At 35.5% G+C, this 72,089-nt stretch overlaps 2 long non-coding RNA genes across 3 annotated transcripts in view; one reads left to right on the forward strand and one right to left on the reverse strand.

The window, feature by feature from the left end:
* The window catches only part of LOC121040875 (uncharacterized), a 17,601-nt gene extending 14,560 nt beyond the window's left edge, over positions 1-3,041 (reverse strand). Inside the window, exons 1-3 of one of the 2 annotated variants that reach the window (XR_005795483.1) lie at positions 3,031-3,041; positions 955-960; positions 154-156 (exon numbers count right to left, since the gene is read on the reverse strand). This is a non-coding gene — a long non-coding RNA (uncharacterized LOC121040875). Of the gene's footprint in view, positions 1-153; positions 157-952; positions 961-3,030 lie in introns of both variants that reach the window. The other variant, XR_005795485.1, reaches the window with a different exon arrangement.
* A 12,148-nt stretch (positions 3,042-15,189) lies between these two features.
* LOC121040879 (uncharacterized) lies at positions 15,190-54,507 on the forward strand. Its single transcript, XR_005795488.1, has 2 exons — positions 15,190-15,294; positions 54,330-54,507. It is a non-coding gene; the product is annotated as an uncharacterized LOC121040879 (long non-coding RNA).
* The last annotated feature ends 17,582 nt before the right edge of the window (positions 54,508-72,089 follow it).

Here is a 72,089-nt window from a genome sequence, read left to right on the forward strand (position 1 = left end):
ATGTGACTAAGTGAAAATGAAGACATTATGGTGGAGCCCAAGGCCTTTACGACCGGTATCCTTATAAAAAGAGGAAGACATTGGTATTAGAGTGGCAGTTGGTTAGTTTCTAACAGGACACCTGGAGGTCAACAACAAGGAGGATGTTATGACCAGCTATCTGGAAAGTCAGAGGTCTGTCTTGCCAACACTCTACAAAAAGCCAAATCAAATTATACAGGCCCCAAATGGTGGGTGCCGTGACAGGAAATCCCTGACCAAATAAGGAAGAAAAAGCATGAAACTTTGCATCTCCACTTCAAGCAATAAATATTCACCTTCTAGTTAACAACTGTCAATAAAAGTTAGGAACTCAACTCCTATGGTGCACAGCTCACTCGCTCACTCTCTGTCTCTCAAGTTCACTCACTCCCAAATCTCTAGAGTATTCTTTTGCTTTAATAAACTTTCACACTTGTCTTCCCTCCACCCCCATCTCTCTCTCTCTCTCAGTCTCTGTCTCTGTTCCTACCTCACCTGCTTGCGAGCTCTTGGTCTCTCCCTCAAAAATAAAAATCAAAAAATAAAAATAAAAAAAAATAAATGAACTAAAATAAACTATCCCACTTGTTTCACTAGTCCACTGTGTTGCACATCTGTCTTTGATTTTTTTCTTGTGATAAGACCAAGAACATTCAGCAACACCTTTGGGATCTCTGGAGGGAACCCCAGGGCAACACAGGGAGATGCTCCCACAGGGAAGACCATGTGAAGAGGCTGCATGAAGGCTGCCATCTTTGAGCCAAGGAGAGAGACCTCAGAAGAACGCAACCCTACTGGCACCTTGATCTTCAACTTCCTGCCTCTGAACTGTTAAAAAATAACTTTTCGTTGGGGCGCCTGGGTGGCTCAGTTGGTTAGGTATCTGACTTCAGCTCAGGTCATAATCTCATGGTTTGTGAGCTCAAGCCACACATCGGACTCTGCTGTCAGTACGAAGTCCAGTTCAGATCCCCTGTACTCCTCTCTCTCTGCCCCATCCCCCAGCTTGTTCTCTTTCTCAAAGTAAATATATAAACTTAAACAAAATGAAAACTAAAAATTTCTGTCATTTGAGTCACTCTGTGTGTGATCTTTAGTTATAACAGCCATAGCAAATTAATACACCCATGAATGGAGTTCATATTACTTGAGGGAACTTCTTCTCATAAGTGCCATAGAACGCGATATTGGATTAAGAACATACTACAAATATTAGTTGATTGACTTTAGTTCTAGAGGAATAGTTCTCAGTTACAGTCTCCAGAACAGCATCATCAATATCATCTGGAAACTTTTTAGAAATGCATATTTTTGAGCCTCAAGACACTATAGAATCAGAAACTCTGGGAATGGGATGGAACAATCTGTTCAACAAGCCCTCTGGGTGATATGAGACACTTTAGAGTTTGAGAACAAGTGTTTCAAATGTTCCAAACTAGGGACCAGGCATGTGAAATCCGTGAGTGATGCAGCCCAGGTGTAAGTCAGCAGGAGAAGTCTGGCATCTGTCTTCTTAGCACACTAGTGACACACACATCTCCACTGAGGTCATGGCCAGATATTCCAACGAGCTAAGATGAAATGGTCTTTATTTTTCTAAGGTATACAAGCAAAATAGATGTGTAGATGGATACTTCATGATTTTTCAACAGTGGTGGCCAATTCTAATAACTGTTGCCTGAGCAAACAAAACAGGTTTACAGGACCTTTCCATCCTGTGGTAACCTTTCATTAAAGTCAAGGGGTTTGGAAGAGGGGAGGGTGAGAAAACATTTGTTTCCGTTTCACCTATAAGATGTTCTTCCTACTGGTTTCAAAGAGAGGAAGAAGATATTGAAAAAAAAATAGCTTTTTGTTTCTGTTAATGATTTTTTCTGTGTGTTGTAGTCGAGATTTAAATATACTGGGTGCATATAAGCCCTCACTCTGCAGATACACACTTAGAGTTTGCACTGGTTTTTGTCCAGTGCTCTGATTACCCCAGGGCAGAGCCTGGATTTGGCTCATTTTCAGTCGAGGCAGGCATGTCTTTAGCAGTGTGTCTCAGGTGGGCTGAGGTCTGTTTTCAGAGCCCATGACCCACAGAGTGACACTCCCCCTGCCATCTGTGACTTGTACATGGGGATTTAAAGACGGAGATGTGCTGACTGGGGCAGTGTCGGCTCCGCTGACCATCTGCTACAGGTGCTGGAAGCAGCGCTGGTCATATTCAATCTTCGAGTGAAAGTCTGAATTAGCTGGCATGAGTTTCCTACTGAATAGCTGGGCCCCCTGTTTGAATACCGCTTTCTAGTGCAGGACAAAACCTGGTTTTCTGGACGCTGTTGTTTCCTTGCTGGAAAGAATTTTTTGGGCACCTTTTCAAAATGAATGTAGAGAGGGAAGAATGAAAGTGTTATTAAGTTCTTAAAGCTCGCAAAGTAGGAACATTTCCAGGTATCCTAAACAACTTGTCTCTGCCCCGATCTGCACCCCTATTCCCACCCCAGAGCTATAGCTGAGGGCTTGAAGATGATGTTTTCTGCTAAAAACACTACTATCATCATTGGTTACTGGAAGAACATAACGTGAAGTCACTTTAAGGAAATGATATTGGGGCGCCTGGGTGGCTCAGTCGGTTGGGCGTCCGACTTCGGCTCAGGTCATGATCTCGCGGTTTGTGGGTTCGAGCCCCGTGTGGGGCTCTGTGCTGACAGCTCGGAGCCTGGAGCCTGGAGCCTGCTTCTGCTTCTGTGTCCCCCTCTCTCCACCCCACCCCTGCTTGTGCTCTGTCTCTCTCTTTCAAAAATGAATAAACATAAAAAAAAAGGACATGATAAAAAGTGAGGTTTTTCCGAGTAAATCTATAAAAACAATTACATAATGCCTAAATACCTAAACTATTATGGTTCAAATATGACAGTTTATTTAAATCAGTGAAATCATATCCTCAGTCCTTCATTTTGGATAAATTTTATTTTTTATTTTATTTTTTAATTTTTTAATGTTATTTATTTTTGAGAGAGAGACAGAGCACAAGTGGGGGAAGGGCAGAGAAAGAGGGAGACACAGAATTAAAAGCAGACTCCAGTCTCTGAGCTGCACTGAGCCTGTGCAGTCAGCACAGAGTCCAATGCGGGGCTCAAACCCGGGAACCATGAGTTCATGACCTGAGACAAAGTTGGACGCTTCACCGACTGAGCCGCCCAGGTGCCCCTGGATAAATTTTATTTTATAATCTAAGTTATTGATTATATTTAGAAACAGTCATTAATTAATTAGACACTTGGAGATTATTACTTTTAGGATAAAAGGGAAAATATTAGCTTAGAGGGATAAGCCACAGATCAAAATTATGAAAGACTTGGGGTCACCTGGATGGCTCCATCCTGATTTCAGCTCAGGTCATCATTAAAGGGTCTTCCTCTCTCAGTCATGAGATCGAGCCCCACACGAGGTACCACGCTGAGCATGGAACTGGCTTGGGAATCTCTCTCCTTCTCTCTCTGCCCCTCCCTTGCTTGTGCTTGCTCCCTCTCAAAATAAATTAAAAAAAAAAACATTTCTAAAAATATTATAGACTTGGAATTCAAACTCTATCCTGTCTTAATCCAAACACTAAAAATGGTAGTCTTTTTCTCCACAATTAAGTCATAACTTTCCTAAACACACATATCCCACAAGGGTCACATAATTTTATATGGCCTATAACTTACTTTATTAACTCGTTTCCAAATTCATCAGTAGACTCATCTCTAAAAAGGCTGTTCTAAACACTCCTCATCTGATTAGAAGGGAAATCACCCCTCTTCCAAATTCCAAAAGGCTTTTCTAACTATAGTACCTTCCCCTGGTTTTCTTTATAGACTTCAGACTCGGATTAGTTACTCTGTTTAATTTTCAGCAGATTTACTATTGTGTAAGAGGAGAAACATGAAGTTAACATCTTGACCGTGTAGTAGATGAGAAAAAAAACAGCTCCTCAATAGCATATTTTCTGTGGATTTCTATCCTATAAGAAATTGTCTCTTTCTGTGACATTTGTGGCATTTCTGAAGTTTCTGTTTCTCTCTCAACTACTGTTAACCTGAAATCAGCATGTGCCAAAACTCAAAAAGAAGAACAAGTTGAGTTGAGTTCCTAAAATAGCTGAAATTGGATGTGCCAGGACGCGCCATTGTTGAGACGGAAAGATTCTGAGGAGGAACGCTGTCTCTCTAATCATCAGGACCACATGATACAACCTAAACTTTTACATCTCAGGCAATAAAAAGTTTCTTTTTATTTCGCTTTTCCAAAGATAGCAGTGACTGAATAGATCTTCAATATTTAATTTCCAAGGAAAAAAAAAAAAACAGTACTTTGTGTATCATATGGGTTTTTCTGTATAAAACCTGACCTTCAAATGTAAGTTTCCAGTATCCTTTTAGGCAGTCTTTTTGAAGTTTGCCAATTTGTGACTATGACTTCTTTCCTCTCCTTCAGGTCATGATGTTTCATTTTTCTAAATTAAGGGTCGCCTGAGCACACTCAAAGCTCTTGGATAGGGTTTAGGGTTTACTCATGTAGAAAATAAGTACTTAGATCTTGATATTTTAAGAAGTTGTGTGGCAGATTGAGTCTCTGGCTTCTCTCAATGGAATTATTATAAAACGCAAATTCAATATTACAAATTGTGAGCCTTAGTCTTTTTGTCACCATAAGTCTCTTTGTTTACTTCTCTTTCAGGAGAATGGGGAGAGAGTTCTAGGAACTTCTCCTTCATGATACATCTCCTACAGTCTTTTCTCCAAGTCTTAGTTTCTGCAGGTCAATAATAGTGCCTACCTCTGAAGGTTATAATAAAAATTATATATGATTTTATGTATAAAATCCCTACTTAACCAAAGTAAGAGATCAAAAAATAGTAATTATTTTTACTGTTATTATCATTTATCAGATGTAGCACAATCTGGTCCTCCAGAATAAGACTATGTTATATTAATCTAGAGCTATATAATGACTTACCCCAAAGAAAAACCATTTCAGTTCCTTATGATTTTTTTTTTTTTAGATTAGGGAATTCAGATAAGGCAGGGCAGCAATGACTATGTCTTCTCTGTAGTATCTGAGATCTTGGCTGGGATAGCTGTAATGGTTGTGGTCAACTGAGATTACTCAACTTAGGTCTAAGTCAGAGTCTCAGTTGCACTGCCGTCCAGATTCCTCAGTTCTGTTCCATGTTGCATCTCTGAGTAGCATGGTTGAGCTTCCTTCCAATGTGGTAGCCTTGGGAAAGTGGGATTTGCTACATGGTGCGTGTCTTTCCCCAGAAACTGCTGAACTTCTTACACTTCAACTACCAGACCTGAAATAACATGAAGGGTGCAAACTTGCAACTGGTAGATAAATAAATCTCCTGGAATAAATCTTGGAGATTAAGTGAATAGAAACAACAATATTATATTATAGTAATCAAACGTCATAAGAGACTAGATCCTAATTGTTCTTACCGCAAAAAAGAAATGATAATTACAGGATGTGATATAGGTGCTAATTCTTGCTACAATGGGGATCATATTATGATATATAAACGGACCAAGCTAGCATGTCGTACACCTTGAACTTACACAGCACTATATGTCAAATACATGTCAACTGTAAATAACTGAATAAATAAGTAACCAGATCTGATATTTGGACAGCATCAGTGACTCACATTATGTTAACCAAAGCAAGTAACAAGGCCAGCCCGGGTTAAGGGTAGGTGAAACAGACTCTAGGTTTTGATTGAATATAATTGCCTGACTACATGGGGTGGGAAGGATTGAATAGTGGCTGTCTTGAGAGGATGTCTGCCACAGATTTCTAAACTTACTCATTTGGTGAACAACTACTGAAAAGCAAAATCCTTTATATTAAAAATTTGATTTGAATGACACACTGTTACTATCATAGAAATTATAAAAGATGTAACTATTTTTTTTTCAAAAAAAGATAGTAGTGATGAGCAGATAAAATATATTTTATGGGCTGCCTGCGTGGCTCAGTCAGTTAAGCATCTGACTTTGACTCAGGTCATGATCTCATGGTTCCTGAGTTTGAGCCCAAGTAGGGTTATGTCCTGACAGCTCAGAGGCTGGACCCTGCTTCAGATTCTCTATCTCCCTCTCTCTGCCCCTCCCCAGCTCTCTCTCTCTCTTTCTCTCTCTCTCTTTCTCTCTAAAATATATAAACATTAAAAAATCAAAAAAAATTGCCTCTTGTGGCAGGTATTGAGAAAACATATAACATATAATGTCAGAAGACATTCTACAGATTCATTTTTACTCCAAAGAAAACTTTTGAACAAAATATATGCTGCATTTGATTTAGAAACATATTCTTAGTTGCCAACTCAGTTGGTCAAAGAGTATCTTTACCTTTTCTAACTTCATACAAAAATCAGCACTATGTCAGAATGATGCAATTTTTTTATTATTTTTATAAAAACTCGTACACACATTAACCTAAACTACACTGATTAATAATATTTTCAGCATTTTTGTTAAGAACCATATCAATAGTTATCTCTTTGTAAATAGAAAAAATATTTTATAATGGAGTCTTATTTTGTATACATATTTAACGTAGAGAAATTGAAATAGAAGTCACTCAGCCAAAATGAATAAAAAAGGAAGGAAAGATGAAATATAAATAATAAATTCCTATCCTTGGCCCCTCTCACAAAAGAACATAAACTAGATGAGAAGGGAAACTTATATCTGATGCTCACTCAGTTTGTCTAAAATCCACCGTGGCTTTCGTAATATGAGCATCTGATCTATCTGAGTGTGATTCTTTTGTAAGGGGCACATATTTTTAGTGGAGTTCTGACTCTAAGTAAAACAACCGCTCAGTTGTTTCTTATCTAAAGAAAAAGCATTCTAACATAAGAGGAAAAAAATAGTAGACATATTAAGAACAGTATAGAAATTTCCTATTAGAGATTTTAAGAATGATTTTGACAACTCTGTGGGGCACTTGGGTGGCTCAGTCAGTTAAGTGTCCAATTCCTGGTTTTAGCTCCGGTCATGATCTCACAGTTTGTGGGTCTGGGCTCTGTGTTGGGCTCTGCACTGACAGCAAGGAGCCTGCTTGGGACTCTCTCTCCTTCTCTCTCTGCCCCTCCTGCATGTGCGCTCTGTCTCTCTCTCACACCCACAAAATAAATAAATAAAATTAAAAATGACAAAGAAATTTGATTTTTTTAGTTTTTTAAAAACATCAACGTACAAAATTAGGCTATTTGGATTTTAATTTCAATTTTAATTTTAGTAACAGGTTAGGATATGGAATTATAAGGATGTCTTTATATCTGAATTCATGGAACGTTAGCCAAGTAGAAGATAATTTAAGTTTAAACATCTTTTAGTAAATTATAAAGATGCAGGATAAACATCTTCAAGTGTTAAAACAACATTTAGCAACATAGGAAAGATTTCTTTGCACTTGGCAAGGATCTCTTAAGTGTTACTGAAGAAATACAAAAATACAAAAAGGCCTTTATGCTGGATTTTTGTATGTCAGTTGAATAACAATCATCCCCACACGAGTTAAAACTTATCTGCTCAAAAGCACAACGCTTGTTGAGAATATAATAAATTTGATTATAACAAATTGAAGCAAACATTATTTTCAGGGAAATCATTTTACCATAGCAACCATGTAATTGTGTGTATGTGTGTGTGTGTGTGTGTGCATGCACACACATATGCCTGTGTGTTTGAAGACGGAATGTGTAAAGTTATAAAAGCAACATTTATAATTTTACCTTCTGAAATATAATTAGCACTAAGTAATGACAAGCACATTAACTAAATGACAGCATTTATTTTACAAGATGATATTACTGTCTATATATGTATCTCTGTATCTAAAATGCTACTTTATTCTCTGAGAATTTTAGAATTATGAATATTCATAATTTTAATTTTAATCAGGCCTAAAGTCAACATCTGTGACTGTAACTTAGTAATAGTACATCAATTTCTCTACTTAGTTTGGAATTGATCCCTGAAATCACATCTACAAAGGCAATGAGAATTTCATACTGCATGTTCATGCTCAAGGGGATACTGGTAAGGTATGCAGAGTTAAAGTGCACCTATTCCCCAAAGGAAATCACACTGTTATCTTGGAGTAGTAAGGATGTGAACACTCCAAATTAACACCTGCTCTTGTAATGTATTCACTCAAAGTAGATCAACATAAAAGATGCCAAAACACATTCAAGATAAAGGATACTGATCCAGCAATTACACTATTAGTTATTTACCTAAAGAATACAAAAATGCTAATTCAAAGGGATACATGCACCCCAACATTTATAGCAGCATTATCTAGAATAGCCAAATTATGGAAACAGTCCAAATGTCCATCAACTGATGAATGCATTAAGAAGATGTGGTATGTATATACAATGCAAAACTACTCGACCACAAAAAAGAATGAAACCTTCCCATTTGTAATGACATGGAAGGAGCTAGAGAGTATTATGCTGAGTGAAATAAGTCGGTCAGAGGAAGAGAAATACCGTACGATTTCACTTGTATGTGGAATTTAAGAAACAAAGCAAACAATCATAGGATAAAAGAGAGAGAGAGGAAAACCAAGAAACACACTCTTAATTATATAGAACAAAGTAATACTGACCAGAGGGGAAGAAGGTGTAAATAGGGTAAGATGGGGATTAAAGAGTACACTTGTGATGAGCACCAGGTGTTGTACAGAAGTGTTGAATCACTATACGGTGCACCTGCGACTAATATTACATTGTATGTTATCTACCTGCAAGGAAAAAAAAAGATAAGGGATAAAATTAATATTCCTGTTTTAAAAGGTTACTGTTATAACAGGTTTAGTGTAGTGTAATAGTGCACTCTTTATGTTATACCATTTACTCTTACCTCATAGCCAAGAATGCCAAATCTACACAAATTATGAAAAAAAAAGAAGGTCTGTAAATATGACTCAGGTTAGAGGAGACCTATTCTGTAAGGAAGAATTAGAACTCTGATAGGTGTGTTCTTAGGTTTCCCATCAAGGGAAATACATCTTGTGAGGTTAACGATAAATTGATTTCTGTGATGAGGAACACCAAAATGTTAGATTCGAAAATAATGTCAAGAAATCCAACTCAGTTATTTAAAACAGACAAAAACAGGCTGAAAGAAAGGAGGCAGAGAACTGTGTGAATTTTCCAAGCTCTTTTCTATTATACTATTTTGTATAATAGGGAAGAACTTGTTTTTATCTATTACTATAATAAAATAAATTTCAAAAATATTACCTTTTAATATTGGCCCCCATCCCTTTGAGACATATTGCCAGAATATACAAATTAATCATATGATACGTATGTTTATATAAATACAAAGTATTCATCTAGTCTTCACAAATTAGCAATGTTTAATATTTTTAAAATTATGAAGTGTTGGGGCGCCTGGGTGGCGCAGTCAGTTAAGCGTCCGACTTCAGCCAGGTCACGATCTCGAGGTCTGTGAGTTCGAGCCCCGCGTCGGACTCTGGGCTGATGGCTCAGAGCCTGGAGCCTGTTTCCGATTCTGTGTCTCCCTCTCTCTCTGCCCCTCCCCCGTTCATGCTCTGTCTCTCTCTGTCCCAAAGATAAATAAACTTTGAAAAAAAAATTTAAAATTATGAAGTGTCGATTACATAACAATTAACCAAATATCTGAAGTAAATGATTAAAAAAGGTGATGGGGGCGCCTGCGTGGCTCAGTGGGTTAAGCGTCCAACTCTGGGTTTGGGCTCAGGTCATGATTTCATGGTTCATGAGTTCAAGCCCAGCATCCAGCTCTGTGCTGGCAGTGCAGAGCCTGCTTGAGATTCTCTGTCTCATAAATAAATAAACATAAAAAAAAAAAAAAGGTGAGAGAATCAGTATTCAAGTCAGATACTATTTATACTCAAAGTCACTGCTCTTGTACCAACACCACATTGCTTTCTCCACAATTTACTGCATTGAAGTTTTGTCCCGTGGCAGTATAGTAGCCAATGAGGGTTACACGGGGCACAATTACCACTAATTAAAAACTAATGCATTGATACAACAGTAATACTAATCAAGATCAATTTTGCCCTTCCTGAAAAGGACAGTCTATCTTTCCAGACAGCTATATTAAATAAAAGCAAACACAGGAAGAGCATGATACTTTCAAATGCTCTCAGTCAATTTGGTAATTGTTAGAAACGTAGAACTACTGACAATGCTTTTTAGTTTTTGTTTAAAAAGACACTTAAACTCTCCTGCAAGGAGATACTTCTATCAAGAAAATAGAAAAGTCTACAATGTCAGCTCAGACTACTTTCAGAGTTTTTCCACTGGAAAGACCAGAAAGAGGACACTTCACAATAAAAGAATTTTCCATTTAACCATTTATGAAAGCAAGTGAAGTTTCAGAGAGAAAGGGCCCTCTGAAAAAAAGATGTCAGGCAGATGGTATCTTCAGAGATGATACTTGGTGACGCGTGGATTCTTATCCCTGCTTTTCCAAAGGCTGGTCCTCATGACCTAACAGTCTTTCTACTGACCCATTATGGAGTGTGATGGAGGAGAGGTCTAGGATCCATCAAGACGCCAAACTCTGTCGCTATCCCCAGGAAACGCGTAAGCTGGTGACGCTGCTCGGAAGGGGTACAAAGTTTCTTCACGACGCCCATGGGCAAACTGCCATGCTTGCTTAATTTTCTAAACAAAGTTAAATGTGCCTCTGGCCCTACTGAAATTAATTTGTGAAAAAATTAAACACCTGTTATTTTAAAGGCCCCTTTCCCCTCCTTCAGTGTTATGAAAACCCTGCAAGGTGTGGAATTCAGAGACACAGAGGAAGGGCCTTTGGTTTCTGGGCAATTCCTGCCATCCCTAAAATCGCCACCACTCGCACCTTTGTGAGCCTTTCAAAGGCAAAGAGCTCCAGAGTTCATGCCTTTGCAGTTTCTCTACAAAACGTTTACCGATTAGGTTGATTCGTTTTAGTGTTTGCCAGCCATATATTGATACTGTGGACACTGAGACAATTCAAAATTTAAATTTTCTGTTGCCGTATAGTTTGTGCTTTTGTTTCTTTTGACTTATTAATTTCATTATTTGTTAAAAACTTGAACAAAAGCATAAACACTTGGCAGATTTTGAAGTACAGTTACTTAAAAAGTGTTTTTGGCTGCACCTGGGTGGCTTGGTCAGTTAAGCAGCTGACTTCGGCTGGGATCATGATCTTGCGGTTGGAGAGTTCTAGCCCCGCGTCGGGCTCTGTGCTGACAGCTCAGAGCCTACAGCCTGCTTCAGATTCTGGGATTCTGTGTCTCCCTGTCTCTCTGCCTCTCCTCTGCTTGTGCTCTGTCTCTCAAAAATAAATAAAAAACATTAAAAAAAAGATTTTTAAAGTATTTTTGGAAAAATTAATTTCTTAATAAGTGTTTACCTGTAAATTCACATCTTCATAGATGAATCTTGCTTTTTGCTAGAATGTGACTGGGTCATCGTTATATCTATTCCTATATTCTCATTTTTACACATTTAAGCACTGAGAAATCCCATTCTCAGAAATAAGTAGATGGGAGCAGAGGGGCTTTGTTAGGTCAATGCCACTCAGTTCTGTGAACTCCTTCAAAGAATTATAGCAAAAATTACAGAGTGGTTTACCATATAAACCAGTTTATAAGCAAGGGCCAAGGATAACTCAATTAGTCATTTCTTCAAGATTTTAAAAGAATTTAATGTAAAAACCTAAAAAAAATCATTGGTAAAAGGTTTTGTTACCTGGTCATTAGAATTATCTGGTTTTTGTTTTGTTTTGTTTCATTTTGTTTCATTTTTGTTTGTTTGTTTTTAATGAAGATGAATGTTTTGAGTTTCTCCTTTCTTTTGCATCCTGGAGATTTCCACACCAAGGGGCAAAGCTACATAGAAAGGTTCAAGAATTTGAGATATATTTCTTTTCTGAAAAACAACAACAACATAAAACCCTTGTGTGCGAAAGATTCTTTGAGAGGAAGAATGGAAAAAGGAACCGAAAGAGTTAGGGCACAGTTACTCAGATTTGACACTTGAAAACTGGTTAGAGTTACCTGCCCGGCCAGAATCTTTTTCCCTTCATCTCAGGGGACAGCAGGCCTCAGCTGAAATTAGGAATCTAAATGGCAAATCAACCAAATCCGTTTTCTTTTCTGTCCAGTAAAATCGCCAAATTTCTTTTAAAATTCAATTGACTCTGTTTTGAAGTGTTCCTATAACGACAATCTCAATACTGAATTCTAATACTAAGATAGCTATGTGGATAGTCACATGAAGGGATTGTTACATCAGTCTCTGTCTACATTTTAGACACTAAACACAGTGCTGAAGAACTGGTTATAGGTCACCAAGAAATGACTTCATGAGGGAAAAGGAAAACCTGTGGGGAAAGAGAAGCAAATAGGAGAAACACCTTTGACCAAGGAAGATGAAATTTTTCTGAAAGGTCAGGTAACATCTGTTTGGACACATGATTTAATTTCTCTACCTTTTCTATATTTTCAGGCTATGAGGATAATCATGCTTCGGAGAACATGACCACCTTGAAAATCTTTGATGGGATTTGCTTATGAAAAGAGTTTTTCCATCACTTGGTAAAGCTTGTAGGGATCGAAAATGTCCTCCTCCTTCCCTTTTGGTTCTTTGGTTGGTCATTTACAAATCATGTAAGGATATATTGATATCCTTAGGATTAAGGTGTCTGTATGATGTTCATTTATCAGTGTTGAAAAAGGCTTGCGATGCTGGTTTAAAGTTTTCCCTCAGCCTTCCAGACTTACTAGAGCTGGGTTAGTGATCGCATTGTCAATAAGGCACTCTTGTGCCTCTCCACACACACGTCTTCCATTGATATTTTAGTAACATTGATTCCACGCCATTTTTAATATTTTAGTTATATCCACGATGTCCAGTTGCTAAAGTCCTTTATATGAATTTAGGCATCATCAGTTGGCTATGATTGAACCATCATATAAATCTTAATAAGTAAATAATTTTATAATACCGTCTAACGCTTTATAAGTTGGTAAGAATATGTGGATTGTTACAATCCTTTCAGATAAGTAACTTTACAAAAGGAGAAGAAACTTGGGAATCAGTCTACAAAAGGCAGCATTTCCTGCGGGAAATATACCAGAGAATTCACCTTAGATTCTATTTCTACTTCACTAGTGTGTTTTTAACTTAATAGCATAATTCCTAAAGAATCAAGTCCATTCTTACTATTTAAATATTTTTCTTTACCTGCAGCTATAGAGCAGAAAATGAAGAGCCTACATCACAAAATCAACAACTCCTAATATTTATCTTTATACTAATACTGTCTTAATACTAACTGTATATAAGTGTCTATCTCTGTCCCTCTCTCTGTCTCTCTTGCTCTGTCTGTCTGTCTCTCTCTCTCTCCCTCTCTCTCCCACTCTCTCTCTTTCTCCTGCCTCAGGCTGGGTTGCATGTTCCAATTGCATGAAATAATTCAACTATCCAGGTGACAGAGTGTTCAGAAGTAATAGCATATCCAAAATAAGGTTACCTTTTTATTTTTTTTCTCCCCTAAGGTAGAGACTGTCAACAGATAATATGAGATCAGGATTGATTAAAGGTATGCCATTTAAGTCAACTCTGTTGGACAAGATGAGAGTTTAAATATCTATCAGGGAAATATGTGGTTACAATTCATCTTGGAGGCAGAAAAGGATATCAGGTTAAAAGCAAAACATTTTTTGCTGATAATATGACATGCCGATCACAAAAGAATCTCGTAAGCAGTAGTAACATGAGTTTAAATACACTGTGCTAGTTTGGAGAATAGTGTTGCTATCATATAGGGAATCAATAAGACAGTGCACAAATGAGAAAATGAAAATAAGGGAGGAAGGTGGAGGCTTCCACTAATCTAGCAGCGATCCCAAGGTTTCAAGTCAAAGGGAGCCTTCTTTGGTAACATGAACCAAAATGATGTTTGTTTAGGTAAAAAGTAAAGGCTTGCATAGTTAGGTGCATTTAGCATAAAGGTTGTTGCATTCTCCTTAATAGTGTGAAAATAACCCAAAACTTCCCAAGTGAGAACAAGCAAAGGATATTTATCAGAGCCTGAGACAGCCAGAGAATCAGCAACCATTGCTTGCATTCGGCAGGGACTAAAAAGCAAGCAGGGGATGGGGGAAAGATTTGTTGTAGAAACATCGAAAGGTTCTTTTACACCCTGGTAGGAGATTGTTGGTACGGGGAGACAGAAGATTGGGCTACCTAGAAGTGGGGCATTCTGTGTGAGCATTTAGGAAGGATAATTGGCTTTTTGTCATTGATTCCAAGTTGGGTCTAGAAGGCAAAAATTAGGGAAGCTGTTAGTCCTCAAGCAATCCCTTCCCATCCGGGGCCAAATGCTACAGAGGCCGTGATCCAAAGTGGTTGCTGCAGTTGTGGGTCCGTGTTCTATTTTTACATATAGGATGGCCACCGCCTATTTGGATATTCAGTTTCTCATTCTAGAAGGACAGAAACTGCCTCAGACTCCAGGTAATAAGGATTTTAGTCACATCACAAATGCTTAATCTCTGCTTTCTGGATGTGGTGATTGGTCCAAAGAAACATTCTTCATTCAAGTTGCATCAGTCATATTATCCCAACTCCCACAGACCTATTAGGTCCAGGAGGCTAAACCAGGAACCAGAGGTCTTCAGTAATATAGCTGTGGCAGAGGCCAGTCTGACAGATAAGACAGAGGTCCAGGGGCAGCAGAGATTGGAAATCGGTAGAAAAAGTGTGTAAAAATGAGAAGTCACTGTCTCTGTGAAAAACAAAGCCAAGCAATGCCCCTGCCTTTCTTAAGATTTTGAAAAACAACAACAACAACAACAACAACAACAACAAACACTAGTTAATCCCTCTTGTTTGCCAAACTGTTTTTGTGTCTACTTCTTGCAGTCAAATGAATCTCGATTATTCCTTAAATATTTTTATGAAATTCCTGTTGTGTTTCAGCCACTATAACACATAGTACTGCTGTTTCCTGGTATTTGAGACTTCCATCCCCCATTTGCCTTGTAGTTGGGCAGTCATGTGACTTGTACTGGGCAATGACATATGAGTAGAAGTGACATGTGTCCCTTCGGAGCTGAGATATTTAAATGCTGAAGCAATGATCTCATCTCTTCCTAAATATTGTGGAGGAGGCCTCATGTCACCTTAGTGATAGTGGGCGATGATCAGTAATGAAGCTAAAAGGTCACCGAACACTGGTAAGTGAAGACAGATTAAAGTTTGGACTTTATCCTGGGGGCCTTCAATATTCAGCAGATTATTTTTGAATCTGTATTCTGTTCAAACCAATTGCTCGTGACAACTCAAAGTGATTACATTCCTCCAAGCAGGGGGTTGACATGTCCGGGTGTGTGTTTGGGGAGCAGTACACTGGCTGCCTTGTGGAAAATAGAGAGGAGAGAATTTGTGTGACCGAGAGGCCAGACAGAGCCTGTTCGCTGTGAGAGACAGAGAAAGGGGCCATCTTTCCCTTAACTGCCTTTCCATGCACCACAACGAGGGCCCTCTGGGTTCTTATAGCTGGGTGACTGAGAGAGAGAGAACACAGTCCCGTAAAACTCGAGAAGCTTATAAATTAAAAAATAGTTATGTGCTAACCTGCTTAGAATTTCATTTTCATGACTCAGAGTGCCTTCCATAAGTACATTCTGGCAAACCATAAAGCGAATAAATTGAAATTGAGTAAAACCTATTGGACACTAGAATTGTAACACCAGATTAAACACATTACCACAAAACATAAATACACAGTTTTATATCTACAAGTACATTAAGCTGAAAGAAACTTTAACTGAATTTAGGTAAATTAATCAATAAAACATGTTTTTGTAAACAGCAATTGTTTAGCATACTGAATATTCTTCCTCTTTAAAGCTCATGAATATAATACCTCAGGAAAAATCTGTTCTCTACACATTTCCTTTTAAAATGCAGACGAAATAATAAAAAGTGAGGATGTCTTCTTCCTCAGCATGATATTTTAGAATACATAAATAAACCTCTTTGTGCATGAAACAAAAGTTGTAGAACCAAGGTATCTGATTTTTACAGTGGTGTTTTTCTTTCTTTCTTCTTCCGTTTCTTTTCATTTTAAATAGCAATGAATTGCTATTTGAATGATTGAAGGGAAGAGACGTTTAGTAGAAATAATTATCTTCTACCAGCCAGCGAGCAAGAGCAAAAACTAAAACAAATAGCAATAATGTAAAAAAAAAAAAAGTTGTTTTGACATTCTCCTAAATGAAAGTGTAAGATGAATAGGAATATATTAAAGGTGCATGTCTATTTGAGGCCTGTGAAAATTGCTGATTACAAAGGAGAGAGTTAATGATCTCTAATTGTGTTGTAATTTGAATGCGGTCTAATAGTAATGAAGAGAACAGATTTGTGTGTTAACATAAGAAATATTAGAGGAGTGGGCGTCCAATGTTTGGGTGAATTAATTCCATCCCCCACTCCCTACAGACATATGCATGTGTAAAATGAATTAGATTCTAAAGAGAACCCAAAGAGCCAAAATTAGACTCTGAACAAGCTTGCTATCATATGGGAGCTTAAATTACTATTTTTGATGTTCTTTGTGACTATCTCATTTAGTTTCTATTGTGTTTGCTTTTATGTTCTAAGGTGGTTTTTAATGGATTGAATAATGCATAAAAATCTGCAGAGCTGTGCAGAAAGTTCGGATGCAGTGCCATTTACAGCTTTTATTCCACAGCAAATCCTCCTACTTCTCTGGCAGTATGTTTGTTGTTGTTGTTGTTGTTGTTGTCGTTGTTTAGAGCTCTGAGTATGTGTGCATGTGTGTGCAAGCGTGTGTGCGTGTGTGTGTCTGTTAATTTTACTCTTTCAATTACAAGGAAAAAAATAAACAATTAATGTAGCAAAGATATTTCAACTCATGTCAACCACCTTCTATTTAAACTAAAAAAATTCAGTTTGTGGGAATGGTAGCAGCATATTATTTAAGAACAGTCTACCAAGAAATGGACAAAGGGATTCAAACATTGTACAAAGCAGTAGCAATTTTATCATTTTATTACTCAGTATCCGCATTACTTACTTCAGTGTTCTGCAAAATCACTGTGCATGGATAGCTTTAGCAAACAGTAGAAACTCTCACTACACCACTGTAATTATCATAGCATTTCAGGGAGTTCTAAGAAACCAAACCGAACAAAAGCTTACTTGCAAAAGGACTTTAAGTTTCATTTGCTTTTCATGCAAGGCACAGCAATCTATCTCTGCTTGTGCGTGTCCTTTGTTCTTACTAACGTCAATAGTACATTCAAATTTATAGGAAGACCAGAGTGCCTTCCATAAGCACATGAGTGGGCAAATCACCTGGGAAAATCAAATACAACCTAGCTACTAAAACTTACAGAAAGAGGGGTGCCTGGGTGACTCAGTCGGTTAAGCATCCATCTTTGGCTCAAGTCACGTTCTCGCCATTTCCAAATTCAAGCCCCCTGCCTCGGGCTCTGGGCTGACAGCTCAGAACCTGGAGCCTGTTTCAGATTCTGTGTCTCCCTCTCTCTTTCTCTCTCTGCCCCTCCCCTGCTCACATTCTGTCTCTCTCTCTCTCTGTGTTTCTCTGTCTCTCTCTCTCAAAAATAAACATTAAAAAACATAAGAAAAACATTAATACAGAAGAAAGAGCGTGCATTCAAATTCATGACAAACCAATGAACATGCCTAAAACGGCAGGGTACCCAGAGCCCCCAGTGCTGATCATAACTTCTGAAGAAGTGAAGGTCACCTCACAACTCAGGAAGCTCCACACCTTGACAACAAAGTGCGCCTTGACACTCACACCTTAAGCCATTCTTCTCTAAGTCTTGTCTACGCATGTGTCAGGGACTAGCTTATCTAAGGCTGGTGCATTTCATTTATCACAATTATACCAGATGCAATTTGACTAACAGATACAGCATGGGTCAGTGAGTTTAGGTATAACAGCAGGCCTTATGAATGATCCCAGCCCCTGTAGGCTCTGTAATCCTCCTTGAAGTGTGTATGTGTGCTCAGAACTAAAATTGAACTTCAGGACTAGAGTAAGGATCACTTACCCCTATGTCTCTAGAAGCCCATGAGATCAAGTCTGAATGCTAAACCACACCCCTTGAAATAGCTTTATCCATAAATGAGGGAACATTTTACCACTGTCTGTTTTACTTCCATACCTATATCTCAGTTCAATCTGAATTTGAAGAGGGAAAAATGGAGAGTTATTTATTAGTCTCCTGGAAATGCGTGGGTGACATTAAATGTTTTGACAATTCTCAAGGTTAAAGTAGATTAATTGTTAAAATTTGTTTCTCACTGGCAACATTCAAATGAAAACATTCCTGTCAGTGGTTGACTTTCTCTACCCAGTAATTCAGAAAAGTGGCCTACTCCTTTCTTCCAGCTGGAGCCGCCCATAGGGTTGTGGAGTTCTCCATTTTGAACTGACAAATGTGGCAAGAAGAGGAGGATCAGGGAGGGGGTTTATGGTCCAGCCCTGGAAGTGGTGCATATTAACTAGGACTCAGTTGTGTGGAAATTTTAGCAAGCTGTTTACACAGGAAGAAGGGAAGAATATTTTGGTGAAGAACTCTCAGACTGCCTCAGCTTTTCAAAATCCAACTTTGTGGAACACAGAACTGCAAGGAGACTTTGTGGACCTTATATTACGTAAGGGATCTCATGACACGTTTTGTTGTTGTTGTTGTCATTGTTAACATACCTGACTATGCCTATCACAATGCCCCATATCCTTATACGTGTTTCAGGCACATGGCCTTTATATATACACAAATATATATAGTATGTAAAGACATACTAACGGGCCTTGGGACCAGTACAAAATGCTTTCTACAATCTCTCTCTTCATCTACGTTTCCTGTCTGCACAGACCAATTTCGCTCTATATGCATTTATTTTATAACATAGTATGTGTTCTTGTACACAAAGAAGTAGAAGGAAATATTTCCAATTCTTTAACAGGAACTATAGAACCTGTAAAATATCTACATATGTCATTTCATATCACATTAGTGGTATTTTTGCTTTAAAGGTTACTCGTATGATTTTATCTCTATATTTCGAAAGAGTCAACGTTAATTTTATTTTTTCCCATTCTATTTGTCATCTTCCCTTGACCATTGGTTACCATGTTTACCATATTTTCTGGTGGCTACTGTTCACTTTCCCAGTGAACTCTACTATTTAGAGACTCTACTAATATAGACTCTACTGTGTAACATCACTCCATGATTTTATTAAAAATCATTTCTCTAAATTAAGAACCTATAATTATAATGAGTTCGTTGCTGCTTGGGACAGCTAAAGTGCAATGCATAAACATAGACATTTAGATGATCATTTCTCCATCCTTCCTAAGTGTTTCTTCTCCGTTCCATATGTTATACGCCATTTGTTAGAGGGAGTATACTTATGGATTTACCTTTGGGAATGAATTATATGAAAATGGTGCCCTTTGGAGCTGAGCAAGGTAGAGACTTGTGCATTGCGATAAATACGGTAGCTTAAATAAAATTGTTAATCTGTCTTTACTATAATAGTCAAGAGGTCAGAAGTCCAGGCTTGCATGGCTATCCTGCTAAAAAATATATACTCCATCATTTTGTCCTTTGATATTTATAGTATTGGCTTCAGCTGCATGGCGAAAAATTGACATTTTACTGATGACAAAAACGACACTTCATCTGAGGAAGAAAATGATGGTATTGAGACGAGAGACTAATTTCCCACCATATAACGCCACTCTTTGCTTCCACCTCAGGGTCATTTCTACTTTCTTAACTAGTAATCTCAAACCAATGAGTCGTATAAATATATCCCAGGCTATATTAACGTGGACAGCATAGCATATGCAAAATAACACGTCAGTTCATGTTATCAATTATATCCCCAAATGTCCTATGTGCCCCAAAGTGTGTCCAGATGCATATTTCTGTCATCTGTGAGTATAAAACCTCTAGCCATTGCTAAGATTATTTATTTTGTATTTAAATTAGAATAAACCCGTAGCAGTAATGAGCTTAAAATGCACGTATAATGGAAACATTGATGAGATTGACATAAGTGGCCAAACTTGAAGGCTGTACTGTTGTCACTGACCATGTGACCACAGAGGCATCAATATCTTCAAAAAAGGAAAGAAGAAAGGAAAAAGGAATTAAAAAAAAAAGAAGTGCTCTGTGCCACAGCAGGACGCCCAGAGAAGAGATACTTCCAACAGCCCCATGATTATATGCAGAAGACAGAACATCTCCCCCAAACAAAGATAACGCCAGCTAGGTACAGGAGACGCAACAGAAGGCCACCCGATTTTCCCCAGACACCTCATTAGAAACAGCTTGGCGGACAGTACTTGCCTCTGTTTCACAAAGATCATTACCATCATCAGACCTCCATGGAACTCTCCTCTCCATGGGGAATGGTTTTCACTCCTTAGAAACTACTGAGAAAATTAAGAGACAGAGGAAAAAGGGATAGTGCGATACAATTAAACTCCTGTAAACTCTTTTGTTTACAGGAACCTAGGTTCCCGACTTTGATGTTGCTGCTAAAATAGCTCTGGGGGAAAATTTCTTGAAATAATAAAAATGATCAATTTAGGTTTTAAATTTTGTAACTCATAATAAAGCTTTTTTTCTCCTCCCTCTCCCACTATTTTTTATAATGAAGGTATAAAACATATTAATTCTTTATCACAAATAATGACTCCATGAGATTATATTTGAGTTTAGGGATTTCAAAGTCATTTTATAAGAATTAGTTCCATTGCTACGCATTTTGTCTGGAATGTCTAAGCAATATCATTAAAAGCCCAGTTTAATTGCTTTGAAAAAAATACACGTTTGACTTGATACTCAAAATTTCAAAATTCACATTTCAGTCTTTGTACACCAGCTCCTAAAATGACTCACGTCTTTCTCTTTCTTTGAATTTCTTTCCCTAGAATTCAAAAGCATTGAGACTTAAACTCTTTAAAATCTGCTGTGTAGCATATGATTAACTACACATTCATGGAAATATATCGAATATCTAATCAGAATCTGATGTAGTCTTGAATATACAGAAAAAAACAATACATGAACCTTACCAACCACATGTTCCAAATTTATTGTGGAGGACAACAGGAAAACAAGCAAACCAAAGCTGACAAAAACATGATTCTGGATAGTTCTAGAATTATGGCAGAAATAAAGGATGCTGAGGGCCAACGAACGCTTCAGAGAACTGATTTTGAACTGAGCCTTAGAGATTGGTGAGATGGTGGTCAGGCAGAGATAAAAGCCACTGTATTATGTTGAATTGCTACTCCACATCTTGTATGATAAATACTATTTTTACCATCCTCAACTTTTTCATTCCGTTTACACAGGGTACATAGAAATCGGATACAAAATGCAGGGGAAATATTCCAGGATGTTTCACAGTGCTTGCTATGAATTTAGAATTAGAAGAATAAGAGTTGTAGGAGAGATCATTGAATAGAATTTTGTTCACCAATTGGCATTTTTAAGTTTCAGAAAAGGTCAGATACAACTTCACCACGACTATGGGTGCGTCATTGGAAAAGGTTAAGAGAAAGTGCCAGAACATTGATTATACTACAGCTCCCCTCTATACTCAGGATGTATACTTGGTAGGCCTCCTGTCTGGAGGAAGTGTCCAAGAGGACTTGGTCATGTCAGGTAGCATTGGAAATGAGAAAAAGCATGGAACATATGTTTTTTGTTTTTTTGTTTTTTTTTGTAAGAGCTCTACAGTTTAAGTATTACTCTGTTGACTTTTGTTTGTATTGATTTCTCTAACACCAAAATCATGTAAACTCGGTTAAGGAAGTACTCTCAAAGTTAGTAGGCCCTTGCAACTCGCTGCTTGTATCCTGAGGTCAGAGGAGCGCTTAGGGCATCTTTGAGAGTTGCTTGTGTCAGAATTCACTTCTAAACAGGGGCACAAGAGACTATACCCTACATAACATGATATCTTACCATTTCAAGAAATATGTTGAATTAAAGGAATAGTGAACCACAAACTTTGCCAAAACCATTGGTAGCTCCATTAAAACTGAAGAAGGGGTAAGAAAATGTGGGCTCTAAATAATCACATAGGAGTTGGTTGTTGTTTCCTTCAAAATTAATCACGGGTCTGAGAACTGTTAGATCCCAGATTGATGGAATTTTAATAGATTTGAAAATAGATGGAACCGAAACACTACACATTGCTTCTATTCATCATCTGTGCATAAAAAAAAAAAAACTGAAATAGTTCACAGACTATTAAATGGGGAAGTAAAAATTGCTATTTTTAATGTAGAGGAAGAGAAAGGTTTACTCACAAAAAATGTACTGATGTGCTACCATGGCGGAAATCAAGGAAATCTTGAATTTATAGGACTTTTATATAAGCGGATAACAGAGAGTTACTTTGTTAGTACTTTTATTTGCTTTATCAGTGCATTTAAATTAAATTATTAAACATAAAGGTTATACCTAGGAATTACTCAAAACCTAATTATAGTAGAAGTAGAAATGCTAACAAAAATTGAATCTACAAGGTGAATTCTTTACTATTCTGTTATCAAGAAAGAGGAAACTGAGTATTTTGCATGAAAATTTGTCTAGGCAGGAAAGTGTCATAATTTTGAAATTTTTTCCACCTTATTTATAGAAGCCTAGAATGTGAACAGTGGCCTGAGTAAATACCTGATTGTGATATGCTGCAAAATTCGGAAGTAACCTTGTTAAAAATGCTTGTAGATTCCATTCAATTTTGCTAGATAGTGAGCAAAATACTAAGGGAGAGAGATTTTATTATATGTCCCCTAAGGTAAAATAAAACTTTTTTGTAATTTCCTAAAACACTGTATTTGGTTTCATTTCTATTTTATCATGCAGCACATGATGTTTCTTTTTACGTGTGAAATCTAATGAATGACAATGAAATGATATTAACTTGAGTCATGGTAAAAGTAGGAATGCCATAGATATTATATTATGTGACCTAAAAAGATTCTAATTTGTTTATTTTCGAAGTTAAGTTCTTTCATAGATATTGAGTATGTGACTGCGTACATATATATATATATATATATATATATGTATATACGCTCTGAATTTTTAAAATAGCAAGAATAGAGAAAAAATTATTTTCATTGGATCACCAAAGGAAATTAAGCAATGAATGATGTAATAAGTTAACAACTTTCCCCAAATTAGGAATAATAAAATATTTGTATGACCTTCACATGAAAATGGTTCAAAATAAACTATAGAGACTGAGAATGAATTCCAACCCACAGCCAAGGTGAAAAGCAATATGAAGGTTAAAATGGTTCACCTTTCAATATTAGATCATGATTTTTTATATACTGAATCTTGATTATCAATTATTGATGAAAATTAATGAGTTCCTAAGATCCCAAGTTACTTAAATGCTATGAATAACTTCCCAATAAAGAGATTACCCATGTTATTTATGTGAGTTTGAATATGCTTCCACATAAATAATTTATCTTCTCAGTGAAGAACAATTGAACTACTGTTTTTGGTTTGGTTTGTTTCATGCGTGAATTAAAACTTTAGAAATGTTCATAAGATACTGTACTATACAAAAATGCAGCATTATATAATTTCTCCTCTTCACCTTTTGGCTTAGCTATCAGTGCTGCATATTTCTTGACTATTTTTTACCAGTTAAGTGATGTAGTTTATTGAAAACTAGAAGAATATTGGGCAGTTATTAACTTTTTTTAACCTCTCTAGGTCATTTTGCAGACATCACCTTCCAGCCTATTTGTTTCTGCATACTCTACATATTTAATACCTATGAATTTCCTTTTCATAATATTTGTTCATTCATCCACATCATTAATAATGTTATTAAGTGAGCACAAACCCAGCGCCAGTGCTCCCTTCCACCTTGAAATATTTTGCTGATGTAGAGGTTGTATCTGATTGAATTCTTTTTAATTCTTCAAGGATTATTGATGTGGAATTAGCTTTTCAGGAATGGAAATCTTTAGTCCACGTTTAGGAAAAACTGGATTCATGTATACAGTAGGGATATAGTGCCCAAGATAGTGCTTGAAAGAAGCAGTTTTGTTTCCAGAATGGACACATTGCAGGAGGGTTTTTTGAGATGGGGAGAAAAAGGAAAAGGAAGGAATGCCTAGGTGGCTCAGTCGGTTACATGGCCAACTCTTGGTATTTGGCGTAGGTCATGATCTCACAGCTTTGTGGGTTTGAGCACCGCACTGGGTTCTGTGCTGGCTGTGCGGAGTCTGCTTGGGATTCTTCTCTCTCTACCCCTCTTTTTCTGTTCCTTTCCTACTTCTCTGCTGTCTCTGTCTCTCTCAAAATTAATCAATAAACTTAAAAAAAGGAAAAAGACAAGCTGAAAAAGAAAGAGGTAGGGAAAAGACAACTTTGTCTCTGCTGTTTTGTTAAGGACCAATTCTGAAGCATGTTTAGCTCTTTAAGCTCTAAAATGATGCTTTGGATTGGATTTGTTTAAATTGATAACATTTCAGGTTCCGTTCAAATATCCTTTTTGAAAATCCCTTTGTTATGAAGGATGTGTTTAGATTCTTAATCTATGAAATCTATTTTCCTGCTATTGAAGTCAATACATACATTAAAAAAATAATATGTTACTCTTTGTTTTTCTTTTCTCCTTGAAGTAGGTCTATTTAAAATTGGTTAGTCACACGTTTTTCATACCAATGGTGCAATAGAAACAGATTCAAGGGATTTCATTTTTTCTGTATTTAAATTAAACTGTGGACAGAGAAGTTTGGTATTTATTCTTAGAGAATATGACAAGCTTCTTAAAATGCAGTCGATTTCAATAAACATGTTTTCCCCCAGCAGCAAAAATAGCAAAGGATAATACACACTCTTTATATCGGAAACCACACGCACAAACTTTAAGAGATCACCTTACTTTTCTTTCTTGCATGCCTTTCTCTTAAAACATCCCTTCGTTTAAAAAGGATACTATATACAAGAATCAATTTTCCTACATTCTTTGATTAACTTATCCTCCACTCTTACTAACCGCTTGTTAAGCATGCAAAATTAAAAAACAAAAGGGTAGTATTAGATGAAGAACTCAGAACAAATAAACTTCATAGGAACTAAGAAGCTGTAATACCTAATGACAGAAACCAGCATTCAAATGGAAATTGAAACAAAGGAACTGTAATTAAAAAAAAAAAGAGTAGGAATATTCATGTGAGCATATATGTGTCTTTAAGTTTTTATGAAAGGGATGAAACTGAAGAATTTGGTTAGCAATTTATTGATTCAAATATGCTACACTTTCCATTCTTTTTTCAATGTTTTATCCCAGCTATAATCTTTATAATTAAAATCTAATTTTCCATGTCAATTTGCTACTTTTCTGCCAAACGTGTATGTTCCCCCCTTTTTGACATACTTTTCTGTTTAAGTTTTCTAGATAAATAGTTGAAAAAAGAAAGTATCTTGAAAAATCAAGATTGAGAGGCACCTGAGGGATTTTTAAACAATGATCTAGTATTATAAACCTAACTTTCTTTTCATTGAAAACCTCCTACTCATAATGAATTGTAATACATATGGAGATGAGTTTATTTTGATACCAAAAGGTTAACTAAGTTAAATTGTATATTGTAAATTGTATATTGTAAATTGTATATTGTAATCCCCAGATACAATACATTTTTTTAAAAAAAGGCATGAATAATAAGATAGTAGTGGAGTAAATAGAATTAGAAAGATATAATACAAACACAAGGAAGAAAGGAACAAAAAGAAAAAATAGATAAGAAATAAAGAGAACATCTAACAAGATGGAAGATTTTAATCCAATCATTGCTAAAAAAAACCCCAAGCTAGACTGGCTGCTGGTTGCTCTGAAAGCTAGTAATCAAGACACAAGTTGTGATTGGAAAGAAAGAGGAGTTTATTCAGGAGGCCAGCCACCTGGGAAGAAAGCAGACTCTTGTTCAAAAACCAACTCTCAGGTTTCTCCCTGGCCCCAAAGGTTTTATTGTTTTCAATTTTTTGCCTGGCCCCAATTTTTTTAAAGGAACATTAGGGCTGTTAGTCAGTAAAAGGGGAGCACAGTGTTTTATAACACTTCTTGATTGCATGCAAAATCAGTGGTGCCAGCTACAGACATTACCTGTGGTGCTTGGAGGCTGTGCACATGAGAGGTCGCCCCAGAGGAGGTTGTATAAGAAGATTTGGTTTCAACTATTTCTAGGAAAAAAATGTATGATCTGTAGATATACAATGAAAGGTTTAGGTAATCAATCACATGGGGTAAAGGTACTTGCTAAAACTTAAAAGTCTAATAAGTTGGCCAGAGGGGCCAAGAGGAAGACTTCACAACCATATGGATAAGTATGTGAAAAACTAACAATACAAGTGCAGCAATTTAAAGACAGAAATTGCCAAATTGTATTAAAACAAAGTGACAACCAACTATAGGTTGTATATAAAAAAACATTTCATTTTATTTTATTTTACATTTCATTTTATTTTATTATTTTATTTTAGAGAGAGAGGCATGAGCAGGGGAGAGGGGCAGAGGAGAGAGAGAGAGAGAGAGAGAGAGAGAGACAGAGAGAGAGAGAGAGAGAATTTTAAGCAGGCTCTATGCTCAATGAAGCCCGATGTGGGGTCAATACTGGAGATCACGACCTAGCTGAAATCAAGAATCAAGACGCTTAACTGTCTGAGCCTCTAAGTCACCCCTACGAAGCATAATTTCAAAATATAAAGCAAGGTAAAAAGATGAAAAAGGATTTATTTTATGATTGATAAGTGGTCAAGTCACTATGATTCTAAATATGTATGCAACTAATAACAATATTCAAAACAAAATAAGAAAGACCTGCTGAGCATGAAACAAGAAATAGAGAAAATTACAATTGTAGTAGAAAAATTCAACACATTTCACCAATAATTGATAAAAGTATAGGACAAATACCAGTAAGTAAACAGATTTGGACAAACTCTCAAAAATTTACTCATTAAAATGAATATATTAATCCACCTAACAATAGCATAGTAAATATTATTTGAAAGTAAACACAGAAAAATTTTCAAGATAAATCACATTCTGAGCCATAAAAAAAACCTTAAACAACCTAAAATCATGCTAAGAGTATTCTATATCTTATTTTTCTTAAAATAGAAAAAATAAGAAGACACTGAGAAAATATCTACATATTTGGAAATTAAATAATGCATTTCTAAATAATGCACACGTTAAAGAAGAAATCCAATAGGACACTGGCATTGTTTTGGATTAAATAAGCATTAAAATGTAATATATTAAATGCATTGGCCAAAGCTGAATTTATAATAACATGGGAATTTTAAGTACCAAAATTTCATATTAGAATAGTAAAATGCATCAATTAGTGATTTAATTACCTACCTCCAGAGCCTATAAAAACAAGTTCAAGGGAAAATAAAAGCGAGAGCACTAGCCAAAAGAATTTAAAGCTGAATTTCAAAAGGATGCTTGCAAACTCCTTCTTATCATTGGCTAAAATTGCTTTGCTAGCTGATTCATCTTGTTCATTCAGCCCAGTGACTCTTTTGCTGAACAAAAATCCCGGGTTTATTCATGCCTCAGAAGCTTTGCATTGCTGAATCCTCTTATTTAAAGATTGGGCACACTTAATCATTCTGCTGACAACATCCCTAACTTCACATTCAGGAGAATGGTGTGTTAATAGTTTGAAAGCAACCATGGTCAGAGGATTTACACCTTGAATCAGGAAACACTATATCCAGACTTTGTTTGTTATTTGGAGCACTAGTTTACCAACATCACTGTTTAGTAACTATCACTTAACCTAGTTTATCAAATCACTTGTCAAAATACAGAATTATATTGCTTATATATTTAAAAATCAAAATATGGGGACGCCTGGGTAGCTCAGTCAGTTAAGCATCTGACTCTTTTGGCTTAGGTCATGATCTCATGGTTTCATGAGTTCAAGCCCCACATCAGGCTCAGGGCTGGCAGTGCAGAGCCTGCTTGGGATTCTCTCTCTCCCACTCTCTCTCAGGCCCTTCCCCACTTACATTGTTTCTGTCTCTTTCAAAATAAATAAATAGAATAAACTTTAAAAAAATATATAAATTAAATAAATAAATAAATAAAAATATGTAGTTTTTAAAATGTCCATATCTAATTAAATCTTTGGGATAACTTCTGTGTTTTTCCAGCAGGGTAAGCAGACACAGTCTATCATTTACAGCTAATTTTTAGGTGATAGGGATGATTCCTCATGGAGACATATTGTACTTCTCAAGACAATGAGATTCAAATTGGGTCATAGATTAAACAATTTTTAAATACCTCTCAAGTGGAAGTTAATTTTTCTGTATTATTTTTGGCTTTAAGACAAGCATCAAGCATTTGTGTTCTGGCTTTTGCTGTTGTTTTTGATGAACATAGCTGTATAAATGGAAAACGCTTGTGGGATCAATATACTAGGGCCTTTGTGGTCATAATTTAATTTTTTACCATAGCATATTTCTTGACTCTTTACTGTGTGACACCTTGATTTCATAATAAAATAATTAGTCTAATTACATAAACAAATCAAGCTTTTAAACAGAAATTTGTTTTAATTTCAAATTTTTGCTATCTGGTGGTCATAAGTAATTTCTGGAAAATCATATTCCAAGGATATCATTGAGTTCCAATAACCTGATTGAAAGTATTAGAAGGAAGAAATTTGCTTGTTTATATTAATGTCAAAAGTAGTCCTCTCACATTTAATGAGAATATCGCACTTTCCTTTAGATATACAACTCTTACTAATATAACCCAAGAACATTACCCTAGGTGTGTAACACATGTACAAGCAATCAATGCAAGAAATATGTGATGTGCTGAAACAGGGATGCTCCTAAAAGACAAGTTTATTTAGGCTGCTACTAGCTGCCTAGCATGCTCTCCCTCAAAATTGCTAATACTTAAGTAGTCTCTCTTTGACTCAGATGAGGGGGGTGAGTTTAAAGTTCTTTCTTTCCCTCTAAACTACATAAGACTTAGCATCCCTTCCCCAACTCCCATCAGGGATTTGGGGAGATCACCATAGAATCCCTAATGGGGAGAAGCATTCTGTATGGTGAAAATTTACCCACATGGTTCTTCCCTATCCCCTCCAAATGTGGTGCCTTACTATAAACAAGCTAGAAGCTGATTGTAACAATACAGTAATGATAGGCTTCGTTCAATTTTTGTACCTCTTGATATGTGTGTTGTTGGGGCAAAGCTAACGAGACGCCAGACAGCAAACGTCAATGTTGATCTTTATGGAATTCTTGGATCTTGGGGCTGCATCCTTGTCTATAATGAGGCAAAGTTAGGAAAATAAAAGGTTCAATGCAACCCACAATTTGAACTTTCACAGCCTGCAATCTGTGTCATATTAAAGTGTATGTTAAGTTGTACATTAAACGTTCACTTTAATATGGCATGGTTTACAAAAATATTTTTCTATTAGCACATCCAGCAATTAGTGATCACAGCTCTAGAGGTATGCTGGAAATGCCTGACTCTGGGATTTTCCTAATACTATGTAAATGAGGCAGGTAGTGAGACCAGAAAAGTATTTTTGAAGTTGACCAGGGTTATCAATGACTGATATAAATATAGTTGAGAATTTGTAAGGGTATAGCATAAGTTTTTAGTTATGCTTAATTATTACAAGGATTTTTGTGTTAAACAAAACTCTATTCTTATGAAGGAAAGATGTAAACTTGATGACAATAATAACTTACAAATAAATGGTCCCTCCATTTGGCTGGACTAATCAGAAAGAAAAAAATCTATTTTGTGTGTTTGAATATAAATAAACAAAAGCTCTTTTCCACAATTATGTTTTTGTGGGCTATGATGTAATCATTTTAATTCCATAACAAAATTTCCAGCATTTCCCCAAAGGGGGAAAAAGACAGTAATTTTAATCTATTAAAACTGTCTGGGGGCACCTGGGTGGTTTCAGTAGGTTAGGCATCCGACTTCAGCTCAGGTCATGATCTCATGGTTTGTGAGTTCGAGGCCCATGTGGTGTTCTGTGCTGGCAGCTCAGAGCCTGATCCTGCTTTGGATTCTCTGTCTCCTTCTCTCTCTGCCCCTCCCCCACTTGTGCTCTGTCTCTGTCTCTCAAAAATAAATAAATAAAAAAAAATTGTTTTAAACTGCCTGGTGCAGTTTAAACTGCCTGGTGCATTTCCTGTAACATTTATGATGGAATGTGTACTAATTTTTGCAGAGAGTGCTGATTACCTCTAATATCCTTTATTCTTTCTTCACCAGTAAAAAAGAGACTTGTAGTTTTTAGTGGGATACATGATCACCGGGAGTAAATACTATATTCCCAATCCTTTACTGACACTAGGCATGACACATATGACTAATTTTTGGCCCGTGAAGTAGAAATGTGTAAATTCTGAGAAGTTTTAAAAGAAGAGGTCTGTTCTATTCCTCTGCAGTGTATTTATTTACTATTCTTCCTTCTTGGAAGAGATGCTGTGATGGCTGGATCCAGAGCAGTCATATGAGAGCATGAGAAAAAAGCACCATTTGGAAGATGGCCAAGGAAAAGAGTAAAGGGTCTGGATGTCTGATACTCATGAAAACTTCATATCTGACCTGGAGTGTTTGCATATACACCCCTGAGGGAAGAGAGGAAATAAAAAGGTCGGTCTATATTGTTCAAAGGAGTTCTTAGCCTTTCTTGCACATTAGAATCATCACAGAGATTTTCAAAATACATTAATGCTCAATTCCATCAAGGTCCCTGGAAAATTGTTCATTGGCTGTAACTTTCCAATCCGTCACTTCCAACCCCGGCTCATGTGGCTGCTTTATCTGGAGACCATATCCTGCAACGTAGTCACCTTGCTCATTCTTCTTGACTTGTGCAGCTGAACATATCTTCTGTCCTTCTGTAACCGGGGGGAGGGGAGTGGAATAGTGTTTTCCTTATGTTGATTCCTATGTTATAGAAACTTGAAACAAAACGAAACAAAGCAACAACAACAAAACCGAAAAATAAACAAACAAACAAAAACCCCAAACTGAATGTTTGTTTTAGATTCAAAGTTAAATGTTCTCACATTCACCACATTCTAGAATGTCTATGTTTACCTGGGGCAGGTCTAGGGGACCCTTTTTCTCCCTTCTCAGCCAAATGGAGATTGTTGAAAACATCCGTTATTGAGTATTCGGTTTCATGGAGCTTAACTCAGCTGATTATTTGGTAAATTAATCAAATTTGGTGTCAGCAAAAGTGAAATTCCAAATCGTAACTCTGACTGCATTATATGGGGCAAGATGATAATCACCAAATCAGTGTTCTTATCAGAAAGTCAGAGATCCTAACAGTAATCTAGGAGATTTTTGTAAAGTTTAAATTATTGAATTAGGTAATTTATAAACTTGTATCGTACTTGGAAGCTCTTCAGCCCTTAAAAAGTAGTACTTTTAGGTTAATTTACTCTTTGAAATTAAAAAAAAAACACAACTTTGGATTTTCTTGTATTTCATACTATTGTAATGAGGAAAAATGATCCTATTATTTAAATTACAGAATGTGCTAATTTAAAAGTTTAAGTCTCATAATGATAATTTATTTCAAAAAGATATTCATGACATTCTCATTTGATGAAAACTGTAATGTTAGTTGTTAAAGGAAATGCATAGGTGTTTTTAAATTTGTAACATTTCATTGTATTATTTTTTATTATTGAAGTATAGCTGACATACAACGTTACATTAGTTTGAGGTATATAACACAGCAATTCCATAATTGCGTACATGATTCAGTGCTTATCAAGGTAAATGTAATTATCATCCATCACCACGCAAAGTCCTTACAATATTATTGGCTATATTCTTTATGTTGTACGTTTCATCCCTGTGACTTTTTTATCTTATAACTGGAGGTTTGTACTTCTAAATCTCCTTCACTTATTTCACCCAACCCCACACTCCCCCTTCCCTCTGGCAACCACCAGTTTCTTCTCTGTATTTATAAGACCATTTTCTGTTTTTTGTTTGTTTGTTTTAGATTCCACATATAATAAAATAATATGCTTTTTTTTTTTCTCTCCCTGTCTGACTTATTTCACTTAGCATAATACCATTTAGGTCCATCCGTGTTGTGAGGATACTTACAGGCTTTACAAACTTGTACTTGTTGGATTTTTGTTGTCACTGTTCAAGGTTTTTATATAACAAAGTATCAAAAGCCAAAGCACCCACATAGCATGAATATGAACAGAAAATGTCGTTCCTGAACAAGTACAGACTTTATAATTTAATTGTATTTACACTGATGAGTGCACACAAAGAAAAATCAATTTGTGGGAGTTTATTTCATTGGTATTGAAATTGTATCTTCCTTAATAAGCTTGGCGCAAAGTGCATAGTTTGTCTTCTAAGTTCATTAAGTTATTCTTTTGCTGTAGTCTGTGGTGTTATGTAGTTTTATATGGGCTTGCTGTCTGGGTGTTTCAAATTGGTTTTACCAACTATAGAATATTAACTTCCAATATTTACCAAAAAATTCTCATTTATTATAAAGTCACAATAAAAGGGCATAAAATTAATACAAATATCCAATTTATTCAAGGTTTTTCTGGAATCATTCTGAAAGTGCTAAGAGTTGGCTGAAAACCTGAGTTTATAACATCAGTTATTTTCTCTACCAACTTAATAATACCATTAAAGCTTTCTCAGTATACTTTCTGAAATCAATTCACCTTAACTATATTGCAGGAAATCCAGGAGGAAAGACAGAAAACATTTTCTATGCACTCATAGAAATAAGACAAAATACCACTGACACCCCTCCAAATCAACCAATTAATCACTCAGTCGGCCATGAAAGCTGTCCTGCATTCTCTCCATATTTCACAAATTGTTTCACCATGAACTTGTTTGTGCCCTGATCATGAGCTCTTCATCTGCCCCATGCCTTGGATATCAGAGTTCAAGGGTGAGGTCCTTATCTTATTTGGTTCCCGTGCTTTTTGGAAACTTTTAATCCTATACCCAGGAATAAACTCATCTATTCTCTGAGGCACATGTAAGCATATGACCCCTGGATTATGAGCCATGTTAACCAAATTGTTAGCAATAAGACTTACAGCTCTTTCCCCCCAACTACAAGCATTTCAGTTTCACTGAATGATATTTATAACCTACTGACTTTTATCGTCTCTCTGGTTAAGTCTTCCTTTCTCCAGATCACCCATTTTATTAGATACCTGTTGCTCCTTAGCTTATTACAGCAAAACTTACTGGGTTAAAACAACAAACATTCTGGGTGTCTGGATGGCTCAGTCGGTTGAGTGAGCAACTCAATTTCAACTCAGGTCATGATCTCACAGTCATGAGATCTAGCCCTGCATTAGGCTCCCATACTGACAGCGTGGAACCGGCTTGGGCTTCTCTCTTTCCCTCCCTCTCTCTCCTTGCCACCTCACTCTCCAAATAAATAAATAAACATTAAACACACACACACACACACACACACACACACACACACACACATTCATTATGCCATAGTTTCTCTAGGTGAAGAAATTTAACAATAATTAGTTACATCCTCTAATTAAGGGTCTCCCATAAGCAGAAAGTAGGGAGGTTGGTGAGGTCTGCCATTATCCAATGGCACATACTAGAAGGATCAATTTCCAAGCTCACTCATGTGGTTTTCGGTAGGATATAACTCCTTGCTGGCTGCTAACTGGTGACATTAGTTCTTTGACATGTGGGCTTTTCCACATAGCATTTCTCAACATGGCAGCCAGCTTCTCCTAGAATGAGAGAGAGAGTGAAACAGAGAGAGAGCTCCGAAGATGGAAGCCAGTCTTTGTGCAACTTAATCCTGGAAGGGACATCCCCTTGCTTCTGTCATAGTGTATACGAAAGAAGTGAGCTAATAAATTCAACCAGGACTCAAGGGTAGGGGTTTTCTCAAGGGTATAAATATTAAAATGTATGGATCAATGGGGAAATTTTAGAGGCTGCCTACCGAGTCCCTGAAATAATAATTAGAAAACCTGCTGTTCCTTTGAAGTCACTAATTTAAGCACACACATCTCTTACCAATCTCTTATCCCCTTATCATGTATTAACAGTTCCCCTGCAGCTACTCTCCTATATCATTAAGACTTCCAAACCATTGGCACCTTTGCCTTCTCCCATTCCATGAGAGCCCCCCTGTGGATACTTAATCCTTATGAGCATCAAATGCCTATGGCTGTTCTCAACACTTGCTTCACATTAGAATCACCTGGGGGAGATTTTTAAAGTTCTGGTGACCTGGCCTCAACTAAGATTATACCAGTATTTCTGAAACTTGGTACTGGACATTACGACTTTACAACTGCTCCTCTTAGGATTCTTATATGCAGTCATAATTTGGGAATCAATATGGGGGACTCTATGGCTGAATAATTTAAACACTCTATTGTCAGTAAACTAAAACAAGAATTGGCTGACTACCTCTCTTTGGCCAACTCTAACCCACCAGCTATCTTTAAAATAAAGTTCCGGGCTGCCTGGGTGGCTCAGTCGGTTAAGCATCCGACTCTTGATTTCCTGATGATCTCACCATTCCTGGTCTGGTTTGGCTTGCACTGACAGTATGGGGCCTGCTTGGGATTCCCTCTCTCCCTCTCTCTTTGCCCCTCCTGTGCACACACTCTCTTTCTGTCTCAAAATAAATAAATAAACTCTAAAAGTTTTACTGGAAACCAGCCCACATCTACATATCACCTATGGCTGCTTTTGCACTCAAGGTTGGAATTGAGTACTTGTTAGAGACTGTATGGCTCACAAACTGAAACTATTTACAACCTGGCCCTTCACTTAAAAGGTTTGCTGATCTCTGACCTATCCTCTTTCACACCTTTATTTATTTATTTTTTCACCAGCAAGTTGCCAACCTTTTCACTGAGTGAAGTCCACTGTGTGATTTCTACCTATTTCTAATCCGTGAACCCTGCTGAAGAAAAGCATACAAGCAAACATATCAGTAATATCTTACAAGCCTCTCTACAAAATAAATCTCCCACCCTCTGCTATGCTAAAAGAAGAGTCATTAACAAGCTGTTCAGTAATGGTAAGAGATCTGGGAACATAACTGTTCTTCATTCGGTTTTAAATCGCACGTTTTTATTCACATGCCAAATCTACCTTCTGCATTTTATACCCTGTGTGATAATCCTTTCCAGGGTTTTTATGGTTTGAAATACTTTACATTTTGTTGACTTGACTCTTCTCCCCATGGAAAGATGACTGAATTTTCTTAAAAAGAAAAGTTTACAACTGACAATTGTTAGAAACAGAAAGGAAGACTTTATTCAGGACTATTGCAATATTGGAGAGGCTATTGCAACAAAGGGGACACACTGAACTCAATCCCAAATACACCAAAGACAGCTGGGAATGTTTGGCCAAAGAGTAGTTGATGAGATGTCAGAGGTAGGGGAATTCTTGTCAAAATGCATTTTTGCTAAAGACAGGCCAAAGTGATTAAATATCAGGGGTGAGGGGATTCTAGATCAATTGGCTAACCATTATTCTTTGCTAAAACTAGAATTGGAAAGAGAACCCACAGGTTCCTGACTAAAGTTTGGACAAGGATGGAGTCTTTTTTTTTTTTTTTTTTTTTAAGCCAGAATTCTCTAAGTGCCTGCAGGGCTGGGGACCTTGTTAAGATACATGCATTCTAGAAGGCCTCTGAGAAAACCCTAATTAATTTCAGGAGACTTTCAGGATACCTCATTCAAATTAAAAGTGTATCACTTACTTTTCCTAACCCAAATAAGAACATTTGCTTTTTGCAACTTCAATTACAAAGAGGGATTAAAATGTCTAGTGCCTTTCTTCCCATTGTGATTAAAATATTAAAACGTGCTACAGACATTCTAGCAGTAATATGGCACTACTTTGTTTCCAAACTATGCTTATAGATTTCAAAAATTAAATATATATTATTATATTAATAGCATGATATATTATTGCATTATATACATATGTATATATGTGCAACATACATATATGCATATGTATCAACTTTATTAAATAGTCTCTACATTATTATTTTTATTATTTTAATACAAAAAATGGTAGGTACGTTGGGAACTGTACATTTCTGGTTATACTATAATGCTCAAGTTGAAATACTCAAATGCATTTTGTGGACACCTTTTCTATTAATGTGGACTAAATCATTAGTCAATTAATGTGGACTACAATTATCCTGGATGTGATAAGTTACAGATGTCTAATACAGCTTGCTACAGTACTCTACTGATGACTCAAATAACATAAATAGGATTCCCATTGCTACACAATTTAGCAAATGTTGAAAACTCTTGGAAGTTTCTGGAATGAGCAGGGTATCTTTTTCCTTTAGTTTATATAGTGGTTATATTCTTGAAAATTTTAATTTATATTAAACCCTCCGAAAGTATCTACATATAAAGATTTTGTTGCTTGACTAAATAGTTACAGATTATCACCATGTGGATATACACTGGGACATTTGATTGGGGGAGGCAGTGTAGGATTGCAGGACATCTGGCATTGTTGGCCCCCATCTATGAAATGCTATTAGTGCCTTCCAATCATTTTGACAGATGAAGCACTCAGGAATCTCCAAAAAGAGGAAGCTGGTGCCATATCCTTACTTAAGGACCAGATGCTTAGGAAGGCAAATCAAAATTTTAATAAGATGTCAGAAACCTGAATAAGACTGTAAAAATAAATTCAACCATTCTGTACATATTAAGTTCTAGGTGTAAATTATGTTATAGGTGCAGATATTAGTATGAATTTTAGACATTTAACTGCTATTTTTATTTTCTATCCAAATGTTTTTTATCTACTACCAGTCTCTTTCCTGGCCCTCTTTATGATAATTCATCAAGAGCTGTAGCTTGATTCTTGTTTAAAAATATTCACAATTAATATGTGGTTTCAAAATGAGAAAGAGGGAGAGGGAGAAAAGAACATAGTTTATGCATGTTTTATGGTAAGCATGGCAGTTAGTTCTATTTCATATAAATGTTCTTATTAATGTCACACTAAAATTTTATACCTTGTATTTTTTAATGAAAAATGTGAGGTTGAAAAAAGTTAATTAACTCTTCTAAAAGCTCTTGGTTATGAAAAACGTAATGCAGATTATCAGATGTTTTGATATGAAACTTTGACATGAAATTGAACCTTTACCTAAATATATTCAGGTAAATATAAGTAAATATATTTAAATTGCTATTTTAATTTTCAAATAAAATTACTTATATTGTATAAATTACATAAGCATATATGTTATTATTTTCTTCTTGATGATGTTTATTTATTTTCTCTTTTCAAAGGTAATACGGAACATTTTATAAATCATTCCACAATTACTACCCAAATGTAACATTAAACACTTTTAAATGAAATAACATCATTAAAAATATCCTACCATTTAACAATACCATATTTAGTTTATAATTAATATCCATAAATAACATGTTTTATGGAAATTAGTTCTAATATAGCATGAATATTTACATAAGTAGACTCGAGATAGGCCTATGTGCAATTTCAAATTACTATCTTTACAAACTTCATTATAATTAATTTCAAACATTACATAAAATCAAATTATGTATGGCAACATTCAATTATTAAAACTCCTCAGAAATTGTTTTGATCATTCTGTTGCTCTGGCCAGGACGTTTCCTAAAAACCCATACACTATCTGTCCTGCTCTAATGCAATGCATTCAGTTCTAAAATCAGCCGGCCATGCACATATGCAATAAAAATTATGCAGATACAGCATAACACGCAAACTTTATCAGTGAAAGATGGAGAGGGAAAAAGATAGGAACCTAGCTAAAAATGGTAACACCTTTTAGTGGTGCCTAGGTGGCTCATTCACTTAAGCATCTGACTTCTGCTCAGGTCATGATCTCAAGGTTCTTGAGTTCAAGCCCCACGTTGGGCTCTGTACCTACAGCTCAGAACCTGGAGCCTGCTTCGGATTCTGTGTGTGTGTTTCTCTCTCTCTCTGCCCCTCCCCCCACACACTCTGTCTCTCTTTCTCTCTCAAAAATAAATAAACATTTAAAAAAACCTAAAACTAAAAATGGTAACACAGTTTTACACATAGTAAATAGTTAAATAAATACTACAGTAATTATGGCACTTCACCCTGAAATTTCCTTATAGAAGTGGATCGTGGAGCAGTTACAGCTTGTGAGTTATGACATAGTGGAAGGGAGATTTTCTGTAATGAGATTATTGTATTCCCCAATATAGATGGACACATCATGACACATAGTTAACTGAGGCAGCTGGTAGATATCTGAGTTGTACCCATATACACACACACCATGCATTCTGTGTGTTCCTGTGTGCCTGATTCAACAGGGTGCATTTTTCTGTATTCACCTAATATTTCCTTAGGTCAAAATCTCATATGAGCAAACCCATCTCAACATTATGCTCTAATTGTCCTCAAAGATATCCATCCTGTTGGAACAAATTCACATTTCAAAACAGGCATTATAGTAGAGCAGGCTATAGTTTAGAAACTAGTTTTATTTGCTTCTATAATTAAAATGTTCGATTCAAAAAATTTAATTGTTATTTTTTTTGTTCTGCCAATCTTTTTAAGAAAACAAATATTTTCAAAATTACTTGGTGAAGCAAACATATTCTACCAACTAAATTGACACATGTTATTTCAGTAATTTATAATAGTGCATCTTTCTTAAGAATTTTCAAATACATTTGTAATTACTAATAGTATTGAAATAAATGATAAAATAGTTAAGAATTACTTTGATTTTGTCACATTAGAAAAAATTCATATATGTTTTATTTTGTCACCTCTTTTCTATATCATTTTCTGGAGATAATTTATTTTCATAAGGAACTTCAGAGAATATATGCTAGAATTTTTTGTTTGTTTTTGTTTTTCTTTCATTGGCCAATGGTCACTGACTAGATATATTAATGTTAGGTTGTACATGATTAATTCAGTGACCATAAGAGTAGGTTACTCGTTGGATTAATGAGATAAAGATACAAATTGGTATAATTTATAAAATCATATCTAAAATTGTAAGATATATTACCCAATAAGCTTTATTTCTAATGATAGCTATTTCCCACAATAAACTAAGTTTCATTTAGTGAATCCATATGTCCATTTATATGAGTTGAACCAGTCCCTGAAGTCTTTTTAGTAGTTAATCACTTATTACTTGAGGAAAAAGCATTTCTCAATTGAAATGTTTGAAATGTATATTAAAAGATACAAAAGACATAATTGAGCTCAAGCTCTGGTTAAAAAAAATATATTGTTTTCATGATTAAACTTTCTTCCCTTTTTGAATTTTATAGCCATATAAAATGACATTCTTTACAACTTCTGGTAGACCCAAATTGAGGTAACTTTCCAGTTCATAATAATTCCTTGCCCGGTTTCTAACAATGGCCACAGACTCATGATTCTCAGCCTGACCCAGTGCCACTGCCATTCACTCCTACACGACCAAGGCTGAGCAAATCTCTGTAGCCATGGCAGGCCCAAGACAAATCAACCAGATTCATTCTTTATAGGTTTAATAGTGAGGCTAAGAAAGGAAAAGAAGGCATCCTTCCCCTCTGATTTGATTACTGGTGGATTTTCTTCCTCTTAAGAAGAAAATTAAATTGTCCAACAGTAGGACAGAATGATGTTGCTCCCATATGGCAACAGACATGAGAGAGCCTTAGTCATGGTGAAGCCCTGACCCGATTAGAGTCTCCAAGACAACACCTTCCAGCTGCCCTACTTTTTAGAGATCCTTTTTGGAGCCTTTGATATCTCCCCTATTTTCTCAAAAAGCCTTCATTTAGCCTAACAGTAGAGTTTGGCTATAGCTGTTGGGTGAGTGAAAGAACCCTAACAATGAATGCTGCCCTATGAAACCAGTTATTTTCATTTAATTTTAATTCAGATGGCTTAATTATGAAGTATATATGGTGACTTCAAAAATGCAGTGAATAAGCACAGATGATGGCATAAAGCCCAAGCATTATCCTACCGATGACTTAGAAATTGCAAAAGAAAATTTTAAGTTTACTATATCTGAGCGACAGATGTAACTTAGCATCAGTAATAATGGGACAACCCAGCATGTGCTTTCTGATATGGTAAATAATACATCACTTACGAAATATTCTTGCAAAATTGTTTAACATAAAGTAATGAAGCCTGTGAACCTAACATCCAGTAAGGTTGCAAAACAGGCAAGATAGGGGCAAGTTACTTAACACTAACAGGAAACGATCAAACAAATTCAGGATGTAGAATATCCTACTCAATAATAACAACTGATCTGAGCTCTCATGAAGTCAATATTGCTTAAAATATTCTTAAGGAGACAAAAGGATGGGGTGCAGGATGACTCAGTTGGTTAAGTGTCTGTCTGACTCTTGATCTGGGCTCAGGTCATGATCTCATGGTTTCTGAGATGGAACCCCACTTGGGATTCTCTCTGTCTGCCTCTTTCTCTCTGCCCATCCTCTGCTCATGCTCTCTCTCTCTCTCTCTCTCTCTCTCTCTCTCTCTCTCAAAATAAATAAATAAAAGATTATAAAGAGAGAGAGACAAGGATATAATGAACTACTGACCAAATGTGAAGTAGGAAATTGTGCTGTTCTTTAAAAATCTGTAAAAGACAATTTTAAGTAACTGGTAAAAAAGTTGGAGGGAGATTAGATATATTAGCTATGAGTATAGAATTATTAGATTACATTATAGAGTAATTATTACACGTATTATAAAGGGGCAAAGGCAGGGAAAGTATCCTGGTCACTGAATTCAGTAAGAAGAGTCAGGTTAGGCTTTTTTAAGAGTTTTATTTGAACTACTATAAGAAGGATAAATAGAAGTTAGTTATCTTGTTAGTTGAGCTGTCAGCACAGCGCCCGAGGCGGGACTCAAATTAACCAACCTTGAGATCACGACCTGAGCCGAAATCAGGCGCGTAACCGACTGAGCCATCTAGACACTCGAACCTAATTTTTCTTAATTAACTTTTAGCATCATATGGAATGGAGTTACTAACTATCCTTGATAAAAATCTATTTCCAATGAAGTTAAAATTTGGATATCTAAATGTCTGTCTCCTAAGCCCTTTTAACAATACAATTGATTGGGCATTGAATTTTTATTCTACATAAGTAGAAAAAACTAGTAAGACCAAGGTGATACTTAGAAAAAGATATTGGCAATAAACTAAGAATCATACGGATAGTTCAGGTATAAAGAAAAAAAAAATCAATATGGTAATGTCTACATAATAGCCCTTCCCTGAAACATGAGGAAAATGCATATTTGTATACAGATGAGTCTGTGCAAGAGAATAAGAAAGAAAATTCAAAAAATGAATTACAGACTACATGGCTGGAGAAAATATTATTTGTAGAAAATTTTAAATTCCAAAAGGGGTAAAAATCTTGTTTCCCCCAAAGAACAAATTAACTATTATTCCTTGTTTTTAAACTCATAAAGAAAAGTTCCTATATGACTATAAAAATCCACATGGGTGTTGCCTAGGTGGCTTAGTAGGTTAAGCATCTGACTCTTATTTTCAGCTCAGGTCATGATCTCATGGGGTTTGTGGGATCGAGCCTCATGTCCCACTCTGTACTGACAGCATAGAGACTGCTTAGGATTTTCTCTCTCTCCCTCCCTCTGTCCCTCCCTGCCTCGTGCTAGCTCTCTCTCTCAAACTAAATAAATAAACATTAAAACAATCCACATGGTAAGTGAAAATATTTCTTTCGATACATAAAATAACATGTATACCTAATACTCAAAGACAAAACTGGAAATCGTCACCTTCATACAATTATAGAGTATGTAATTTCTGAAGGTCATTCCCTACAAGAAAAATAATAATAGCAGGAATACCTCAAGCTGTAATTTAAGCAAAAGTTTAGAGAAGTACACCCAGGAACACACTGTAATTAAGATTGCCTCTGTCAAAATGCAACCACAAATTAATTAAATATTTGTATTCATTCATTAGCAAATATTCAGCGAACACTTTTGCCCACCAGGCACTGTGCTGGCATCAGACATCCATTTGCAGAAAGAGAAATTGCGTTATCGTACTGGACTTAGAGAAAATAAACACACACATAAATAAAATTATTCCCAGTTATCAAAAATGGTTCACAGAATACAAAACATGGCCTCAGAAAAGCAGTAGAGGAGACCACTTAGAAGAGTAGAGAGGGCTTCACTAAGGCAGCGCCATTTAAGCAGTAGTCTGAGCTGTGAGGAGTTGGTAAAGAGAAAATGAAGTTGGAGGAACAATTCCTCAAATCGGACAAAACTTGGAATATTTGGGGAATTAAGAGTTTGCCCCAGGAGTGTCTGGGTGGTTTAGTCAGTTGGGCATCTGACTTCAGCTCAGGTCATGATCTCAAGGCCCATGAAATCGAACCCCAAGTTGGGCTCTGTGCTGACAGCTCCAGCCTGGAGCCTGCTTCCGATTCTGTGTCTCCCTCTCTCTCAGCCCCTCTCCCGCTCATGCTCTGTCTCTGTCTGTCTCTTAAAAATAAACTTTTAAAAATTAAAAAAAAAAAGATTTTTGTTCTGTAAAGTAAAAAATGCAGATAACTTAAATTATTCATGGCTTTGTAGTTTGAGATGTAGAGTTTGTATTTCAAGGGACATTGGGATCCATTGAATGATTTGAAAAAGAGGAGTGAAATGGCTAAATTTCCACCATAGTAGGATCTGCTGGGAGGAGAATGAATAAAGAGCACAGGAGGTAGAAGCAGGGAGAATACTTTTGGAGATTAATTTTCCTTAGACATCAGCTACCAACCTTCCTCATGTTTTCTCATTTCAGTTGTGATGTCATCATCCTCAATTACTGAAGCCAAGATCCCAAGGGTTGTCATTTTTTTCCCTCTTATGAATTAAGTTGATGGTTTCAGACAGAGACAAGTAGGCATGTTGCATATTATTTCGGAGATTAAATCAGTAGACTTGAAATGGATTTGGCAGAGGTCCACAGGAAAGTGACGAATCAAGAACGGATTCTAAATTTCTGGCTTATGCAAGCGAGTGAGTAATTACATCATCTAAAGTGGACTATTACTAATGCATGTTTTAAAATACAAAAGCCAGGGGCGCCTGGGTGGCTCAGTCAGTTAAGGTCCTGACTCTTGATTTCAGCTCAGGTCATGATCTCATGGTTCATGGGCTGGAGCCCCACATCGGAACCATGCTGCGGGTGCAGAAGCTGCTTGGGATTCTCTCTCACCCTCTCTCTGCCCCACCCCCACTCTCTCTTTCTCAAAATAAAAAAAAAACTTTAAAATAGAAAATAAAATACAAATCCACACAAAAGTGAGAACTGGAATGTAAAATATCATAATAATGACATTGGGTTAATGGATCACTGGTTCTTAGAAATATTTGTAAGTAGAGAGGGTCTCTAGAAATTCAGTATGTGTGCTGTTCACCTATTCCCTAGACCAGAAGATGTTCATCTCAAATATAATCTTTGGGATTCAGAATGTATTGGGAGAAACAACAAAGAGGAAAGAAATGAAAAGCAAGGGAAGACAAAAGAAAAAGAACAGAACAGAAAAAGGTAAGAAAATAAAAGAGAAAGAATGAGGAAGGATAAGAACAGAAAGACAAGAAAAAACACAAAAGTTGAAAGAAAAAGAGAATAGAGACAGAAATAATACTATATATGATATATAGGATAATTTAAAACATTTTAAATCTGGAAAGTATTTATCTCTGACTTGTTTATTTTAATTCAAGGAGCCCCAGGCAATAACTCTGCTAGTATAAAGATGATTGCTAAGAATTAAAACACATTTTGAAACAACTACAATTTTGAAAAGGCCAACATTCTCAAGTTACTCAAAAGTGACAAATAATTTTTCCTTTTTTTTCATCCCCTGACATCTTATAACTACACTATTTAAAAGAAAAAAAAAAAGTATTTTCTACCGATTGTATGTCAAGAAGAACCATGACCTTCTGGTATTATCCACACTAATATTGTATAATTTTACCTCATATTTTCCCAACTATTCACTGGTGTTCAAAATCCTGTGTGCTCTAAACAAAGTCACATTGGTTGACATTATAATCTTGCCATGTATATAATACATGTCTGATAATGTATTGACTGAATTTCCAAGTAAAATACATTTGTCAGAAGTTTTAGCTTTTATCTCCAACACTCAATCAACACATATTTCTATAATGTATTATAAACTGTATAAATATTATGAAGTAATATTATAAAAGATATTTTAAAAGTTAAAAATAACACAGAAATGTCATAATGGAAACAAAATTTCACTTCCTTTTTTTTTTCTTCTGAGTTTAAATTAGTTTTCAAAAGTTAAAGGTGATATCATACACAATAGTTTATAAGGATATATATTCTCAGTTACAGAGTTACGAGGGAAATCATTTACACTTGTAGGTTAGTTATAGTAGTTAATTCACATACTTCCACTTGTTTGCTAAAAAGAGGCTGTCAGAAATTACAAATGACAATGAAACCTCTAAGAAAAGAGTGTCTTTGGGGAAAACAATTTTCAGAGGCCATAATTTTGTAATGGTTCAAATTTACATTTCATCAGATGAGCTTTTCCATTAGAAATTTGCTCGTAAGACACAATTTCCATTTGCATTTTCTCCAATGGGTTTTTTACAAAGTGTTTAAAATCCTTTAGCTATGTTGCAACCAGCATTATAGTGGATAATAATTTCAATATCTTAAATTAATACACCATAAAATCTGTGATAAAATTTGTGAAAGTATCATGAAGAAAATATTACCTTGCATTTATTTGTATTCCAATGTTACATATAAATGTCATTGGTATTTTATATATGTTGATTGTTAAGATATGCTGAATGTTTTGAAACTATAGACAAGTAGGACAATTTATATATTCTAGTTTTTAAAGATAACATTCTTTCCTTCTATCCTTTTTCTCTATCACTTTATCTTGCTTTTATATTAGTACAAACTCTGAGCATAGGGGACATTAGTTATTAATTCTCATAAGCTTTTAGTAAGGTATATGCCTGAATGTTCACAAAATAGATAATATGATATTTTTTCATAAGTAAAAATATAGAATGTTCATATGACTTCCCATGATTTTTATACATTATGAATTTGCCTAAACCATGCCTGTATTAGGTATAGTAGGTCCATGGATATATAACATTTGTTCAAATATTAAACTGTCTGAAATAAAAATACAGGTATTTTTGTATTTTAGAGCATATGATACCAAGATTAAACACTTCCATCATGTCAACTTTTGAGCAAACAGCTACAAAGAGATATTCCAATATGAATAAGACGCTAAGATAAATGTAATTAGTAATAAATAGAGCCTCTATCTAAAGTGTTACCATAAGCTGATCATAAGTATTATTGCATAGATAGATGATACAGATATAGATATAGCTATAGAGATAAATATAGATATAGATATAGATATAGATATAGATATAGATATAGATATAGATATATTCAAGAGAATTCTAAGGGTCATTCTATAGTGTCCAAAAGAAGAATCAACTTGTATCATCAGATGAGTCTTAATAACTCTCACATGAGTTAATATTTCCTAAATATGAGGTAATATCTGTTTAAAATATCTTTCCCAGGGATATTTTTAATTTTTATTTGTATTTATTTTTTAATTTTGTTTCCTTTTATTTATTTATTTTGAGAGAGATAGAGACAGCATGAGTCGGGGTGGGGGTTGGCAGACAGAGAGGGAGACAGAAAATCCCAAGCAGGCTCTGCACTGTTAGCACGGAGCCTGATGCGGGGCTTGAGCTCACAAAACCCCAAGATCATGACCTGAGCCGAAATCAAGAGTTGGACACTTAACTGACTGAGCCAGCCAGGTACCCCTGTCCCATGGATGTTTTTAATTAAAAAATACTTTATTAGATATGACAGTGGGCTACGAGTCAAGAAGTTAATATTGTGGTTTCTTCAGTGACCTTAGATAAGTCACTTGGCAAGAATATAATGGTTATTCAAATGGGTTGTTGCACTATCTACTTCACAGAACATTACAAAGCCACATAAAAGTATTGATATATGATAAACGATATTGACTGCATTGTTCAATAATTAAATAAATTAGAGATCTCATCAAATATTTTTCTGAGAGGCTATCATTGAACAAAAAAGTAATGGCTAGCACTTGACATCATGTAATTTTAATGTAAATCTTTATAAGGGCTTTCTGGAAATTTGCATAGGAGAATGGAATCACCTGGCACACTTCCACTTAGAAGCAGGAAAAGTAGTTGAATTGTCAGGTGATAGCCTTTGGAGGCATAATGGAGACAGGTCCATCCCCAGATCAGTAGGTGATTATTGATGTTCTGTAGGGAGAACTCCCACTTTATAATTTCCCTGCTCAGACTCATTCCTAAACAGCATTTGGAACTATCGATGATTTTGCATTGAATTACCGACCGACTGCTGAAGCAGATCTCTTCTTAAGAAAACTCTTGTTGTACATAGTATTCACTATTTCCATTTTGTTATTTTAAGGAGAGCACAGAGTTTAGATAGGTTAGTAATACGTAATAATAATTTACCAAATAGACATGGAAACTCTGTGTCCCTAAATTTTCTGAACCTCTAAACTAAGTTATCAGATCTATAAAGGTATTTTAAATCAGACTGGCAAGATGAAGGAAACAATAGAACTTGCCCTAATGCAAAGGAAATTATCATTATCTCTCTGTCGGTTACTCTGGATGATGAGAGAAGTCTATCTATAAACATTTAAAGAGAGATTTAAAAAGAAATCCCTCCAGGAACCACTCTAAAGGTTTTAAGAGAAAGACTGCTGAAGGAAAAAAAAAAAAAGATTGAAAACAATTGGCTTAGCTGTTCAGAGTAGACAGAATGAAACAGTAATCTGTCATTGTGTGGGTAGACAAGATGCTGGAAAATTGGATAAATTGGAAATCACTGGAAGGCAGCTATTTTGTCCAAAAGTGCATTAGATATCCAGGAAAAATGTTATTAGATGGTGAACAATTACTACTCAAAAATTTCTAGCTGTTTGGAATATAGAGTTACATATAGTCAAAAGATTCTATTATTATTATAGTAATAAATCAATCTGAATCTAAAAAAAAATGTCTTCTAAAATGCATGTTTTTTCTTACCAGAGTGATAGTTTAAACAATATGTATTTGCCTATGCTTGTGAATACATATGCAGTAAAACCACCAAAATTTTCCTCCTCATCTTTGTTAATTTAATCCATTAGAAATTCAGACTATTGGGCTTCACTCTAAACTGTATTAAATCTTCATTTTAATAAAATCCCAGGTTACTTATATACTCATTATAACTTGAGAAGTATGTTTCTATATTTTCTTGAGTGTCCAACTGATGGCACAAATTTGTCACTGTTGACTCCTTAATTAAAATTCTTCAGTGACTTCTCTGAAGCTTAAAAAGAAGCTCCAAGTTGTGGAAATAAACTGCATTTAGGTTTATCTTACTGTTTTCACTATCCATTTCCACCCAAAAGAAGAGAGCTTATTTTTGCCAACTCGAGTTGCTTTCATTTTACTTTTTAATATTTTTGTATAAGTAAATTAAAATAAGAAATGGACATATGAATTGATTTTATTCTAATATTTAAAAACAGTCATTTATTTCTTGAGGTCTAATTGACATATAACATTATTTTAGTTTCAGGTGTGCCACACAATGATTTGATATTTTTATACTCTGCAGAGTCATATAAAGTGATGTTTTAAATCAGACTGAAAGATGAAGGAAACCATAAAGCCAAACTTTAAAACTATCTTCTAGGGGCGCCTGGGTGGCGCAGTCGGTTAAGCGTCCGACTTCAGCCAGGTCACGATCTCGCGGTCCGTGAGTTCGAGCCCCGCGTCGGGTCCGTGAGTTCGAGCCCCGCGTCGGGCTCTGGGCAATGGCTCAGAGCCTGGAGCCTGTTTCCGATTCTGTGTCTCCCTCTCTCTCTGCCCCTCCCCCGTTCATGCTCTGTCTCTCTCTGTCCCAAAAATAAATAAAAGTTGAAAAAAATAAAAAAATAAAACTATCTTCTAGGAGTAATCTTTAATCAGTCTGAAACAATTGATCCAATCATATACCCCAGTTTTAATCACATTTCTTTTCTCTCCTTTTATGCTGGTCGTATTTTCAAGGGGACTCAGGTTTTACCAACTGTAGAATTAAATATGTGTTCTGTGCTTTATTTCTATCCAACTCAACACTGAGATCTGGTTCAATACTGTGCTTATCTGCAAAATCTGGACACCCTTTCCTATACTCCATTACCAAACAGGTCACTAGAAAAGCATGGGGAACTTAGAAAGCTTTTTTTTTTTTTTTTTTAATGTTTATTTATTTTTGAGAGAGAGACAGAATGCAAACAGCGGAGGGCAGAGAGAGAGGGGGAGACACAGAATTGGAAGCAGGCTCCAGGGTCTGAGCCATCAGCACAGAGCCCAATGCGGGGCTTGAACTTATGAACCATGAGATCATGACCTGAGCCAAAGTCGGACGTTTAACCGACTGAACCACCCAGGTGCCCCAGAAAGCCTTTTAATGTGGAAAGGCTTACATTTCATTTCATGTCTGCCAGTTCCTTTTTTTTTTGTTTTGCTATAAATTGCCTAATTTACATATTTGACATTCTAGCATTAATATGTCTATAAGAATCAATAACAGTGCATCACAGCGCCCTCTCAGGCTTTTATCAATACATTGATGCATGTTTAATGCAATGTTCTTATGAATTCTTCTTTGCATTGATATCAGGTCCACTTTCTTTTCACTTTCTTTTTTCACAATATGTCTCAATATATCTTCAAACATATATTTTTTAAGCAATGTGAATCATATAGTTTAAGAATGACTTCTCCCTTTAAATTTTGATTTACATCTCTTTTAGGAAAATTATATGGTTTGTATTTATTGTGAGAAATGACATAGAGCTTTTACCTTTTACATAAAGCTTTTATGAGCTTACAAACAACACTTTTAATACTTGGAATTATACTAGCTGCTGTTTTTATTTTTAAATGGAGCTTCATATATTTCATTTCTTTCAATATTTCAAATAAATAATTCTCATTTATAATGTAAACAACTAAAAGCACTAAATGAACTAAGGTTAAGCATTAAGAAATAAATTATTCTCTTATTTATTTTTTAATCTGTGATAAGTCCCATAATACTATAATACTTTAATCATATATCTTTGCAAAAATATTTTTAATTCTATTCAATACAGTAACCATAGTTTTACTTAAATTTATGTAGTCATAAATAGTACTTCCAATCATTTTTTTAATCTTATTTTTTAGTCCCTTATTTTGGTTAATGTTATTCACATGTTCCTTTTTTACCATTTATTTTTTTTCAAATGGAGATATAATACTTTTAAAAACTTTCCATTTTTACAAATACAGAGCATAAAATTTTGTATGAAAATATCTTTCGAATCCCAACAGAGAGTTCTTCCAACCTCTAGATGTTAGATTAAAAAAAAAAAAAAAGTTTAAGGCTATCCAGACATATTATACTACAGATATCAAAATATTAATCCTGCGTCATTATTGTAGATATATTTTTGTTATCATTGTATTTTAAATGTTATAATATATTTTTAGAAAAGGGTCTATTTTTATTAATGTAGTCAGAAATCTAGTTCACATTCTGATATACAAGTTCAGCTATGTTAAAAAAAACAGCTCATGAAATGTTCTTTTATATTTTATCTGCTTGTATATGAATAGTATTTAAATCTCTTAGATTTTTGTTTTTGATGTGCATACTCGTGTTTTATTCCATCCCTCTCATATTGTGTATCTATTTCTTCTGTTCTCTTTCTAGTTCTTTTCATTTTTTTCTATATTGAAAAGTTTCTAGTTTGTATCCATACTGTAGACTTCATTTGCTGCTCTATCAACTTAAAATTGGAATTTTAACATAGTTTTAAAATTATATTAATGTATTTTTCTTTTTAAAAAATTAATGTGCAAATTCTCTTAAAATACTCACTAATCAGTTCCAGCTTCCACCTCTGTGAAAAGCATTAGAAATAATAAAATATTATCTTTTGTTTTTAATTTTTTGAACGTTTATTTAATTTTTGAGAGACAGAGACAGAGCATGAGCTGGGAAGGGGACAGAGAGATAGGGAGAGTCACAGATTCCGAAGCAGGCTCCAGGCTCTGAGCTGTCAGCACAGAGCCTGATGTGGGGCTCGAACCCACGAACCATGAGATCATGATCTGAGCTGAAGTCAGCCACCTAACCGACTGAGCCACCCAGGCGTCCCGTAATAAAATATTATCTTAAATGAAAAGAAAAATCACCATTTGAAAAAAAATCAGTCTCATTCACCAAAATAACAATGTGAGAGGACAAACATATAATCATGTACATAGAAGCAAAAAAAAAAAAAAAAAGTCAAAATTCAGCATTAATTTTTAAGAATTCTCAGCAAGCTAGGAATAGTAAATAGCTTCCTCAACCTGTCAAAAGTCATCTGTAAACATTTCCATTAGCATCATACTAAATTATGATATGTTAAAAACTCTTCACCTGAGATTTTTTTTTTTTAACCTGAGATTAAGAATAAGGCAAAGCTGTTCCCCTTCCCTATTTCTATTCAACATTGTCCTGAAGGAATTAACCATTGCTATAACAGTGGAGAGTAGTTCAGTGGCCATGCACTAATCAGAATTAGAACCAAAACTGACTATAGAGGAGGGCAGAATATGTTACCCCATAATATGCCATTTTAGCATAATGATTATTTTGAATTAAAGTTACTTACAAAACAGCCAGTGCAAGAAGGACACTCTGACCATTCTTTTGGAAAAATAGGAAATAAACCTCCCATATGAAAGGCACCTTCCCTGTACCAGGAAGGTAGAAAACATCCTTACTACGAAAAATAGGAAATTTAAGGCCAAAGAGGCTATGCCAACAAAACTTGTTAATACCTCACTAATTTACCACCCCATACCCCAACTTCTTTGTTTTATCAGTTCTTCACAATTTTTTTTTTCTGTCTAAAAGGTAAAAAAAATCTGCCTGCTTGGTTATTCCCTTGAGGCTCATATTTTTGGTGGGGCTCCTATAAGTACAAAATTAAATTTGTTTTTATCGTGTTAATCTGGTTTATGTCAATTTAATTATTAGACCAGCCAATGAACCTAGAAGAGAATAAAGGAAACATTTTCTGCTCCTACACCAATAACCAGACATAGCAAGAACAACAAAAAGAGAAGTCAGGATAAAAAGAGAGAAACAGGAAAGTAACAAAGGTGGATTCTATTACTTTTCTTCTACAGGTAAAATGAAAGGTATTCTTGTATTTGAGCATCAATGGCGTTCACTGCTTAGGCAACATAGTAGAATTGATTAAGGTAGGTGATTCCATTTGGTCCTCTTGGTGGACCAAACTATACAACACAGTATAATTTAGAAAGTCACCACGTAAATGTAAAAATGTTTATATGTCAATACATATTAATTCATTAGTGAGTGAAACATTAGGATGGTGCTGTGGTTTGAATTGTGTCACCCCAAAATACACTGAAATTGCAACCCTCAGTTTCCAGGACTGTGCCCTTATTTGGAAATAGGATCTTCATAGATGTAACCTGGTTAAGACGAGACCTAATACAATATGGCTGGTGTCTTTATAAGAAAAGAAGAAATATAGACATGCAGAGGAGGAGGCCAATGTGAAAGCTCAGACATACGAAGGGACGCTTGTGTGAAGAGAGTAGAGATTAGAGGGATGCATTTACAAGGAGCATCACAGATTACTGCCAACATCAGAAGCTAAGAGGGAAGGAAAAAAACAAAGATGGGAAGGATCCTCCCTAGCATTGTCCTACAGATACCTTGACTTCATATTTCTGCTTCTTTACCCCTCTGAGTCAATTTCAGTCAACTTATCTAACACCGGGAAAGTAAACACCAAAAATACTGTTTCGTAATACCATGAAAGATATAGTTTATTTAAGGAGAAATGACACATTTATTATTTTGAGTCTTTTCCAAGAACATGATATTTCTCTGCCTCTGTTCAAATCTAAATATGTGTCATTCAGATTGTTTTCCAGCTTCCTTCATAGGTATATTACTAGTTAAGTCTACACTTGGGCATTTGAGTTAAGTTTAGTTAATGATGTTGTAAGTGTGGTCTTCAAATATTTCTTCTAAATTTTCTACTTCATCATGAGTGTCCTATCAATGCCATTTAACAAAAATGATACTTATATATAGTATTAAATAAACAAAATTCAAGTGAAATCAAAGCAAGAAGTTACTATTAAGCTATTCTGGTTTTTTCTTCTTTTATTTTAGCTTTTTGCTCATTTATATGGCCATTGCAATGATAATTATATCAACTATTGGAAATGACCCTCCAGGAGTATTAGTACTTTTTTCCTGGCTGATTGATATATCTTTATTTAATAATATGTTGTCTGCAGTGTTTTATCTAATAATATGACTCATCTCTTTCCACATTCATATTGAACAATCAAAGCACTGGTCACAGTAATTACGTTATTAATGTGGGGAAGTCACAGACAATAAAGCTGGTCAAATGAAAATACAAGAGGAAAAGGAGACCCTGCTATCAGCCCCAAAGCTCCTTAAAAACAAGCTTCAATAAATCCAAATTATGAGACTATACTTATCACATACGTATGGAGGAAATGTACCTCCTAGATGAAATAAGATCCACTGGAAAGCCAGAAGAACATTGTTTTTATGTCACTTTATATCTCATGATTTCCATCAGTTTATATTTAAATATGGCATTCAAGAGAAAGCAAAAAGAGGGGTACGATACCAGAGTACGTCCCTATAAACTAATGACCATGCTGATTAATTGCAATAAAGTTTTTATAATATTTTCCAATCTCTTCAGTTGCTTGACTACCTTATAATGGATTATGACAGTCAGTTCAGGGTTTTACCAATTACACTATAGAATGGGCCTTTATTAGACATTTGCAGTATTTTTCTTTCTTACGTTTTTTTTTTTTTTTTATGGTCAAGACTTTAGGGAGGACAAGACCTTAATACGGTATTACGTATGACTACTCTGAGACCAAGGTTGGGCAGCCTAATGTTGGAATTTGTTTGACAAAAGGTAGCTATTTAAAATTGACCAACAGTGAAAATTAAAGAAGATAGACAAAGAGATAGGGAAGAGTTTTGAATGGAAATCCAAATATTTTTTGAGCTTTAATGAATATTGAACAAGTAGAAGATGTCTATGTGTATCATTTTATAATTCATAAACTACCTTTTACTGATCTGGTAATAAGAGAGCGGCATATTTGAAATGATGCAGAAATTCTCGATTGTACCTGGAATACACATGCGCATACACACATGATCATATATAAAAAAGAAGTAACAGCTCTGTGGTGGTACTAATGACGATGAACACAGTGCTAATGACATGCATGGAACCATCTCTCCTTATATATAATATGTGACTATATATACATATACATACATATATATATGTATGTATATGTATATATAGTCACATATGAGTGTGTGTGCACCATTGCTATTAGTTGTGGGAATGAGGCTATAAAATAGTTCCTTTATTATTATTTGTGAAATATTTATTTGGTATAAATTCATGGAATATGTACTTATCGTGCAATTTATCTTGGATATGGCACCTTGTTCCCTAGGTTCTTTTAAATATGAGTCTTTTTTCAGTCATATATTAGTCAGAATACAAAAGCAATTTTTTCATGCTAGAAAATATATATGCTTTCAGATATATTATCCCCTCATTTCAGATGAAGAAATCAAAATTTCTGGCAGACAAGTACTTTCCAGTCTGAAAAACAAATGCAACAGTGACTTTGACAGAAGGTCAATTGCTCACATATGGAATCAGCATAGGACTATATGGACATTTGTAAACAATGTTTATATACTGCTTTTAATTCCCTAGAGAGAAATATGAAATTCAAGCAATGCTTCTACACTTATTTTCCGATTTGTAATTATGAATCTCTAGCAGCTTATTTTTATTTTTCTGCATCTTAACAGTTTTACCTGAAGCTGCAGAGAATCCTATGAAGAATGTATAATCGTCGGCCTTTTGCTTACTTCCACACCAACAGAAGGAAATGTACACGTCTACACCCTGAAGAATTGACTCGGTTCTGTAAATGACATATGGTGGAGAATCCTTTTGAAAAATAAATACTCCTGTTTTCATGCTGAACAGATTTTTTCATTTAAATTCATGGCAACATATCAAAAACTTGGCCATAAAAATACAGAGCAATCAATTGAAGTAATACAGGATTTAAGTAATAAAAGACTTAAACAATTTAACAGTTCTCCCATTCACTCAAAATTGAAATTTTAGAGAAGATGTTTTGGAATATGTTGACAGAGCAGAGTAAGCACACTCCTCACATACACACAGCCCGCTGATTATCACAGCTACAATAATCTCATTAAAGAGAAGAAATTAAGTTTTTTTTTTTTGTTTGTTTTTTTAGATTTTCAGCTGAAGCTCATAGTAAATAAAAGTAATATCTTCGCTGGATAGTGTTAATCAACAGTACATAGAAACTTTAGACTACCTGTATTTACACAGCTTAACTATTAGAAATAAAACCTGAGACTGTCTATGTCAACAGGATTTAAAAATTTATTTCATATTATTTTTTCAGGAAGGTAGGATGGTAAACCAATAAATAACTTTATTGTTTGCTTCAGGAAATTTCTGCAAACCAATTTGTGTGAGCAAACAATTCTCTTTTCAGACGATAGATTTCTCACCTGGGCAGATAGCTGTTTATTAAATAGTGGTTTACTTATGAAGACTCACTTCAAGGCCCTCATCTAAAAGTGTCCCTCAATCCTCAGTACTTATGTCATGGATTTTACCTATTCTAATCAGTTACTGGCCTTGAAAGGCTTGCGTATCCACTTGAACCCACACTCCTATGGCCTATAAATATCACCTCATCATCCACTCTTCCAAAACACCACCCTGTCAAGGTAGTGTTTTCCTCTGTAGTTGTACTTCTATTTTATTTAGCTGTACTTACTCAACATGCTTTAGTTGGTCTTTTGGGGAGTCACTAAGCAACATCCCTGGGGGCTTTACAGGAACTAGCCAAGACCCTCTTCCCATTATGACTCAAGTTTTTTAACCCAGAAACGGAGTTTCTCTTAAGCCTTTTGAGTCATCCATTTGAAAGCCTCCTTGATCACAGTGAAAATAAGTTTTGTGTTAGACCTAAAATGGAATTTCTTTTTGTTGGATCTTCAAATGTTGTATGTGTTTTGACGCCACAAATGAGGAATGCTTTTTAGGAATTCTTCGATCATTTGATCCTATTTTATTCTTGACAAAAACCTGCCTTAGTATGTAGAATATTGCTGACTTTCCTTTTGTAGTATGTCATCATATTTTTATGAGCCTATAAAAAGGAAGTTCATAGGAAAAAGAATAAGCATAAGTCCAATAATTTTGTCTCTCAGTTTGATCCTGAGAACTGTTGGATGGATGAGTGCAGATCTCCTGAGATCAGCATCTGCCTAGAACACATTTGCTTGGGTCACCTATGAGAACTCTATAGGAGCTTTTCTTAATCTTGTCATGTATTCCCTGTGAGGGGCAATTCCTGGAAGAGATCTCCACTCAAAATGTTCTACCTGCTTGGAATTTCAGATGCACTGGGCTTCAGTTAAAAATATCCAATACTAGGTTAGAGTTGAGACAAATTGCTATAACAACTTCTTCCACCATCCATCATCAGACACTCACGGGTTCAACTTAGTTTAGATCTACACTCCTATAGGCTGATTCCTTCATCTTATTACACTTTACGTTCATCTGACACTATGGAAGAAAATAGGAATTCTATAGAACACAGAGAATAAGAATTTAACTTATTCTTTTTTTTAATTTTTTTAATGTTTATTTATTTTTGAGACAAGAGAGACAGAGCATGAACAGGGGAGGGTCAGAGAGAGAGGGAGACACAATCTGAAGCAGGCTCCAGGCTCTGAGCTGTCGGCACAGAATCCGACGTGGGGCTCAAACTCACAGACCGTGAGATCATGACCTGAGCCAAAGTCGGAAGTTCAACTGACTGAGCCACCCAGGCGCCCCGGAATTTAACTTATTCTTATACAACAGGCAATGTTTACCACTGAGTGCTTTTTGGTTGCAAATAACAAATGTACTGTAGTTACATATGACAAATATGGAATTTTGCTGTAAAGGAAGTTAGACATTGAAAGGAAATAGAAATCATTAAGGTCTTAGGCATTAACTATAAATTGCAAAAAACAAAAACAAAAACAAAAACAAAAACAAACAAAAAAACCCTAAAGTTATAAGCAGTCTAACCCTTAGAAAAGATGGCCCTGATTTTTAAAATTAAAAGTCCCCTAAAATGACTCATTAGTAAATGTTCATCTTGATTAAAATGCTGTGAAAAAATACACCTTGAATTATTTGGTCACAAATTGCATCTAATAATAGAAATTAATCCAAATGCCACCATACTCTCTTGTCATCTCCCTTTACACTATTATGAATGTGATTGCGTAGTCCTTCAATGTCATGGAACACAGCCTGCAAGTTAGCTGTTGAAGTTGCAAAATGAACAAATAATGATTTGAAAAAAAAATCATCATGCAGTAAAGAATGACAGTTTTATTTTACACTTTCTTGACAGCTGAACTAATATGAAAAACAGTCGTCTTGTTCCTTTCCAGGTTTGCATATGTTTGATTATGTCAGCTGAACTGTTGTTCAAGTGACTTTTTCTCTGAAGTGTCAGGAACATTCATCCCCCATTTGGTTTTCCTGTGTACATTTCAGAGAGTAAGGACTCTTAACTGTAAGGGAAACGGATGTTTCTGTGGCTTGATTTTCTGTGTAATTACTGTTTGTGATTGGTCTTTTCCCAAAATGACATGCAATTTTCCAGCACAGATTATTTTTCAAAAGAACTACATTTCCAGGTTTTGCAGAGAGAGATGCCTGTTTATTGAAATATGAATTTGAATTTCTGGAAAGGAAACATCAAATTTTCATATTAATCTATAAAGGAACTATAAATTGTTAATTTTCAGATGAGGCATCTCTCAAAATGACTAGTTTTGATGATAGTAGAAATAATATTTTATTCCTTCCATTACCATGAGCAGAATATCACCATATTAAGTGTGTGTGTGTGTGTGTGTGTGTGTGTGTCTGTAGATGTGAATGTAAAAATGGGACAAGATATCACATCCTAGTAAAAAGCTCAGATAACCAAAAAAAAAAAAAAAAAAAAAAAAACTAATAACTAAACCAGAATCTCTATTTATTTATTACTGAGATGCCTTTCCCAATTGTGTATTTAAGACATCAAATTATATTGCTAGCTATCTCACCAAACAGACACAAACACAAACACAAACACAAATACACAGTGCACAAATGAACATAGCTTTTTTTGTTATGGGAAATGCTCACCTAAACTTGCCTGTTGCCATGACACTGACTATGTCAGGGGCTCTCTACTCAGCATATTATGTATAAAGGTATGTATATTCATTGAAGGTATGTTTTTGATCAATCTTCTGTATTCATATCACTTAGAGTTTAGTATGTGCTCAAAAAATGCCTGTTGATTGCATAATAGGTATATTTTACAGTAATGAACACTGTCCACCATATATGGCACAATCACAAGTTCACGAAATAGTACCTTAGCTAACATTTTGTATTTTAACCAATGTAACTCCCCAAAATAGCACAGGACAACTTGTGTTTGAAGTAAAACTAAACTTATTAAAACTCTCTCTGGCAAGGAAGTATGACACTTTGACAGACTCTTAGTCATGTCTCAACAGTGAGGACTCAGAGAAGGATTTTTCCTAGTTATGGAGTATGGGCTCAAGTGAGTTAAATGAGTCTTCCAAGGGGAGTAACATAAAAATTGGTCAGAATGCAATAATTCATGGTTGATGGACACAGCAAGGTGAAGGTCTTGAAGCAAGCTTTGATAAGAAACCATTGTTGCATAGGTAAGATATTTGCCTAGGTGAACGAGCATGTTGTCTCAGATCAATTGTTCTTGGGTGATTTCCTGAGGCAAACAATAAATTTATTTAGCATTTGATACTCTTTTTTTATTTTCTGGGGCAAAGGCTTACACTGTGGAGATAAAACAAACAAACGAACAAACAAACCCCATGTTATATTGATTTAGGTTGTTTTATTGCTTTTATCCCATCTCATTGTCCCTCGGCCTGAAATGGAGGAGAGACCATTATTATTTGGGAACATGATCAATCCAGATGCACAATGTTGTTTGAAGAGATGTAATTATAGATAAGGTGTTTTTTGGGAGTTATTTTGACCACTGTATAGTGTCTTTTTTTCTATTCTTTTGTTTGGTTGATCATCTGTAATATCACTTGATGGGACAACATCTGAACAACATTTGAAATCACATATTTGAACAATACTAGAGACAAATACTAAAGGGAGAATTATAATCGATATGTGTAGTCCACTTCTAAGGAAGACAAAGAACCCGTATTAAGTCCAAAGAACAAATTCTACTACAATTTGACGAATGCGGAGAGCTGGAAATGGGCACTGTAGTAGACATCTATTCATTTCGTGAGTAGGTGATAAAGACAGGTTGTCCTGGCAAAGGATCTTACGAGAGGCTATTCTTTATTTGTTGGTTGAAACTGTAGTCATCTGAAGGTTTGGCTATGGCTGGGACATTCACTTCCAAGATGGCTCATTTGCATGGCTTGTAAACTGGTGTTGGCTGGTGATGGACAGCCTCATTTTATCTCTATATTCATCTTTCCTAAGGCTATTTCAAAGTCATCCTAACATGAGGGCTAGCTGCATCTAGAGTGCATAATCCAAGAAGCCAAAATGGAAGCCACCATGCTTTTTAAGGCCTACCTCAGAAGTTGCACACTGTCACACACTGTCACCTCTGCCATACCTAGTTAGTCACTTAGAGCACTTCTAGATCAAAGTGGGAAGAGACTATACAAGAGCATTAATACTAAGAGGTAAAGATAATTGAAGACGTACTTGGTGGTTGGCTACCACAAGAATGTGTGCCAACAGTATCTAATTACATGATTTATAATGCTTTATACCATCAGCTGCCCATTGTCGTTAACTTCTCAGTTGAGGAGTTCCTTGGGCTCACTGACATTTTATGGCTCATCTGTAATCAGTGAACCATAGTATGTAGATTTTATTTTTAATTTTCATGCCTTGTGTAAAGTGTGATATGAAGAGACTGGATGAGAGAGGAAAATGTTATAGAATTCCTGTTAAGTAGTTAAGATTTCAAGCATTTCAAATTTGATTAAAAGCTCAACTTTTTCAAAACCAAGTTACTTAATAAAATTGTCTTTGTTGTTTTGTTTGTTTTGCTTTGTTTTTATAAAGGAATAGAAATAATGTGCCCAAATGGGACCTGAGTGATATTAATTGACCATCATGAACACATGTATTCACTTGCCAAATTTATTAGTTTCTAATGGTTGATGCAAAAATTACCAAACAGTAGCTTAACAACATAAATTCATTATCCAATAGTTCTTCATATTAGAAGTTCAACACAAGTCTTACTGGGCTAAAATCAAGATATTAGCAAGACTGCATTCCTCCTTTAATACTATGGGAGGATCCATGTTCTTGTCTTTCTCAATACCTAGAGCCCAACTACATTCTTCAGCTCATGGACCCTGTGTTGGTTAGCTTGTGTTGATACAACAAAATGCAAAACGTAGGATGGCTTAAAGAACAGATGTTCATTTCTCACAGTTCTAGAGACTAGAAAGTCAAAGATCAAGCATATTCATTTCCTAGAGAGAGCCCACTTCCTAGATTTCCAACCTCTTACAGACAGACACCTTCTCACTATGTGTGCTCAGGGCTTTTCATCAGTGTTTGCTCATTGAAGATAAGAAATTTCTCTTGTGCGTTTTCCTCTACTTCAAAGGGCATCAATCCCAACATGGGGGCACCATCTTCATGATGTCATCTAAATCTTATTACTTCCCAAAGACTCCATAGCAAAATACCAACACTTTATATACAAGTTAGGGCTCAACAGTAGAGAGCGTATTAAGTCCTTTACACATTACAATTTTTTCTGTCTCCCTTTTCTACTTGAAAAAAGCCTTATGACTACATTTGGCCACCCAAAACTATAGGATAATTCTGCTTAAAATCCTTACCTTTAATCACATCTGCAAAGTCTCTCCTGCCATGTACGGCAACATTTTCATCACTTCCAGGGATTAGAATCTAGACATTTTTGAGAGTGCATTATTTTGCCTATCACAAATGGTTCATTTCTTTCAAGTTTGTTGTAATAATCACTAGATTCTGGTACTACAAATCCATAGAAGTCATTAGGGTTGATAAATTTTATTGTTTGCTTTCAGTGTCATTCTAGTGTTAATCAGATGGTGGATATAAAATGGAAAACTTATCACACAGAGGGCAGGGTAGATCTGATTTGTTTGAAGTCTGTAAATATGAGAAAGTATTAAATACATACGATTTTAATCTATTGCCTTGCCAAGACTTCTCTTTCTGAAAGTGTAGTTATAGAAGCTGCCTTCTATAAATGATCTGTGAGTGTTGTGTCCCTTATAAGCATAGGCTTCCCTTCCTGGATGAGCTTAGTTGGGATTTTAGATTTTTAGTTATCTAATGCTCTGCTCTCTAGACAAAATATCAATAAGTAGTTGAGTTCAAATATTGATAAACCCAAATGTTTCATGACAAGGGACCAGTGTTAAAAGGAGCTGGCTGGCACCTCAAGGAGAATGTGTGCAAACTCAACCATGGTTCACATGTATGTTCTAGTCAAAACATAAACAAGTTGCAACCAGTTATTGAACTCCTGCAGGAGTGACTAAAGATGACAAAAGAAGTATTAGGAATCATAGTTTTACGGGTAACATAATTAAATGTAACATTAAAGAAGAAGCAGGGATGAAAAAAAGGTTGTTGTGCAAAAAAACTAATCAAAACATACAGATTGAGTATGACAAACTGTGGTTCTTTTTCTATGAAGAATGATTGGTAGAAGTTTATTTATCACATAATGATTTCCCTGGTCTGGAGGTCGTTAGTGGAAGCCAACTCCTGTCCAAGACCTTTTGCTTTTGGAAGAATCCTAAGCATCTTCAGTTTGAGATTCTGGGTGGAGTAGCCTTCCCATGATTCAAAGAAGACCTGTGCTCCTCATCTGACATATAGAAATCAAGGGATCAGTCTTTTGAAGATTTACACTTTGCTGGTTGGCAGAACTGCTTGTCAGTGACTTTTATACTTATGTCATTCTATGGTGTCTCTTCAACAAACCTGATATCTAGGTTTGAGAAAGAATTCTGCAGGCAGGGCTCAAGAGAATACTAAGGTTTCAGTACATGTTGGTGATAAGAATGGATTTCATTAGCCCCTGACAACATTTATGGAAACAAATGTAGATTTTACAATCAGAAGTAATATCTCTAGACACATGGTTTGGTCTGTTATTAACTCACAAACTACAGTTGAACCATGGAAGGAGGAAGTACCTTAGACTCTGCAGGTTTTAAGGTCTCTATGAACATTGACTCATTTAGTTTCAGACTCCATCTGTTCTTTCTACCTTCCGTGAAGGTTGATGTGGATGTGGACAGTGAAGTCTGATTAAGGGACAGACTTTACCAAGTTCTTTAATAAAAATTTCAGTAAAATGATTTCTTCTTTACTGGGGGGATAGGTCTGTGTTCACCAGGCTGGAGAGAATGGTTTTCTTCATAGCCAGAAGAAACAAATGATCAAGACATAATCAAAATCTACTTCCAGCTCAAGCTGTAGGGAATACATTTGAATTTTCGCAAAGGACGCTTTACAGTTTTGCCAAGATTTGGAACCATGATGACTGAGACAAGCAAATAAAGATACACTCAACAATTTTGGCAAAATGTCTCCCAAACCATTGATTAATGACAACAGTTAATTTGTCCTCACTCTGCCAATAAAACCGGACAATTCTGACTAAAGTTTTATGTTAACTCACATCAGTAGATAGAAAAGAGGGAAATCGTCTTTTGAGTTATGATCTACAATTTGTGGGAATATAGCTAATAATGTCCTTGAGAGTAAGAACCTATTAAGAACAGGGAGGATATTGACAAAGTCCGTGTCTATTGATGCCATGTACTTTGCTTATCTCTGCTAGAGAAGGAATTAAAGCCTAGAGGGGAAAAAAAAAAGCATATTGTAGATAGTTATTGCACCAGTTATTGTTCTTGAACATGAGCATGCTTCTTTTAAATGGAAACCATATATTGACTGAAAAGCCTTTATGTTAATGTATCTTTTTATACATAATTAAACTTGAAATATGAGCTGTTCTTTGATTCATAAGTTGAATAAATGAAAGATAGCTCACAATAGATTTGAGTTAATTGCTACTCAGAACATACTAAGAAATACAGAGTTATTTCTATTATCCTCTGGGTATCGGATAAAGGAACAAAATCCTTTTTTTTTTTTTTTTTAACCTGGTGTTCCTTCTGGGAACCTCAGGTATTTTATGCATAGAAGACATATTAACAGTTTCAATATTCTGAATTCTGAGACTAATCGTAGGAAAAGCAACATCAAGAGTGTTCAAGGAGACAAGGCAGAAGCATAAATCCTTATTTTTCAAAAATAAGGACACAAAAATATTAATGACAGATGATATTTTAAAACTGTAATAATTAACAAAGATCATGAATTTTTGTTAAAATGATTAAATAGGAAATAAAAGGAAGTATTTTTTTGCTTTAAAATACAACTTTAGTATTTTAGTATATGCTTTAAAATACAATTTTAGTATTTCATCAGCATATTAAATAAAGCAACACACGTATTACCTTTAATTTGACACCTTAATATAATGTGACAATTTCTTTAAGAAATGATATTTTCTTACCTCCCAGGCATATTCACACCTCTCTGTAGTTATACCATGTATTATCTCAATCATTCTTTTAACACTTTAGCGAAATTCAAAAAATTTTTTCAAGAGAAAACCAAGTGCTTAGGTACTTGATGGCTATAATAATAGTGACTGAAGGGACCCATAAACACGCCAATGGGAGTTTCAGTGTAATCCTGCAATCAAATCGCAAGTTAAGCATTATATTTATAGATAAAAAAACTTAGAGACAGAAAGATTAAGTAATTTACAGAGTATGATATAGTCAGTAAACAAAAGAGCCAGAAATTATGTCAGTTTTGCTTGACTCAAAGTATTTGCTTCCCACTGTAATCACACTGCTTTTGATTTAGAATGAACTAATTGTATACATGTGTGGACAGAGGGAAAAAGGAGAGATGATGAATGACTCCCAGATTTCAAAACTGGAAAAATAGTGACGTTGTGGTATGCTCATCATGCTACGGAGAAGTGGAGGGAAGGAAAGGAACAAGTTGGTTATAGTACAGATAGGGACAAAGTATCTGTTTTGGACCTGGTGACTTTGATATGCCTACAAGACCCTGTTGTCAATCATGCAGTTATAGCACATTGCAACTCACAGGACAGGTCCAGGCCACAGAAATAATTTTGGGATTTGTCAGCATCAACATGATGTATAATATCATGTGAAAAAACAATAAAAAATGGGAACACATCTATGGTCGAAGGAAAATCCAAGACCCCGTTTTGGGATACTCACGGAATTCAAAGTTTAGAGGGTAAAAAAAGAATTGACTTGAGGTGGGACTGATCCAGAGAATATGGTCCCACAGATGTGCAGAAGGGTTTTTCAAGTTTGCAGTCAGTTGTTAAATGCTGCCCAGGGAACACTGTGATGAATACTGAACAATGGATTAGGTAGAACATATAGTCCAGAATATGTAAAGAGAAGTTAATCTATCAACAATACATGCTATAAACCATGGTGAAATAATTGGTTGTTTAAAAAGTTGTCTTGAAGAATTGTTTTGGGAGAAAAAATATAAAACTCATCTCATATCATATAATAAATTAATTCCAGATGAATCAAAGATTTATATATAGAAATTTTAAATTATTAAAACAATGTAAGTACCCATATTCTCTAAGGCACTTTCTCGATTGTTTTACATGCAGTCACTCATTTAATACTTCTAATAAACTTCTTGACTCTGATACAAATATTCTAATTTTCCTGGATTATTGCAGTAACTTCCTACTCATTCTTCTACAAACTGAAGCACTAAAGGATTATGAAATCTGCCAATATCACAAAACAAGTTAGAGATACAATTGGGATTTGAAACAGCTAATCTGGCTCCAAAAATGTTTACTTTAACCATTGCAGTGTTCAACATGCTGAATCACAGAGGGCAAAATGCACAGTATTAATAACAAGGGGACTCAATCTTATTACTGTCCAAAATTAGTGTAACGTATGAGATATCATCCATAAATATATTGTAAATTAAAAAATAAAAATAGAAATTAATATCTAGCCAATTTTTCAGGAAAAAGATGTACTCATATTATGCTGTAAAAGTGAAATTTAGAAACACACCATTTTTGGAAATCTCTTCTGAATTAAATAACAAGAAAAATTTAAATTTGTGGGTTTTGTCCAGATATTCTTCTTCTAGTTAAACAAAGTTATATGAAAATGTGTTCATTGCATTTACTTTTAAGGGAAAAAATAGTGAGTTTACGTGCAAAATGAATCCTTCATGTTACATAATTGATCACGTACTCGCATGCATAGAATGAATAGGGCAAATATATATATAAAGTGTTAATAAATGTGATCAATGTAGGTTATTTAATTACATACACTGTCTATTTCTTTTCTAATTTTCTTTGATCAATATGTATGCTTTGGTCATTGAACAATTAAATTTATTTTAAAAGAAATTCTTGTCACTGTCTAAAACACTTGTGAACAATATAAAAACTCAACAAAATGCAATCGTTCACAACAGTACTTTAGCTGACTATTTAATGATAGTTGAAAATGCTGGTGATGAATTTTTCTAAGTACATTTAAAGTGTAATCCCTAAAGCATCATGTAACTGTATTATAATTGTCTGAAGTTAAATTTTATTTATCTCTGGGTGTTCTTGCCCCTTAACTTCCAAATTCTCTTCCCTTTGTATTACTTAATAACAGAAGAAAATCAATATTATCAAGAGGTAGACATTACCAATGTTAAGTCTCTGTGATGACGACAGGATAATACTTTGATTCAGGATAAGTCAGAATCAGCACAGGAAAAAAGCTCTAACACATTGTATTCCTCCGTACAGCAGTTCTGGGCTTAGCATGACACCTTTCCCTCAGCCCTTAAGAAAGTCTCTGCTGCTGGGCATAAAGTCAGGGAAGCCAAGAACATTGTTTCCTTTTTGAAACCTCTTCTCCACTTCTAATTCCCAAATCCTGCCAGCGGTTCAAACAGGACAGCATGGGTTTGAAATCCAGCATGATTAGGTAAGTCATTTTCTGTATGAGTGAAGTGCTGTCTCTTGGGACTAAAATGTATGGGTGCAAATCACATTATTGAAATACTAGGATTTATGAATGATTTGAACCTTTGAGGTACGTGTTTGGGGCTATAGGATAGACATCACGCTTTCCTCTTCATGGCCCTTGAGTTGAATTTTTATCATAAGAAGCACTTCCTTGAAAGAGCCCACACTATCTGAAAGATGCCACATGTAATGACATTCACTGGCAGCCGTTTGAAGGCGGCAGACGGCCAATGAATCGTTCACCTTGTGTCGTTCAGAGTGACTTTAAAAACGTAACCGTTCTCCTTTCACAAAGCGCATTTCCATATCAAATAATGTTCTCTATTTAAAGGTATACATCAACCTGAATATTGGATTATGCAATAATCCTTCAGAATTTAGCCATAAATTTATGATATGCATTACATGACGGATTTGGTTCACAAACCCTAAAAATTGTTAGTATCAAAGGAATATTTTAGCACAAATTTGCATTTGAAGGAATTTATGAAATTGCCTAAATAAAAGTGTTTCTTTTTTTGCATGCCTCAGTTTGTGACACCTTGAAATCGAGGACTTGGGAGGAAGAAGGAAAAAACAAACGAACGAACAGAAAATTAAGAAACGAACAATTTAGTTTTTACACAAGCGAAAAGGCAAACACTGTGATGGGCACATTCCTCTTCAAGCAAAGATTTTTGCCAAGCCTGCCGGGAGCAATGTCACAGGAAAGCCTCAGAAAGCTGTCAGTTCTAAGGACTGTCTCAAGTGTAAGAGTTATCTGACCCAGTGTAGGATGTCCTGGAACACGTGGCATCCAGACACTAATGGAGAAGGAAGAACAAAACCTGACAATGTTGCCTCAAGTGGGAGAATTCTGACAGGTCATTTCCAGAGAAACACAGGGTTCATATTCTTCCCTTCCCGGTCCTGCCTCTACAGATGGGTGCTCCTTAAAAAAAAAAAATTGTCAAATACCAGATTCTCCCTCAGCGTCGGCACCACATACTTTATGGTGTATTAAATGCAGAGGTGGCCATGTAAATTTTGTTTCTGGAAAATATTTTTTTTAATATATGAAAATAACACACATATTCATTGGTTGTTTAGGTAGATTTCTGAAGAAAGGAAAACAATGGGGAAACATGAAAAGTAGTACAGTATAAGCTATTGTGAAATTGTCTTCCAATATTTAGCAAATATACAAATTGCACGTACACTATGCTTCTTCATCGGAGCAACTTATTTCCCTGTTGTGTTTTTGTGTATGTGTTTACTGAAATCATTGTAGGTTTTACTGGATCTCATACATGAAGAAACTCTGAGGAATATATCTGGAACCATGTAGAATGGTCAAGGACTCTCAGGACATAGGCAGCCCATCACTTTGGCATTTGAAGAACGCGATTATTATAACATTTGGACATTTCCATGAACTAAAATATATTTTTACATTTGCTATCCCTTTTTACTTATGTCAAATTAATAGTTCTACTTATTACCTTAGAAATAGGATAATAATAACTTATTCATATTGACTTATTATCAATATTCCATAGTGATTTATTGTATCATTATGGAGCCATTTAAAACTATATTGCAATGGAAGAGGAATAGACGTATATCGAAAGCTGCTTGCTTGGTGTAGTGGATCTGGTTAATGACAGAACGAGTTGTATTGAAAGGAGGTAGAACCATATTGGTCACGTAAATAGAACTTCCCTCAAGCACTGGCTAGTCTTTAATTCAGCCCATTCTTGTTCACCAGTACATTCCCTGTATCTAGAACTCCTGGTATAGAGCAGCCATTTAAACATTATCTGTTGAATGGATGGCTCTTATTTATCTTATTCTATTATTTTCTTAATATTTATTTTTGAGAGAGGACAAGCAGGAGAGGGGCAGAGAGAGAAGGACAGAGGATCTGAAGTAGGTACCTCGCTGACAACAGCAAGCTGTGGGGCTCAAATTCACGAACACGAGATCATGACCTGAGCTAAAGTCTCCTGCTCAGTTGAAGACCTTTTAGCCTGAGTAGAGGGAATACATGTTCACATCTGACCCTGTGTTTTATATATATATAAATATATGTATATATAAATATATAGAATATAAAATGCATATAAATAAAATAAATATATAAATATATATTAATACAGCTATAAATATAATATAGAATAAGTATATAATGTAAAATATTTTAGTATATGTATAATTTAAAATATTTTAATGTTTTATATATATATATAATTTTAACTCGTCTATCAAAATTATGGTTTAATGATAGAAAATTCTTCTGAAATCATTAAATGCCTGAAGGATTTTTCTCCTCAGATGGAAATGAAAAATAGTGATAGTTGTTCTGATTTTTATGTTAATTTAATGTTTCACACAGCTTTTCATCACAATATACTTGAAAACTGCTTGTTCTTGTGAGTGCTGGTGTTTATGAGTAAGTAGCATGTGGGGGTGGGAGGGAAGGTAATGAAAAGCTGTACTCTGTGCACCTCCTTCCTGTAACATAATTTACTCTATTGATTTTCCACTCTCTACTCCCCAAGTAAAATTGTGCAACGGGCAGTTGGGGAACTCTGGATGCAAGGAGGAGAATTTAATACCCAACACTGAGACAAGAGGTAACTTCATTTTGCTTTTCCATTTAGACTTTATAGTCTAATTAAAGAAAATGCACATATATCTAGAGATAATCATGGATAATAAACACATATAATTACCATTATCAGTGGATATTACAACAGCTGAAGCACAAAAAGAAATCAAAAAAGATTACCAGCCTTATGCAAATGCATATTCTCTTTAAGAATTCCAGTTATAGTGTAAAAGTATTAAAATAATTCAACACATTCAAAGCCCATATACTTTGTGATCATTTTAGAAACGTATTCAAAAATATTTCTGTGTGCAAAACATTTTCATAATGATCTTGTTTAAACGAAAGTATTTAGAATGGTACGTTATAAAATTACATTGCAGAACACAATTACTTTTCTCTTTAGAACACACATAATAAAATGTAATTATCTGTGTTTTTTCATAAACATGAGTTTTAGTGGTGTTACTTGATCCTGCATAATACGGGTACTTTCTTTCTTAAAGTAAACATAGTACTCTGTTTGTTTCTTAACCCAGAAAGTATGGGCAGAGTCAAAGTAGAAGGGGTCTGAAGTCATGCAGCAAGTGTAGTGAAACACCTCAATCACCTAGAGTACTAGAGATAATTTTGAACATTTTTATTTATTATCAGTGCCTATGTACAGCTGACAGTTCAAGAGTTCAAGAGTGAACCATACAAAATGGTTTGCAGAAGTCCTCTTTTCTCCCCAGGAGGCTTTTCTAAGAATAAGCCTTACAGAGTCTCTCCACTACTCACTTACTTCGTGGAGGATGGTATTATAAGATTGGTGAGTTTTCTGGAAGGAAAGTCTGAGCCCGTGTTTTTCAATCATTCCCTTTATCTTCTTGCAGAGAGCAAACACCGTGCGTCGCACGCCACACAATGCTGCCGATTCAAAGAGCAGGCTCTTGGCTCCTGTCCTTTTGGTGTAGTCATGCAAACCTCTTAGGAAAGCTTATCTCAGGTGATGCATAGGAACACTCCTATAGGACCATCCTTGCACACTTTCTCAAACAACAAGTAATAGAGCTGACATTTGGATTTGTATCTGTTTAATCATTGCTTCTGCAATTGTATTAATTCCAACATTGGATGGAGCAATAAATTTCTACGTGTGTTATCAAACTACCAAACACAATAAATGCACATATATCAAGTGTATCATCCTATCCCTATGTTCTTATGATAATACTTCTTTGCTTCACTTTTTAAATTTTTATTCATTGACGAGTTTGCTTTTTGCTGATGCTACTTACACTATCTGAGTATTGTGAGGATATGGGTGAATCAAAATATAAGTTCCCTATCCCTAATCTTAGAACCTTAAGAAAGTAAACTCCCCTGGGACTCCTGGGTGGCTCAGTCGGTTAAGCCTCTGACTCGGTTCAGTTCAGGGTCTTGCGGTTTGTGGTTTTGAGCCCCATGCTGGGCTCTGTGCTGACAGCTCTGAGCCTGGAGCCTGTTTCCGATTCTGTGTCTCCCTCTCTTTCTGCCCCTCCTCCACTCATGTTCTGTTTCTCTGTCTCTCAAAAAGTGGACAAGAAAAATTATACTCCCGAAAGTCGTGTGATATCATTTGTTTTATAGATTTGGTCACTAATAGTGGAGTCAGTCACTTTTTGCCTCTTTGACACACAAAACATCTACCAACAAATTATACCTTATTCTTTCGCTGAAATGTTTTAAACTTACTATTTCTACCTGTTAACATTTCAAAGGTGTGTATCGTTTGAAGAATTAATTCAAAGTCATTATTATATATGTCATCAGAGATTGCTATGGACTTTGCAATGTTCGTGTACCCATTCTTAGTAACAGAATTCCAATTTTAACTGGGCACAATGCTACATTTCCTATGTTTCCCTGGGTCTAGATGCAAATGTGTTGAGACAATTTGTGTGTGACTTCGGAAATGACTCATTAAATTCAGTTGAGTCAGCAGGGAGATATGCTTTTTTAAATCTTTCTACACATTTTGCAGCTGGTTTAGAATGCAGATGTGAAGGCTAGAACTGTGAGGTTATCTTTATGACAGAAGCCATGCGCTGAAGTTAGTGAAAATATATTTTCTGGGGTTCCTGGTGACAACGTAAAGGCTCACATATTAGCAAATGACTGCTGATTTACAAAGTTTTTCTATGTTAAAGGGAAAAAAAAAATCTCCACTTTGGCAGGACTACTATTCACATGAATGCAAAATCTGTTATGAGTGTAGTATGTACAAATGAATAGTGGCTGTTAACACAGCATGATAATGGCAACCCCTTTTTTTGGGTTTTTTTTTCCATTATATATTTTTTTGGTGATTACATTTCACAAATACACATCACTTTAATTGCAGCTTTTGTGATACCCAATGTTTTGGTTAATTTGATTTGCAAAGCAGCACACAATTCTAACAGCAGTGTATTATCTCTGCTGGAGAACTTTTGAAATAGAAAAGCCTATTTATGTTATTCATTACTGCCTAGACATCTTTTATGTGATAAGCTGTTACAACACGTATGACATGTATGAACCTACTGATTTTGCAGACATAGATTTACAGGCTATTGGAAAATTTAGTAATAGCTTTTCAAAAACCGTAGTTAATATAGTTATTAAAAGGGAACAAGAAGTAGGAGGCCTGGGTGGCTCAGTTGATTAAGCATCTGACTTTGGTTTAGGTCATGATCTCGCGGTTCGTGAGTTCGAGCCCTGCGTCGGGCTCTGGGCTGATGGCTCAGAGCCTGGAGCCTGCTTCGGATTGTGTCTCCGTCTTTCTCTGCCCCTCCCCTGCTCATGGTCTGTCTCTCAAAAGTAAATGTTAAAAATTTTTTTTAAAAAAGAGGGAACAAGGGCGCCTGGGTGGCGCAGTCGGTTGAGCGTCCGACTTCAGCCAGGTCACGATCTCGCGGTCCGTGAGTTCGAGCCCCGTGTCAGGCTCTGGGCTGATGGCTCGGAGCCTGGAGCCTGTTTCCGATTCTGTGTCTCCCTCTCTCTCTGCCCCTCCCCCGTTCATGCTCTGTCTCTCTCTGTCCCAAAAATAAATAAAAAACGTTGAAAAAAAAATAAAAATAAATAAAAATAAAAAAAAAAAAAAAGAGGGAACAAGAAGAGACCACTTTAGATGTTAGATTGACCAACCTCTTCTTTAGTTTGTCTTATAGTTGAATGTAGACAAGGTGGCCCTATCATGAAGAACTATTTATATAGTTGAGGTTCACTTCAGTAGACACAGTAGGAGGGAAAATGTCAGGACAAGTTTACAATTCAAGAAAAAAAAATCTTTCAAAATGCTCGTAAGAAACACTCAAGTTGATAGGGGTCTGTCCAAGTGTTGTATATAACCTTTCATAACTTGGAACCCCAGCACCACACGTGCACAGAGTAAAAGATAGTCATCCTTACTGATTTTACCTGCTGATGCCAGTAGGATACAGTGCTGTGATTTTCTTGACCTCCGTGTTCTAAAGCAGGCCCCGTCTGGCATGCAACCTAAGAAGTAAAAAAGATATTTCCTAAGTTTCACGGAAGACATAAAGAAATGTTTAACAAAGGGTGACGTCGATGGTGGTAGAGGTTAGTGCCACTCCCAAAGTATTTGCTCACTACAACAGTTTGCAACCTTATTTGCCAATGTCACAGTTTTACGGATGGGTCTTTTCTATACGTATGGTT

Source organism: Herpailurus yagouaroundi, unplaced genomic scaffold (genome assembly GCF_014898765.1).
Source record: "Herpailurus yagouaroundi ecotype Mexico unplaced genomic scaffold, PumYag 29, whole genome shotgun sequence".
Lineage (NCBI taxonomy): Eukaryota > Metazoa > Chordata > Mammalia > Carnivora > Felidae > Herpailurus > Herpailurus yagouaroundi.